We start from the raw sequence: 72089 nt of genomic DNA, 5'->3' as shown, positions 1-72089 counted from the left end.
GCTATCTGGGAGGCAAGGGCTGATTGCTCTAACAGATTCCAGAACTTTAAAGAGGAGATGATTCGGGTTTTTGACCGTTCAGTTTTTTTTTGGTGAGGAGGCTTCTAGGGCCCTGGCTTCCTTATGCCAAGGTGAACGGTCCATAACGGATTATTCCATTGAGTTTCGCACTCTTGCTGCCTCTAGTGAGTGGAACGAGCCGGCGCTGCTCGCTCGTTTTCTGGAGGGACTCCACGCAGCGGTTAAGGATGAGATTCTTTCCCGGGAGGTTCCTTCAGATGTGGACTCTTTGATTGCTCTCGCCATCCGCATAGAACGACGGGTAGATCTTCGTCACCGGGCTCGTGGAAGAGAGCTCGCATCAACGGTGTTTCCCTGCTCCGCATCGCAACCATCTCCCTCCTCTGGCTTTGAGACTGAGCCCATGCAGCTGGGAGGGATTCGCATCTCGAATAAGGAGAGGGAACAGAGGATCACCAACCGCCTGTGCCTCTATTGCGGAGTTGCTGGACATTTTGTTATTTCATGTCCAGTAAGAGGCCAGAGCCCATCAGTAAGCGGAGGGCTACTGGTGAGCGCTACTACTCAGGTCCCTTCATCTAGATCTTGTACTACTATGTCGGTCCATCTACGCTGGACCGGTTGGGTGCTACATGCAGTGCCTTGATTGACTCTGGGGCTGAGGGTTGTTTCATGGACGAAGCATGGGTTCGGAAACATAACATTCCTTTCAGACCATTAGACAAGCCTACGCCCATGTTTGCCTTAGATGGTAGTCATCTTCCCAGTATCAAATTTGAGACACTACCTTTAACTCTCACAGTATCTGGTAACCACAGTGAGACTATTTCTTTTTGATTTTCCGTTCACCGTTTACACCTGTTGTTTTGGGTCATCCCTGGCTAGTATGTCATAATCCTTCTATTAATTGGTCTAGTAATTCTATCCTATCCTGGAACGTTTCTTGTCATGTGAAGTGTTTAATGTCTGCCATCCCTCCCGTTTCTTCTCTCCCTACTTCTCAGGAGGAACCTGGCGATTTGACAGGAGTGCCGGAGGAATATCATGATCTGCGCACGGTCTTCAGTCGGTCCCGAGCCAACTCCCTTCCTCCTCACCGGTCGTATGATTGTAGTATTGATCTCCTTCCAGGGACCACGCCTCCTCGAGGTAGACTATACTCTCTGTCGGCTCCCGAACGTAAGGCTCTCGAGGATTATTTGTCTGTGTCTCTTGACGCCGGTACCATAGTGCCTTCTTCTTCTCCGGCCGGGGCGGGGTTCTTTTTGTTAAGAAGAAGGACGGTACTCTGCGCCCCTGCGTGGATTATCGAGGGCTGAATGACATAACGGTTAAGAATCGTTATCCGCTTCCCCTTATGTCATCAGCCTTCGAGATTCTGCAGGGAGCCAGGTGCTTTACTAAGTTGGACCTTCGTAACGCTTACCATCTCGTGCGCATCAGAGAGGGGGACGAGTGGAAAACGGCGTTTAACACTCCGTTAGGGCATTTTGAGTACCGGGTTCTGCCGTTCGGTCTCGCCAATGCGCCAGCTGTTTTTCAGGCATTAGTTAATGATGTTCTGAGAGACATGCTGAACATTTTTGTTTTTGTCTATCTTGACGATATCCTGATTTTTTCTCCGTCACTCGAGATTCATGTTCAGCACGTTCGACGTGTTCTACAGCGCCTTTTAGAGAATTGTCTCTACGTAAAGGCTGAGAAGTGCTCTTTTCATGTCTCCTCCGTTACTTTTCTCGGTTCCGTTATTTCCGCTGAAGGCATTCAGATGGATTCCGCTAAGGTCCAAGCTGTCAGTGATTGGCCCGTTCCAAGGTCACGTGTCGAGTTGCAGCGCTTTTTAGGTTTCGCTAATTTCTATCGGCGTTTCATTCGTAATTTCGGTCAAGTTGCTGCCCCTCTCACAGCTCTTACTTCTGTCAAGACGTGTTTTAAGTGGTCCGGTTCCGCCCAGGGAGCTTTTGATCTTCTAAAAGAACGTTTTACGTCCGCTCCTATCCTCGTTACTCCTGACGTCACTAGACAATTTATTGTCGAGGTTGACGCTTCAGAGGTAGGCGTGGGAGCCATTCTATCCCAGCGCTTCCAGTCTGACGATAAGGTTCATCCTTGCGCTTATTTTTCTCATCGCCTGTCGCCATCTGAGCGCAACTATGATGTGGGTAACCGTGAACTGCTCGCCATCCGCTTAGCCCTAGGCGAATGGCGACAGTGGTTGGAGGGCGACCGTTCCTTTTGTCGTTTGGACAGACCATAAGAACCTTGAGTACATCCGTTCTGCCAAACGACTTAATGCCCGTCAAGCTCGTTGGGCGTTGTTTTTCGCTCGTTTCGAGTTTGTGATTTCTTACCGTCCGGGTAGCAAGAACACCAAGCCTGATGCCTTATCCCGTCTGTTTAGTTCTTCTGTGGCTTCTACTGATCTCGAGGGGATTCTTCCTTATGGGCGTGTTGTCGGGTTGACAGTCTGGGGAATTGAAAGACAGGTTAAGCAAGCACTCACGCACACTGCGTCGCCGCGCTTGTCCTAGTAACCTCCTTTTCGTCCCTGTTTCCACTCGTCTGGCTGTTCTTCAGTGGGCTCACTCTGCCAAGTTAGCTGGTCATCCCGGTGTTCGAGGCACTCTTGCGTCTATTCGCCAGCGCTTTTGGTGGCCGACTCAGGAGCGTGACACGCGCCGTTTCGTGGCTGCGTGTTCAGACTGCGCGCAGAAGAAGTCTGGTAATTTTTTTCTGCTTCTGCTCCTGGTCTTGCTGGGTCTCAGTCTGTTCCCTGCCATCGCATCTCTCCTGTTCTTGTCCCTGCCCTTGCTGTGTCTCAGTCTGTCCCTAGTTCTCATTTTTTTTTTTTAGAGTAGTACCCTAGTTTCCCTTTTTATCGTTTTTCGTTACGGTCCTGAGGAGAGGAGTTGGGTTCTTTCTCGGGACGTGCTGGACCGTTTGATCTATGATTTCCTCCGTTGCTGCCAGTGTTCCTCCTCGAGCGCCAGGAGGCGCTCGGTGAGTGGGGGGTACTGTCATGTTTGTCATTTATTATCATGTCTTGTCCCTGTGCTCCCCATGCTATTCGTTTCCCTCTGCTGGTCTTGTTTGGTTCTATCCTTCTCTCTCCCCTCCCTCTCTCACTCTCTCGCTCTCTCTTCTCTCTGTCGTTCCGTTCCTGCTCCCAGCTGTTCCTATTCCCCTAATCACCATTTAGTCTTTCCACACCTGTTCCCGATCCTTTCCCCTGATTAGACTCCCTATTTATTCCTTTGTGTTCCGTTCCTGTGCCGTCGGTTCCTTGTTTTGTATTCCATGCTGTAATTGCGTTTCGCCCTGTCCTGTCGTGTTTTTTGCCGTGATTGTGTATCACCCTGTCCTGTCGTGTTTTGTGCCTTCTTCAGACGCTGCGTGTGAGCAGGTGTCTCAGTTGACTACGGCCTGCGCCTACCCGAAGCGACCTGCAGTCTGTGGCCGCTTCTCCAGTTGTTTTCCCCTCTACTATCTAGAGGATTTCAGTTATTCGGTTTTGAGCATTAATAAACTCTGTTTCTGTTAAGTCGCGTTTGGGTCCTCCTTCACCTGCATAACACACTGGCAGCCTCTTTTGAAAATACCTTTCTGGCCTGTGATCTGGCCACCACAAAGATTTTCATATAAAGTGTTATAATAATAGAGCAAGGGACAACCATTTTAAGTACAATGGTAATGATATTAACCCAATTGAACCCTTCAAGTATAAAACATTCTTTCAAACACCTACTCGGTACCTGTACATTTACAAAGTTTTTTACAATAGCAGCATCGTGTATGACACATAAACACCAGGTAAAGGATATACAACACATCATTCTTGTTATTGTTATTTTAGAGTGGTACAATAAGGGATCACACACAGAAACATAGCGATCAATGGATATCAAGACCAAATTGCCCAGAGATAAAGAGGTACATAAACAAGTGATGTAGAATTGAAACACACAGAAATGTTCCCCAAATCCCCAGCATGATTCCATTATTGCTACCGTCGTTACTGGTAACACAAACAATCCCACCAGGAGATCTGACACAGCCAGAGAGAGGATGAGCAGGTTGGTTGGAGTGTGAAGATGCTTGAAGTGAGAGATGGAGATAATCACCAGTACGTTCAAAAATACTGTAACTGTTGAAATTACTGACATGAATAAGTAGATTGCTGAGTGAATTGAAGTCAATGGCAAAGCCTTTCTGCAAGAAGAATTTCTGTCTTGAAAACAGTATTGAACATCTTCGAGTTCCTCCATTTGTAGTAAAATATCAAAATGCTGAGATCATCCTGCTCCTGGTTGGTCCTGTGTGTGACCCTGCCAGGTCAGCCGTCTGACAAACTCTGAGTTCTGCCTCTCTATTTATCCATGACTGACTGACTGACACCCCCCCCCCTCCACAGGAGCCTCTCTGCACACACACAAACACACACAAATCATTTATGAAAACATGATGTAATGTATGACGTGATTGGATGTTGCTGTGCCCACCTAGCCTGTCCTTCAGTCTCACTGTTTGTTAGATATGAGTGTAAAGGTACATGTTCTGAAATACTGAGGATTATAATGGGGACGATTTTGTTCCCCTATTTCCACAATGTTTTATTAATAGCCAGAGATTTGAATTTAAAATTATGTAAATCATGGTTATTTCATTTATCATTGGGCTGATTCAAACAAATACATTTTTAAGTAGGTTAGAAGCAGGACAGTGAGACAGAGTCTGGGTCAGACAGTCAGGCAGGCAGGCTCTACCTGGACCTCTGCCTCTTCTCAGTGGGAGGAGTCTGGAGTTTCATCTCTCTCCAGTCCCCAGAGGGAACCAAACTTACAGCCTGACCTGGTCAAGAGGGCAGAGGAGAGAGTGGAAGTCATCCTAGATGACGCAGTGTTGAGGAAGACCCCAGCAATACAGCACAGAGTCACCCGAGCAGGAGCACATACAGGATGTGAGCATAGACCCCGATTCTTTTGTTTCCCACACAATAAAGAAGGTTGAGATGGGATGCATTGACAGCAACTTATCCACATATTTCATGGTACTTTACTGAATAGAAAAAATAGTATGTTGTCATGACTGTCCTGATCAGGTCAGGTTACAGGAGACCGCAACCCTACAGATTATCTCTCAAACCCCAACAGAGGAGGAGAGATCTAGGGGTCTGAAGATGTGGGGGTTTTATGACCCCTCACACACATGTTAAATATTAGGCCACAGACAAATGTATTTTGTCCTGTTACTATGGAGAACCAGCCTCAGAACATTAAACATGAAATAAAGGGACTTTGGCACAATGGCTTCCGTCAGCCACAATGGTGGTCATGACGATAGAGGTAATATGAAAATGTATGTATTTTTTATTTTTTATTGACGGTTAATAGATGACGTTATTACGAAAACATTGTTCGTTGTATGGAAAATGTCCAATTAAAAGAGAATGTTTTGGTAAAGATGAAATGTGAAGTTAGTTGTCTAAAATTGGATTTGAGTCTAATCTAGACCTTGCCCATAACTTGGTACGCCCAGAGAAGTGCCCTAAAGGCAGTCCTACCCACTTCTGACCCGAGGGTATAAAACCTGTGCGTGAAGAATTTACAGATAAGACTACGTGACCCAAGCTGCAGCCGAGGTCTAAAAAAGTCAGCAAACCCAAAACGCAACACAAGTTTGAAGCCAAAGATATATTTTTCTACCCAAGCTACGGATGAGTAGCTGTATCTAAGCGGGTGAATTCAAGTCAAACCCCCTAGCCTCCACTCCACTCCTCATCAAATCGGGGTATCTACACTGTTTCATTCCAATGCTGTGAGCTCTGAGCTACAGAGCTGTCTGTCCTCAGAAGAGCCCTTCCAGAGAAAGGGCGAGGGAACAGACTCCTAAGCCAAAAGGACACTGACCTCGTAAGGACAACAAAAGAGTTGCGCCGGAGAAGTGCGTCATTGAGCAGCTTGAACGGTCCACGTGGAGAATCCACCAAGACCTTCCCCATGTAATTACATCATTATATTCTGACCCATAAGAGCGGCAGTTTGGGTCAAGGCTAGGGTTAGAATAGGCATAGCTGACAAATTCACCCAAAGGTATATTTCTCTCGTGTACATTCTCTTTTTCTCTCTCTTTTAAATCCCCATTTTGGGTAACACGCGTCATCGTGTGTTGGCCCGTTATACTAAGTTCTAATCAATAGCCTAGAATGTGGTTTTCTGTATGTATATCTTTTATCATAATTTTAGCTTTCTAGTAAAAAATACTCAACTAAGATTGGCGTGGTACGAACTCATTGGTGAGACCCGGGTTCTTGCAGATTCCCGGATTATACGACGTTCAGAACGAGACTGTAGAGGTAACTGGTTAATGTTGTAAAATTGATATTCTGATATTCTTTGAGTTAATTTGGGAAATGGAAAATAAAACTAATTTTCCCATGGTACCCCAGGTTCATGAGTTAATAATTGCTTGATTAAGTTAATCACGCAATTAAAAACCTTTAATCGTTCGATGAGCAACAGTCGTCACATTAACTAATTCAACGTCACGACATATTGGCGCCCCCTGGTGAGGAATCTAAGATATGACTAGGCCACACTGTTGGATTAATTCCATACCAATTGTGTAGCAAGATACATATCTGCCATTAATAGCTGTAGGCAGGACTAGTGCGGGATAGAAGCGTGTGTGTGTGACGTTCAACTTCACCCAGATACTGGTCAAGAGTGTACCACCCCTGTGGTATTTCTGATGAAAGCCAGTGGGTAAGGGGGTCTACTGAATGCTACGAGCTAGGGCATAAGTACCAGCCGATGCAGGTAGTCGGGCCCAACTTAGTGTTATTTCTGTCGATCGCTCTCAGGGGCGACCTAACTCGGTCATAAGCAATTCCTAGAGCAGAGGACATATGAGCCAGCCATTACAAGGGTTGAACGTGAGACTTCACCTAGTAAACCCGTTCCCTTGTTGGAGGGAACTTCCCTTGTGCGGTGAGGTGGAAACCCAGCGCAAGAAAGCATTGCTCCAGATGCTAAGCTAACAAAGGGGAGCAGCCATTTTTAACCAATGAGACATCATTAAACTGTTCCCCATTAACTTAGATATAGCAACTATTTCAGGTTAATTGAAGCTAATTCCTGTAGCCTATACAGGGTTGACTAATCATTCAAATTGATTCATAAATTAAATCTCTTTTACCAGCTTAATGACCATTTTACAGTATTTTGAAATTCTACCTTTACTGGTACCTGGTCGATTTTAGCTTGTGTTAACAGTGACCTCTGGTGGTGAAGAATCACCAGTAATTATTTTTAAATAATCTTACCAGTCTCAACTGATTGGATATCATTGGCTCATTCAATGTAATAAATACATTAAATTGCTACACTACCTTTCCAGGTTGATTATTGGAATAATACACAAACGAATGTGTTCTAACCAATGAGACATAGTTCAACTTTTCAACGTTAACTTAGAGAGCGCAACTCTTTCAGGTGAATTAAAGTTAAAATTCCCAAATAGCCTATTCAGGTTAGATTTATCATTCAAATTAATTTAATCAATTAAATCGTTTTTTTCAAGTTCAGTAATAACCAACTCATATTACTAACCCAGTCTTTATGATTCATTGACATTTACAAACTGAGTTAAATTGTGTTTTCAGCCTCCAACTCAAAAACCCAAACATGACATAAATTCAAATAACTGATAATCATAACAATGAGCAATCCATCAAATGGGTTTCCACCCATTTCCCCTCTAATCTGGCACCTGGCCGCCTTCCCAGTAATGAGTGTATTTTGGCATTATGATATGGACTGGTTATGATAGTGAAACTACAGTAGGTATCAAGTATGTGCGAAATTACAACTCTTGCAACGCTGCCACTGAGACTATCAGATGTGATGTATCATCTGCTATGCAAATGGCGGACGGAAGACAGGGTGGTGCGGCAGGTGCCGCTTCTCATTTGAATGCTGTAATTTTATCTAAACCATCAGATGTACGCCGATCCCAGTTAAGTAACTCATGCAAAGAGTTAAAGCGCAATTATGCGTTTTATCTCCAGTACTCTGCCATGATTGTCAGTTATGTAGCTGCTCTACTGATAATCTCAGTGAGTCCTTGCTGGGATGACACAATCAGTCTACTACCAGAGAATATCAACACCAAACACATTGGTTCACTGTTCCACGGGAGCGGACAGTACACAGCATATCATAATGTTCTGAATAATGGCCAAGTCTACCTCGGTCCTTATTCTACTGAACCTCTTAGGCATAACAAACACAAGTCCAACATTTATCGGAAACTGTTAAACTACCTGTTCACTACCCTCCTGCTCTCCGGGGATGTACAACTCAATCCTGGCCGCTGTGGAGGTGGGTGAGTGCTATGGTCCTATGGTTTCTCTCGACTCACCCGGCTCCAGGATAGATTTTGACTCTTCAAACATACCAGAGTCGCTATATGCGATCCCTGACTCTGATTCTGGTACGCAAGCTATTTTAATTAGTTCCCCGCATCCAGTGCAGGCGGGAGTGTCACGCCTTGTTCATTGTATTTTGTGTTTTTGGTATATGTTTGGGTAGGCCAGGGTGTGACATGGGTTTATATGTTGTGTTTCGTATTGGGGTTTGTATTAATTGGGATTGTGTATGATTAGGGGTGTGTCTAGTTAGGCTTGGCTGCCTGAGGCGATTCTCAATTGGAGTCAGGTGATTCTCGTTGTCTCGAATTGGGAACCGTATTTAGGTAGCCTGAGTTCGCGTTGTACTTTGTGGGTGTTTGTTCCTGTCTCTGTGTAGTGTTCACCAGATAGGCTGTATTAGTTTCACGTTTCGTCTGTTGTTTTCGTATTTTTAGTTATTTCATGTACCGCAATTCCTTCATTAAAGTCATGAATAACCTACATGCTGCATTTCGGTCTGACTCTCTTCATACAACAGACGAACGTCGTTACAGAAACACCCACCACTCACAGACCGAGCAGCGTGTGAACTGGCAGGAGCTAAAGGACGACGTTATGGACAGCAGAAGCATGGAGTATACTACGTGGGAAGAAATCGACAGGTGGGCGGCCGACCCAGAGCGAGTGCAGGAGCCCGCCTGGAATTCGCTTCAGCAGTGCGAAGAGGGCTACAGGCTAATGGAGTCTAAGAGGAAAACACGGCGACGCAGAGCGAAAACCAAAAGTAACGGGGGAGAGCGCAGAGAGAGAGTGGCTGAGTCAGGAGTCAGACCTGAGCCTACTCTCCCTGTTAATTGTGAGGAGCAGCAATATGAGGACTTCTGGTCTTGGGAGATGATATTAGACGGTAAAGGACCCTGGGCGCAGCCGGGAGAATATCGCCGTCCCAAGGATGAAATAGACGCGGCTAAAGCGGAGAGGCGCAGGTATGAGGAGGCAGCACGGCGACGAGGTTGGAAACCGGAAAAACAGCCCCAAAAAATTATTGTGGGGAGCTAGAAGGTAGAATAGTTATGCCAGATAGGAGACCTGCGCATACTCCCTGTGCTCACCGTTGGGCTAGAGAGACCGGGCAGGCACCGTGTTATGCTATGGAGCGCACGGTTTTTCCAGTGCGGGTGCAGAGCCAGCTGCGGCACATACCAGCCCTTGCTATTGGCCGGGCTAGAGTGGGCATCGAGCCAGGTAAGCTTGGGCAGGGTCGGTGCTCAAGAGCTCCAGTGCGCCTGCACGGTCCGGTCTATCCAGAGCCACCTCTACACACCAGTCCTCCGGTAGCAGCTCCCCGCACCAGGCTTCCTGTGCATGTCCTCGATCCAGTACCACCAGTTCCAGCACCACGCACCAGGCCTCCAGTGCGCCTCGCCTGTTCAGCGCAGCCAGCGCTTTTCTCCTCTCCTGCGCTGTTGGAGTCTCCTGCCTGTTTAGCACAGCCAGAGCTTTTCTCCTCTCCTGCGCTGCCGGAGTCTCCCGTCTGTTTAGCGCAGCCAGAGCTTTTCTCCTCTCCTGCGCTGCCGGAGTCTCCCGCCTGTTTAGCGCAGCCAGAGCCTTTCTCCTCTCCTGCCCTGCCGGAGTCTCCTGTCTGTCCAGCGCCGCCAGTGCTCCCAGTCGGCCCAGCGCGGCCAGTGCTCCCAGTCGGCCCAGCGCGGCCAGTGCTCCCAGTCTGCCCAGCGTGGCCAGTGCTCCCAGTCTGCCCAGCGCGGCCAGTGCTCCCAGTCTGCCCAGCGCCGCCAGTGCTCCCAGTCTGCCCAGTACTCCCAGTCTGCCCAGTGCTCCCAGTCTGCCCAGCGCCGCCAGTGCTCCCAGTCTGCTCAGTGCTCCCAGTCTGCCCAGCGCCGCCAGTGCTCCCAGTCTGCTCAGTGCTCCCAGTCTGCCCAACGCCGCCAGTCTGCCCAGCGCCGCCAGCTTCGCCAGTTGGTCCAGCGTCGCTAGTCTGCCAGGATCCGCCAGAAGTGCCAGTCTGCCAAGATCTTCTAGATCGGCCAGACAACCTGAATCATCCAGTTCCACCAGCCAGCCAGGATTTACCGGAGCCTACTACCTGCCTGAGCTTCCTCTCAGTATTGAGCTTCCCCTCAGTACCGGGCTTCCCCTCAGTACCGGGCTTCCCCTCTGTACCGGGCTTCCTCTCAGTACCAGGCTGCTTCTGTCCCGAGCTGCCCCTCAGTCCCGGGCTGCCCCTCTGTCCCGGGCTGCCCCTCTGTCCTGAGATGCCCCTCTGTCCCGAGCTGCCCCTCTGTCCCGAGCTGCCCTTCTGTCCCGAGCTGCCACTTTGTCCCGAGCTGCCCCTCTGTCCCGAGCTGCCCCTCTGTCACGAGCTGCTCTTCAGTTATGTGGGGATCTGGGTGAGGACTATTAGGCCATGGTCGGCGGAGAAGGTGGATGATCCCAGGACGCGAAGGGGAGGAACAAGGACATTTATGGAGTGGGGTCCACGTCCCGAGCCAGAACAGCCACCATGGACAGACGCCCACCCGGACCCTCCCTATGCTCTTGAGGTGCATCCGGGAGTCCGCACCTTAGGGGGGGGGTTCTGTCACGCCTTGGTCATTGTATTTTGTGTTTTTGGTATATGTTTGGGTAGGCCAGGGTGTGACATGGGTTTATATGTTGTGTTTCGTATTGGGGTTTGTATTAATTGGGATTGTGTATGATTAGGGGTGTGTCTAGTTAGGCTTGGCTGCCTGAGGCGATTCTCAATTGGAGTCAGGTGATTCTCGTTGTCTCGAATTGGGAACCGTATTTAGGTAGCCTGAGTTCGCGTTGTATTTTGTGGGTGTTTGTTCCTGTCTCTGTGTAGTGTTCACCAGATAGGCTGTATTAGTTTCACGTTTCGTTTGTTGTTTTCGTATTTTGAGTTATTTCATGTACCGCAATTCCTTCATTAACCTCTTAATCCTAGCCCTGTTTACTGCCCCTAATGGAGGAATTGGGTGCCCATATAAAACAGGATACATTTTTGTCAAAAGTTGCTAATATATGCATATAAAAATATTATTGAATAGAAAACACTCTAAAGCTTCTAAAACCGTTTAAATTCTGTCTCTATGTAAAGCAGAAGTCTCAGGGCGTGCATTCTCCCAAAATCTCTCTTGTCATGGAAAAAGTTGGCCCAACTTTGACGTCATCTTAAACGCCTTCCCAAACAACTACCGCTTTGGGAACAGTTCCTACGTGTTCAGCGCGAAGCCTGCTTTCAATGGGGCTTCTCATTGTGTGAATCGCGCGCTCACGAGACGTTGAGCGTGCCGAAAGGTCTCGGTCACGCGAAAAAAAGTGTATGTTTATGCGCGCTCTGCTCCCGCTCTCTCTTTTCTTCAGGATCAATTACAAGACGTGTGTGTTTCGCTTCGTCCTCACAATTGCTGTACACCTTTATAACATGTTAAAGCTTAATTATGAACATAGTTTGACAAGTTTACTCGACATATAATATATAATTTAGACGTTTTGGTGCGCATCCACTTGAATTTTGCCTACATTTCGACCGAAAAGTGGCTATTTTGAGAACCGAAAGAAGCAGACTTGAAAACTAAACGCTGTTTTGGTAAGTATAATCCCTTCCAGGTCTTTTGATGGAAGAACAGCAAAGGTAAGGGAATATTTATGTGTTAATTTTGGGTTTCTGTCGACTCCAAGATAGAGGAGGCATAATGATACATTTGGAGCGCCGACTCCTAGTATAGCCTAGTAAACGCAAACTGTAACGTTAAAAATAAATGTAACACAGCGTTTGCATTTAGAAGAAGTGTATCTTCCTATACATATGTAAAACATGCATATTTAGTCAAAGTTTATGATGTGTATTCCTTGTTAGCTGACGTTATCTGCCGGAGCTATTTCATTTCTCCTGACATTTTAGTAGCATTTTTTGAACGATGCGTCATTGTAAACAGAGATTTATGGATATTTATTGCAGATTATTGAAAAAAAAAATGAATGTACTGTGTAACATGTTATATTACTGTCATCTGATGAAGATTTCAAAAGGTTAGTGAAATGATTTTTTTTTAAATCCTGCGTTTGTTGATTGCATATTTTTTCCTACTTGGCTATGCTAATGAGCTATGTCTGCGGTGGTGGTTTGACATAAATATGTGCTATGTTTTCGCCGTAAAACATTTTAGAAATCTGACTTGTTGCCTGGATTCACAACGAGTGTAGCTTTAATTCAATACCCTGCATGTGTATTTTAATGAACGTTTGAGTTTTAACTAATACTATTAGCATTTAGCGTAGCGCATTTGCATTTCCAGAGCTCTAGATGGGACGCCTGCGTGCCAGGTAGAAGCAAGAGGTTAAAGTCATGAATAACCTACACGCTGCATTTCGGTCTGACTCTCTTCATACAACAGACAAACGTCGTTACAGGGAGGGATTGTTAATTGCGCTACCGAACTGCCCCTAATCAAAACGAAACAAAACGGCCTAAACCCAGCCGTCAGAAAATTTAACTTTTTTCAATGTGTCAATCACTCTCGAGTCATCTGGGACCCACGAGCTAAGCCCAAGGGACTACTAGGGGGGCACTTGAACATTCGTAGTGTCATTCCAAAAAGTGATCAAATTCAACATCTACTCACTGACTCCAACCTTGACTTTCTCTGCCTCTCAGAGACATGGCTCCATAAACACTCTCCATATGCTGCTTTGATTGTGCCTGGCTACAATGTTTTCAGGAGAGACAGGATTGAAGGAAGAGGAGGGGGTGTGATGATTTACATTAAAGAACATATCCGATGTAAACAAATTGAGTGGTCATGTGATAATGAACTAGAATGTATCGGCCTGAACGTTACACTGTCTCCCCAAATGTCTTTTACCCTCATTGGAATGTATAGGCCACCTTCCACCAAAAGTGTGTTTTTTGATCAGTTTAATACCATGCTTAGGGAATGTGATTTTGGGAAAGAGGTAATCTTAATGGGAGATTTATCATTAATTATGAAGACAAGTGTTGTAGGAAAACCCTCAAACGGATCACTAATACCTTTGACCTTACACAGCTAGTTAAAGGGCCAACCAGGGTGACTTGTTGCTCTAAAACACAGATTGATTTGGTGTTCAGTAATAAACCAGAGAGAGTGACTAAATCATTCAATATGGTTACTGGGCTGTCTGATCATAATCTGACACTTATAGCCAGAAAGCTGTCTAAGAGCAGGTTTAACCTCTCTACTGTTAGAAAGCCGGATCAACTCAGAATACCTAAGAGTGAATTAAACTATTTTGAAAAAGCAATTAAGGGAATAAACTGGAATGATCTCTTGTCCTACACAGACGTGGAAGCTGATAGTCAGGTTTTTCTATCCACAATCCAGACTACAATAAATGGCTTCCTAAAGAAAATCAAATCCAAACCTGGCCAAAAGAGCACTCTTCCTTGGCTAAATGGAAAAATCTGGAAATTGATGAAAGAACGAGATTATGCTCTAAAAACAGCCCTAAAATCTAAATTAGAGCATGACAGACGTAGGTTTACCATGTTGAGAAATAAGGTGATAAAAGAAATCAGACAGGCCAAGGCAAACTTTTTTATTAACATAATTGGTGAAGCAAAGGGAAATTCTAAATTGATATGGGAGAATCTAAAAAAGTTAACAGGGAAAGACCATAGTAACACTGCAAAAAGACTAGAAATCATGGTGAATAACAATCTAACACAGGATGCAGTTGAAATAGCAACAGCCTTCAATTCCTACTTTATTGACTCTGTCAGGTTACTGACACAGAACCCCTCCACTGATTTCTTGGGCTCAGTGCTAGTGAATGACACTCAACCTGTCTTCATCATAAGGGAGGTTTCTGAGTCAAAGGTGAACAAGGTGATTAGCTCACTAAAGAACTCTAAAGCCAAAGATGTGTTTGGGATGGACTCTACCTTTCTTAAAAACTACAAAGAGTCACTCATTGGCCCCATTACCAAGGTCACCAACACATCTATTGGCCTCGGTGTGTTTCCAAGGGTATGGAAGTCGGCCATAATAACGGCCATCTTTAAATCAGGTGACCCTGCTGACGTGAGTAACTACAGGCCCATTAGTATACTACCTGTGGTGTCAAAGGTTGTTGAAAAGTGTGTAGCAGAACAACTGATTGCCCACCTCAACAACAGCCCCTTCACATTACACTCCATGCAGTTTGGCTTCAGAGCGAAACACTCCACAGAAACGGCCAACTGCTTTCTTCTGGAAAATGTGAAGTCAAATATGGACAAAGGGGGTGCTGTTGGGGCTGTGTTTCTGGACCTACGGAAGGCTTTTGATACTGTTAAACATGAGATTCTCATCACAAAATTGTCCAAGTTCAACTTTTCCCCTGATGCCTTGAGATGGATGAAATCATACCTTGAAGGCAGAACTCAGTGTGTCAGAGTGAGCAATGAGCTGTCGCCCACTCGTAGCTATGATGTGGGTGTGCCCCAAGGGTCAATACTGGGGCCCCTCCTGTTCACCCTGTACATTAATGATCTGCCTTCTGTCTGTACTGGGTCTGAAGTTCAAATGTATGCAGATGATACAGTGATATATGTGCATGCAAAGAGCAAACAACAAGCTGCACAAGAACTCACTACTGTAATGGTCCAGGTTACAAAGTGGCTCAGTGACTTGTGTTTGCATCTCAATGTGAAAAAAACTGTTTGCATGTTCTTCACAAAGAGGGCAACAGATGCTACTGAGCCTGATGTCTATGTGTCAGGGGAGAAGCTCCAGGTGGTATCCGATTTTAAGTACCTTGGCATCATACTTGATTCCAACCTCTCTTTTAAAAAGCATGTGAAAAAGGTAATTCAAATAACTAAATTCAATCTAGCTAATTTCCGATTTATACGAAATTGTTTGACTACAGAGATAGCAAAACTGTACTTCAAATCTATGATACTCCCCACTTAACATACTGCTTGACTAGTTGGGCCCAAGCTTGCTGTACAACATTAAAACCTATTCAGTCTGTCTACAAACAGGCTCTCAAAGTGCTTGATAGGAAGCCCAATAGCCATCATCATTGTCACATCCTTATAAAACATGAGCTCTTGAGTTGGGAAAATCGGCCTACCCTGAGCCTGCCTGCCATCCTGTACCTTCACCCCACCTATCTGGATTGCTGACCTCTGTCTACCCTGACCCTGGGCCTGCCTGCCATCCTGTACCTTCACCCCACCTATCTGGATTGCTGACCTCTGCCTACCCTGACCCTGGGCCTGCCTGCCATCCTGTACCTTCACCCCACCTATCTGGATTGCTGACCTCTGCCTACCCTGACCCTGAGCCTGCCTGCCATCCTGTACCTTCACCCCTCCTATCTGGATTGCTGACCTCTGCCTACCCTGACCCTGGGCCTGCCTGCCATCCTGTACCTTCGCCCCACCTATCTGGATTGCTGACCTCTGCCTACCCTGACCCTGGGCCTGCCATCCTGTACCTTCACCCCACCTATCTGGATTGCTGACCTCTGCCTACCCTGACCCTGAGCCCTGCCTGCCATCCTGTATGCCCCACCTATCAAATCTCCACTTTAATCATTAAAAATGGTTTATATACCCTACATTACTCAACTCATTCATATATACCGTACTCTATACCATCTACTTCATCTTGCCTATGCCGCACGGCCATCACTCATCCATATATTTACATGTACATATTCTTATTCATTCCTTTACACTTGTGTGTATAAGGTAGTTGTTGTGAAATTGTTAGATTATTTGTTAGATATTACTGCACGGTCGGAACTAGAAGCACAAGCATTTCACTTCACTCGCATCAATTTCTGCTAACCATGTGTATGTGACATATACAATTTGATTTGATCTGGATTACTGACCCCTGCCTGCCCTTGACCTGTCTTTTGCCTGCCCCTGTTGGATTAATAAACTGTTGTTACTTCAACATTGTCGTCATCTGGGTCTTACCTGAAAGGTGATAAATCAATTGTGTTGTGACAAGGTAGGGGTGGTATACAGAAGATGGCACCAGTTGTTATTAAAAGACCAAGTCCACATTATGGCAAGAACAGCTCAAATTATTAAAGAGACACGACAGTCCATGATTACGTCCAGTCTTAAGGTTGCCTATAAAATAACACCTATAATAGTAATAAAAAATGCACTTGGTCATATATTTTCTCAAAAAGTTTTCTGAAAATGAAGGAAACATGGTCGAATGACCTGGATAAATTGTAATGTAAGAAAACCAACATCACCTGAAAATGCATACATATAATACATATGCAATTGACATCATTTGTTAAAATGTGTAATTTGTCCTCATTTAGTAATGCTTACCTACCTACAGGATCAAAGCCATTGAAGCAGACCTAAAGTCATTTTTTTTATTGTTGAGATGAGTAAAAATGCTATGCAAATTGCCATTCTAATATGGTCGCTTCGGGAAGGCGCAGGCCGTAGCTGATATAGACACCTGCTCACACGCAGCATCTGAAGAAGGCAAAAACACGACGGAACAAGAACACAGCACAGCAAACATCAAACAAGGATCCGACAAGGACAGAAGCGGAAACAGAGGGAGAAATAGGGACTCTAATCAGAGGGCAAAATAGGGGACAGGTGTGATAGAGTAAACGAGGTAGTTAGGAGAATGAGGAACAGCTGGAAGCAGGAACGAAACGATAGAGAGAGAGAGGGATAGAGAGAGAGGGATAGAGAGAGAGGGAAAGAAACCTAATAAGACCAGCAGGGGGAAACGAATAAAAGAGAAAGCACAGGGACAAGACATGACAATATATGACAAAACATGACAAGTAACCCTTTTACATGTAATGTTCAGTGAAATGACGTATTTAAATTTCGGTTTCCCTTACCCTGTCAGCAGTCTATGAACTGCTTTAGTAACTGCAATCCATACTTTGGTTTTGTAGACAAGTCACTGCCAACAAAAGCAAACGTTAGAATTTTCAGAAAAAAAACATGATTTCCTTCAACATTACTACAACACGACAGCCCAGTCGATGAGAATGGGGGTGTACTCGGCCCTCCTTTTCCTGTAATCCACAATCATCTAGTAATTTTAAAAAAAGAGCGTGTGACCTTTCAGGCACCATGTTTTGCGGAGATGCGCAATGTTTCTCTTAGCGCTTGCATCCACAGCCCGGTGTGTTCTGTGCCAGCTCCTCGCACTTGCCATGTGAAAGTGAGCATACAGCCAGGACGATTTGTGCCGGCTCAGTGCTCCTGGTCTCCAGTGCACCTCCTCGGTCCAGGATATCCGGTGCAAGCTCTACACACTGTGTTGCCAGTGCGCCTTCATGGCCCAGTGTGTCCTGTGCTAGCTCCCCGCACTTGCAGGGCTAAAGTGAGCATACAGCCAGGACGGGTTGTACCGGCTCAGCGCTCCTGGTCTCCAGTGCGCCTCCCAGGTCCAGGATATCCTGCGCCGGCTCTACGCACTGTGTCGCTAGTGCGCCTTCATTTCCCAGTGCGTCCTGTGCCAGCGCCCTGCACTTGCAGGGCTTAAGTTAGCATCCAGCCAGGATGCGTTGTGCCAGCTCTACGCTCCAGACCTCCAGTGCGCCTCCACAGTCCAGTAAATCCTGTGCCAGCTCCATGCACCCTGCCTCCAATGCGTGTCTCCAGCCCTGTACGTCCTGTGCCTGCTCCACGCACGAAGCCTGCAGTGATGATTCATGGCCCGAAGCCTCCAGTGATGATCCGTGGCCTGAAGCATCCAGTGAGGATCCATGTCACGAAGCCTCCAGTAATGATCCATGGCCCGAAGCCTACAGTGATGATCCATGGCACGAAGCCTGCAGTGATGATCCATGGCCCGGAACCTCCTGAGACGGTCCACAGTCCGGAACCTCCTGAGACGGTCCACAGTCCGGAACCTCCTTAGACGGTCCACAGTATGGAACCTCCTGAAACGGTCTGCAGTCCAGAGTCTCCAGCGAATGTCTGCAGTCCAGAGTCTCCAGCGAATGTCTGCAGTCCAGAGCCTCCAGCGGCGGTCGGCGGTCCAGAGCCTCCAGCGACGGTAGGCAGCCCAGAGCCTCCAGCAGTTAAAGTGACTAAGCATGTAAGATAATCAGAGCGTAAAAGAGGGGTTGGGAGCGGCGGCACACAATGCAAACAGTCCGGGTACCTGTTCAGGTGTCTTATGGCTTGGGGGTAAAAACTGTTGAGAAGCCTTTTTGTCCTAGACTTGGCACTCCGGTACCGCTTGCCATGCGGTAGTAGAGAGAACAGTCTATGACTGGGGTGGCTGGAGTCTTTGACAATTTTTAGGGCCTTCCTCTGACACCGCCTGGTGTAGAGGTCCTGGATGGCAGGCAGCTTTGCCCCAGTGATGTACTGGGCCGTACGCACTACCCTCTGTAGTGCCTTGTGGTCGGAGGCCGAGAAATTGCCGTACCAGGCAGTGATGCAACCGGTCAGGATGTTCTCGATGTTGCAGCTGTAGAACCTTTTGAGGATCTCAGGAAACATGCCAAGTCTTTTTAGTTTCCTGAGGGGGAATAGGCTTTGTCGTGCCCTCTTCACGACTGTCTTGGTGTGTTTGGACCAATCTAGTTTGTTGTTGATGTGGCCACCAAGGAATTTGAAGCTCTCAACCTGCTCTACTACAGCCCCGTTGATGAGAATGGGGACGTGCTCGGTGCTCCTTTGTCCTGTAGTCCACAATCATCTCCTTAGTCTTGGTTACATTGAAGGATAGGTTGTTATTCTGGCACCACCCGGCCAGGTCTCTGACCTGCTCCCTATAGGCTGTCGCGTCGTTGTCGGTGATCAGGCCTACCACTGTTGTGTCGTCAGCAATCTTAATGATGGCGTTGGAGTCGTGCCTGGCCATGCAGTCGTGGGTGAACAGGGAGTACAGGAGGGGACTGAGCACGCACCCCTGGGGAGCTCCAGTGTTGAGGATCAGCGTGGTAGATGTGTTGCTACCTACCCTTACCACCTGGGGGCGGCCTGTCAGGATGTCCAGGATCCAGTTGCAGAGGGAGGTGTTTAGTCCCAGGATCCTTAGCTTGGTGATGAGCTTTGAGGGTACTATGGTGTTGAACGCTGAGCTGTAGTCAATGAACAGCATTCTCACAAAGGTGTTCCTTTTGTCCAGGTGGGAAAGGGCAGTGTGGAGTGCAATAGATATTGCATCATCTGTGGATCTGTTTGGGTGGTATGCAAATTGGAGTGGGTCTAGGGTTTCTGTGATAATGGTGATGATGTAAGCAATTACCAGCCTTTCAAAGCACTTCATGGCTACGGATGTGAGTTATACGTGTCTGTAGTCATTTTGGCAGGTTTCCTTTGTGTTCTTGGGCATGGACTATGGTGGTCTGCTTGAAGCATGTTGGTATTACAGACTCAAACAGGGACATGTTGAAAATGTCAGTGAAGACACCTGCCAGTTGGTCAGCACATGCCCAGAGCACACGTCCTGGTAATCCATCTGGCCCCACAGCCTTGTGTATGTTGACCTGTTTAAAGGTCTTACTCATGTCGGCTACGGGGAGCGTGATCACACAGTTGTCCGGAACAGTTGATGTTCTCATGAATTGCTCAGTGCTGCTTGACTCTAAGTGAGCATAGAAGTGATTTAGCTTTATCTAGTAGGCTCGTGTCACTGGGAAGCTCGAGGGTGTGCTTCCCTTTGTAGACTGTGATAGTTTACAAGCCCTGCCACATCCAACGAGCATTGGAGCCGGTGTAGTATGATTTAATCTTAGCTCTGTATTGATGCTTTGCCTGTTTGATGGTTCGTTGCAGGGCATAGTGGGATTTCTTGTAAGCTTCCGTGTTAGAGTCCCGCCCCTTGAAAGAGGCAGTTTACCCTTTATCTCAGTGCAAATGTTGCCTGTAATCCATGGCTTCTGGTTGTGGTATGTACGTACCGTCACAGTGGGGACGACATCCTCAATGCACTTATTGATAAAGCCAGTAACTGATGCGGTGTATTCCTCAATGTCATCGGAAGAATCCCGGAACATCCTGTAGCAGTCCTGTAGTTTAGCATCTGCTTCATCTGACCATTTTTTTATAGACCGAGTCACTGGTGCTTCCTGCTTTAATTTTTGCTTGTAAGCAGGAATCAGGATGATAGAGTTGTGGTCGGATTTACCAAATGGAGGGAGGGCTTTGTACGGGTCTCTGTATGTGGAGTACAGGTGATCTAGAATTTTTTCCTCTGCTTGCACATTTAACATGTTGATAGAGATTTCGTAGAACTGATTTAAGTTTCCCTGCATTAAAGTCTCCGGCCACTAGGAGCGCCGCCTCTGGGTGAGTGGATTCCTGTTTGCTTATTTCCTTATACAGCTGACTGAGTGTGGTCTTAGTGCCAGCATCTGTCTATGGTGGTAAATAAACAGCCACGAAAAGTATAGCTGAGAACTCTATACACAAATAGTGTGGCCTGCAGTTTATCACAATATACGCAACTTCAGGCAAGCAAAATCTAGAGACTTCCTTAGATTTTCGTGCAAAAGCTGTTGTTTACAAATATGCACAGACCACCCCCCCTCGTCTTACCGGAGTGTGCTGTTCTATCCCGCCGGTGTGCGTGTATCCCGCTACCTGAGTATCCATGTTATCATTCAGCCACGATTCCAAGAAGCATAGGATATTACCGTTTTTGATGTCCCGTTGGTAGGATATTTGTGATCGTACCTCATCTAGTTTATTGTCCAATGATTGCACGTTGGCGAGTAATATTGACAGTAACGGCAGCTTCCCTAGTTGTCTTCTGTGGGTCCGGACGAGGCATCCAGCTCTTCGTCCTCTGCTTCGCTTCCTTTTGCGAATAATTGGGATGTCTGCCCTGTGGGTTGTTTGGAGAATATCGTGTGAGTCCTGCTTGCTGCTGTTGTTGTTGTTGAAGAAATCTTTGTCTAATCCGAGGTGAGTGATCGCTGTCCTGATATCCAGAAGCTATTTTCTGCCGTAAGATACGGTTGCAGAAACATTATGTACAAAATAATTTACAAATATTGTGGGGAAAAACACATAATAGCACAATTGGTTCGGAGACCGTAAAACGGTGCCCATCTCCTCCGGTGCCATCTTGTTATCCAGGGTGGTCAGGGTGTGATTTAGGTGGTCATTCTAGTTTGTCTATTTCTTTGTTGGCCGGGTATGGTTCTACATGGGAGGTTGGGACTAAAAATGTATATATTGTAATTAAAATCATTAACCCATAAGAGAACACATGATCAAAGCAAGGCATTACCCATAAATAATTAAAACAATAAAACAATTAAAACAATATGAAAGTTTATTACATAGCAAAATACAATGTTGGAGACAGTTTTCATGTCTTTTGTAATGCAAAAACAAACAAAAAAACAAGGAGACATAGTAGAGTGATAACGCGCGTGCAAGCAGTTGCTCCCGACACCACGTGGGTACACTGCAGCATCCCCTGAGAATTATTTAAGACTGAGACTGTCTCCAACACAACCCAACATTGCAAAGTTATGTGCATCCTTTCAAGCACTCACTCATGCTTATGTTTAATAAATATACTGTATAATACAGTGTGTGTGGGGCAGACTTACAATGATGGCAAAAAACAACATTTGAGAGTGAGCTAACCCTGGTGCAAGAGGGGGTACACAGCTGGAGGTTTAATGTTTGATGGGGTACGGGACTATAAAAAGTTTGTGATCCACTGGTCTACACTAAAGAATATGAATATAGGCATAAGTTATATGCATGAAAATAAAGATTGTTAAAACATGTGGCATTTTGGAGAGATTTTTGGACACTATAAGGACCGCCTAGGCCATGTTAAGGATAAATGTCTATGAGATAGATTGGTGTAAGATATCTGCTCCGTTTTTTCGGACCCATGTTGATATGATGTTGGTGATTCACTGAAGGGGAATATTGACCAACTGGGATGCAAACTCAAAAATGAATACATCGTGTAAGGTGTAGACTTTTGTTTCACAGTACATTTTTTTAAGACTACCAAGAAACACTGTGTGCCCAGGATTTAGCCCACTGCATTAAAAGGCTGTTAAGGGGGTAAAATTGTCTGTTTAAGAGAGTAGGGGTGGGTAGTCTATGTTGTTTTTTCTATGTTGTGTTCATGTGTTTACCTGGTATGGTTCTCAATCAGAGGCAGGTGTCATTCATTGTCTCGGATTGAGAATCATACTTAGGTAGCCTTTTCCCATCTGTGTTTTGTGGGTGATTGTTTTCTGATTAGGTTATTTCCCTGAGAGAACTGTGCACTTTCGTTTTCTCTGTTTATTCATTTTCTTTGAGTGTTTTTTCGTGAAAATTAAATATGAACAATTTCCACGCTTCGCTTTGGTCTCATTCCAACGACGATCGTTACAGAATCACCCACCAACCAAGGACCAAGCAGCGTGGTAACGAGCAGGAGCAGAGGGTTCTGGACTCCTGGATATGGGAGGAGATTTTGGATGGAAAGGGACCCTGGGCACAGGCTGGGGAATATTGCCGCCCCAAGGCAGAGCTGGAGGCAGCAAAAGCTGAGTGGCGGCGATATGAGGAGGCAGCACGGCAGCGCGACAGGCACGAGAGGCAGCCCCAAAACATTTTTTTGTTTGAGGGCACACGGGGAATGTGGCAGAGTCAGGTTGGAGACTCCTCGTGCTTACCGGAAGAAGCGCAGTACTGGTCAGGCACCGTGTTGTGCGGTCAAGCGCACGGTGTCGCCAGTACGCGCTCATAGCACGTCTGTCCTGAGCTGCTAGAGCCGCCCGTCTGTCCTGAGCTGCCAGAGCCGCCCGTCTGTCCTGAGCTGCCAGAGCCGCCCGTCTGTCCTGAGCTGCCAGAGCCGCCCGTCTGTCCTGAGCTGCCAGAGCCGCCCGTCTGTCCTGAGCTGCCAGAGCCGCCCGTCAGTCACGAGCTGCCAGAGCCGCCCGTCAGTCAGGTGCTGCCAGAGCCACCCGTCAGTCAGGTGCTGCCAGAGCCGCCCGTCAGTCTCCCAAGGGCCAGGGTCCCCAGTCCGAGGTCGGTGGCGAGGGTCGCCGCTCCCAGAGCACCACTTAAGTGGGCAGAGACTATGGTGGAGTGGGGTCCACGTCCTGCGTCGGAGCCGCCACTGCGGACAGACGCCCACCCAGACCCTCCGCTATAGGTTCAGGTTTTGCGGCCGGAATCCACACCTTTGGAGGGGGGCTACTGTCACGTTCTGACCTAAGTCCCTTTGTTATGTCTTTGTTTTAGCTTGGTCATGGTGTGAGTTGGGGTGGGTAGTCTATGTTCTTTTTTCTATGTTGTGTTCATGTGTTTGGCCTGGTATGGTTCTCTAAAAAACTAACATGACAACAAATAATATGACAACTTGTCTGAAGTCTGTACTGTCGATGTGCCATCTTCTGTTTGTAGTGTCCGAACCGGTTGAGCTACAAACTAGTGTGGAAAGGGAGGATTCTCATGTACACCATGGCATATTCTGTTTTGCTCTACTACCCCCACAAGTGTTATGTGACTCATCTGAATGTAACCGTTACCGGTTTAACAAATGAATGGAAGTATAGAGGTAGTTTTGTGCCTTCCTCCAAAAAATGTCAAATAAATTCTCTATATATTTCCTGAGCTTTCTTATACGTCCCAGATATAGGACAAACACTTCAAAATCTTATTCCAAGTTATTTATTATTTGACTGTCTTTATTGCCATTTATGAATGTGTTATTCAATGTGTTTCTACGGGCTGTAGTAGTAAAGGCTAAATCCAATATGCTATTGAATGGAAAATTGTTTATCTTAAATCTTAATTGTTTATTAAAGGCCCCAAAGTCTTAGACTTTTAAAAAGCAATGCCACAACTCCACCCATCTCCTAAATGACTAAAATGTGTAGCAGAGGTGAGTCTGACTCAAGCTCTTGTGATGAGGTAGCCCTGCCTGCGACTTCAAAATCAGTGTCACCTTCAGTTCAAGAGGGACTTTCGTCTTGGACTATTGGATAAGATGTTGGTTTTCCACTCAGGATCCCGGGGTTCAGGTCCCACCTGTGACAGAGTCATGATTCAGAGGTGGGATTCCTGTGCTGGAAAGTTTAGGGGTGAGGGTTGTACTGTGGCTGAGGCCTCATGGAAGTAGTACACACACAAATCACAATAGAGGTATATTCAGGTTTACTGCACGTTCACTTTGAATGTTTATGCTGTATTGGGGCCTTATTGGGCCCTGGAGTAAAGCATTTATGTGTCTCCAACACCTTTAATTGGTAGAATTCCTTAGAGGTCTGGACGTCATTCACAGAGCACAGGTTGAGTTTTGCTGAAGCAATATGAAATCACAGTGTGTGTGTGTGTGTGTGTGTGTGTGTGTGTGTGTGTGTGTGTGTGTGTGTGTGTGTGTGTGTGTGTGTGTGTGTGTGTGTGTGTGTGTGTGTGTGTGTGCGTGCGTGCGTGCGTGCGTGCGTGCGTGCGTGCGTGCGTGCGTGTGTGGTCTTGTTTGATACCTTTAATTGGTAGTGTGATGTAAGTGTCATTATTACAGAGCCTTGCAGGTCAGTCTGAGGCAATAACAAACTATACAAACAATATGATTGGGTCAGAACACTGCAGGGTGATGTCTGTCATATATTATGTGTCCCAATGATGCAACTGTCTCCCTCAACTTGAATCATTGTTTCATAATTCAGTTCAGATGGACATTTGTACAAGTCTGTGGAATGTTCCTATGGTATGCCGTGAGCGCATACTGCATAAAGATATGCCATCTTATCAACTGTCCGACAGTCAATTTTCTAATGCACTGGCCAAATGATGTATGCCGTGATGTGGACCTGTACTTTCGTCAACAACATCCTTCCAAATGTTATTTAGTTGACTGAAGTCTGAAGTCTAAAGAACTTCAGTATGAGATGTTGTGTTTGAATGGCAGGGCTGGCACTGCCATATTAGAATGTCAATTTGCATAGCATATTTACTCATCTCATCAATATTACAAACATTACTTTAGGTCTCCTTCAATGGCTGTTATACTGTAGGTAGGTAAGTATTGTTAAATAAATGAGGACTGATGATAAATTTAACAAATGATGTTAATTGCATATGTATGTATTAAAGGCATGTTTTTTCAGATGGTGTTGGTTTTCTTACATATCAATTAATCCAGGTTCTTCCACCATGTTTCCCACATGTTCAGACTACATTTGAGATAATATATGACAAAGTGCAGTTTTATTACTATTATATGTAACTTTAAGTCTGAATATTGATTCATTAATCCCATTAGTCATGAAATGTGGTTAAACCAATGTACGTTGTCAACAATTCAGTCATTATTTTTCAGAAAAATTATGATTTTTAATTATGAAGAAATGCAACGGTCTTCTTAGTCCACTTTTTACTGACATATCAACCACCTGGTTAAGAACATTTATACAAGAATCTTGCTTTTTAGCTATTTTCCATTTGAACTATTTTAACTATTTTAACATTGTAACTATGGGGTGACAGGGTAGCCTAGTGGTTAGAGCGTTGGACTAGTAACCGGAAGGGTGCAAGTTCAAACCCCCTAGCCGACAAGGTACAAATCTGTTCTTCTGCCCCTGAACAGGCAGTTAACCCACTGTTCCCAGGGTGTCATTGAAAATAAGAATTTGTTCTCAACTGACTTGCCTGGTTAAATAAAGGTAAATAAAATATTCCTACTATCGAAGGGCTCTACTAACAGGAAAGATGCTATATTATTCCCTCACCAATGGAATTCCTGACTTTTATCCAACGTCTTTGGTGACTGATTTTGAGTTTTCTTACTGACCTCTGAAAAAGTACTTCAATTCAAAGTGTGTAGCAGACATTTGATGAGTGGATAGAGACATCCGTTAGAAATCACAAACGTTTAATGCCATTCTGAGATTTTAAAACCTTCTCTAATGGGTAGGCCTTCAATGTAGAGAGGGATGTATTTGCTGTTTGTTGTGATTGCCATAGTCTATATTTTGCTGTTGAAAATTCAAGCCATGATATTGAAGCATCCGAAGTCGCTATGCTTCGTTTATTGGATGTGTGGTGCGTTGGCAAAGAAATCTTTTGATGTAAAATGCATTGCAATAATTGTATGTAATTGGCATCAAAATGTTGGAAATCTGATATCCCCCATAGCTGATTATTGCCTGTAGCCAGCTCTGATCGTATTGTAGGTCTAATGAAACAGGCACATGAAATGAAACAGGAGAGTGAGCTCGTCTGTAGCGGTCTTCAAACCCTCAACCTTCTGGCCCAAAGCCATGCGTGACATCGACTGTGCCACAAAAGCATAGCGACGTGGCAAAGTCAATATCCACCTTTCTAAACACAGAGTTGCTACAGTTATTATTTATGCTCGTAAGCATTATTTAGAGCTAATTCTATGAGGGGGCAGGTTATGTTCTTATGAAAATATTCCCAGTATATTTTGAACTGTCCCTAATTACTTGAAGTACTTTTGAGATCATTACTTGATACAACTGAACTGAAATGGAAATCACATTTCTTAGGGTCTTTTTTGTTTAAATTAGAGAAAACAACACCACAGAAATAGAAAACAACACCACAGAAATAGAAAACAACACCACAGAAATAGAAAACAACACCACAGAAATAGAAAACAACACCACAGAAATAGAAAACAACACCACAGAAATAGAAAACAACACCACAGAAATAGAAAACAACACCACAGAAATAGAAAACAACACCACAGAAATAGAAAACAACACCACAGAAATAGAAAACAACACCACAGAAATAGAAAACAACATTGACGATTGACTGGGTCAGAATACAGTGTGATGGTTCTGATGTCTGACAAATAGTAGGCTCCCTTGTGACGTAACGGTCTGCGGCACTGTATCTCAGTGCTAGAGACCTCACTACAGACCTGGTTCCATCCCGGGCTGTATCACAACCGGCCGTGATCGGGAGTCCCATAGGGCAGCGCAGGTAGGGTTAGGGTAGGGTTTGGCCGGGGTAGGCTGTCATTGTAAATAAGAATATGTTTTTAACTTACTTGCATAATTAAAAAGAAGTTAAATAAAAAATGTAAATAGTTTTTGTCCTTATTATGTAACTGAGACAAAGTCTCCCTCAACTTTGTGGTTTATAATTCAGTTCAGATGGACATTTTTAAAGTGCAAAAATGCAAATTAAATACTTAAAAATCATACAATGTGATTTTCTGGATTTTTGTTTTAGGTTCCGTCTCTCACAGTTGAAGTGTACCTATGATAAAAAATTACGGACCTCTACATGCTTTGTAAGTAGGAAAACCTTCAAAATCGGCAGTGTTTCAAATACTTGTTCTCCCCACTGTATGTTTCCCTTTAAAATACTCAGTTGAGAAAATGTAGCTTTTCTCTCATCTCAAACTATCAGAAAGGCTGAAGGACAGACTATGTCGGCAAAGCAACATCCAATCCTGTCATACATTGCATCAAGCTTTCACTAATTATTTGTTTATCCAACCATTTTTTAATTTCTGTGCTCACGTGTGTGTGTGAGCACAGAAATACTCCATCTCTCACTTCAAGCAGCTCCACACTACAACCAACCTGCTCATCTTCTCTCTGGCTGTGTCAGATCTCCTGGTGGGACTGATTGTGATACCAGTAATGACTGTAGCAACAATTGAACAATGCTGGGGATTTGGGGAATATTTCTGTGTGTTTCAATTCTTCATAACTTGTTTATGTACTTCTTTATCTCTGGGCAATTTGGTCTTGATATCTATTGACCGCTATGTTGTTGTGTGTGATCCCTTATTATACCACTCTAAAATAACAGTAACAAGAATGATGTGTTGTATATTCATTACCTGGTGTTGTTGTATCATACACAATGCTGCTATTATAAAAAACTTTATAAATGTACAGGTACCAAGTAGGTGTTTGAAAGAATGTTTTATACTTGAAGGGTTCAATTGGGTTAATATCATTAGCCTGGTACTTAAAATGGTTGTCCCTTGCTCTATTATTATAACACTTTGTATGAAAATCTTTGTGGTGGCCAGATCACAGGCCAGAAAGGTATTTTCAAAAGAGGCTGGTGTTCAAACTGTACAGGAAAATACGTCTGAGAGAAAAGCAACAAAAACTCTGTCTATTGTTGTTTTCAACTATCTCATATGTTGGATTCCATCTCTATTTCTTTTCTTTCTTTCTTTTTTTGGTGAAAATGTATCATCATTCATCCTCAGCTTTCTGCCACTTGTTAATTCCTTAATTAATCCAATAATTTATGCTTTCTTTTATCCATGGTTCAAAGTGACAGCTAAACTTATTATAACTCTGAAGTTAAGGCGTTCATAGTTCCTATATTTGTATTTCTAAATTTGAAATACATAGTCTTGACATAATTATGTTATACAATTGTTATTTCATGTAACAATACGCTGACAACACATAGATGAATGTGGTGTTGATACAGCATTATATGTCTAGATTGGATTGGAATGACTTGGGAAAAGTATAAGAAGGTATAAGCTTGTTTTATAAAATACATTGTAGTCATTTTGGGTTGTATTCTCCAAATTCCAAAGTCTGTGGTTGTTCCATGTTATTTAATGATACAGTAAATAGTATGAAATTATTCTAAAAGTACATTTTGAGGAAGTCATGAATCATTCTGTATATTGTCTAACATTTCCCTCTAGTGGCTACATAGTGACCCAACACCTTTAACAAGTGCAGTGAAGTTGAAATGTTCAGTACGGCGTGATATCAGATAACTTCCAAGCCTATCTCAATGGTGTATGCAATTATGTGTATGCCTATCTCAATGGAATATGCAATTATGTACCACTTTATAATGTTCAGTAAAAAAACAAACATTTGTAAGGCATTTACATTTTGTTCACCATTTATTATTAGTTCCACATTTGCTAAATGTTACTCACCTGGGTATTCTGACATGTATAAATAACTACTATATGCAGTAATGATTAAACACAACAGTTGCAGGAGACCACAGTAGACACTTAAACCTCAACATACTGGTTATGAACACTACCACTACTCTCACTACCACTACTCTCACTCCATCACTGCTGCCATGTCAGGGGTCACACCAGAGCAGCTCTCTCAGAAGCTGTTTAGTGTGAATGAATATAGTGATTGGGTAACACACTAAATAATTAAGAATGGATAAGTATATAGTTTATTCTTAATTGATGTATCATCACTCCTGCATCTGATTTAGCAAGCTAGTTCATCACAAAATCATAAACAACTTTTATAGTCTGTAATCAGGATTAATGAGATCATTTATAAGATGTTTAATAAATGTTCTTATAAACCATTTAATAATCATTAGTAAAGTAGTTTTCAGTCCCTAATCTGAAGTGAGGACTATTCGAACTTTCTTAATACTTTATAAATGTTTTGAACAGAGACCAGTGCAATTTCTCACAAAAATATGGACATTCCAGCAGTTACCCGATGATCCTTACATTCTCAAAATGACCCAGAACATATATATCAATGGTTAAACAATAAGCACACAACACAGAGGATGTTAATTATAGGAAATATATTGCATTTTTTATTGACAAACAGTCACATTGTTGTGTTAGTGTGCTGAAGTCGTAACATGTTTTGTCTGAAAATGCTAACAGCTGTGTTTGTTGGCAGTGACTTTCAAAACCAAAGTGTGGATTGCAGTCACCCATTAGAGCAGTTCATAGACTGCTTACAGGGTAATAGAACCAATATGTAAATACATCATTTAACTGAACATTATATTTAAAGGGTTACAACCTTTAATACACTACAAGTGAAGGTGTCCACATACTTATGACTTCTTCAAATGGGGGGACTAGATACATCAGTTGTTTTCATATCTAAACGGTCAAACAGATACGTATGAATGTAGCAAACATGACTATAAATCTATAAATCTATAAATCTGAGTTAGTTTAGCATGGTCCGGTGCCCAGTGTGAACAGAGTATTTTGATTTTAGACCACACCATTGGTCCTTAAGTGAAATATCCACCCACCCGGGGACTCTAGGCCATGCAAAAGGAACTCCCCCATTTATTAAGCTGTGTTGTGATGATGTCATGTGTTGGGCTCATTCATTAAGCCATTTGAAAATGTAATCATACTTTGCTGATGGTTGCAATTCACTGGAATTTGATGGCATTTGATGTTCAGTGTTGTTACCAGCATTTACAGTGGATCCAATGGAAAGTTGGCAAAAATTGAAAGGATCTGGAAGTGCTAAGTTGGTCATCCATACCGTCTCTCATCTGACGGACTGACTAAACACACATGGTTTGTTTGTAAAGGATGTCTGAGTGTTGGAATCTGCCCCTGGCTGCCCATAAATAATAATTTAAAAAGGATCCTTATGTTTCATATAAAGAATTTGAAATTATTTTTTAAATTTTGATACTTAAATATATTTTAGCAATTACATTTACTTTTGATACTTAACTATATTTAAAACCAAATACTTTTACTGAAGAAGTATTTTACTGAGTAAATGTTTATTTTACTTGAATTATTTTCCATTAAGGTACTGTGTCTTTACTTTTACTCAAGTATAACAATTGGGTTCTATCTTACTATCCAGGTCTGTACCAAAACAATTTGAGCCTCTACTTAAAAAAATTCACCTTTCCAGAAACAAGTCTCTCACAGTTACCACTTGCTATAGGCCACCCTCTGTCCCCAGCTGTGCCCTGGACACCATATGTGAATTGATCCTCCCCCATCTATCTTCTGAGCTCGTGCTGTTAGGTGACCTAAACTGGGACATGCTTAATTAATAACAACCCGGCAATCCTACAATCTAAGCTTGATGCCCTAAATCTCAAACAAATTATCATTGAACTTACCAGTGTACCTCCCCAAATCCGTAAACACGGGCATCCTCATAGATATCATCCTAACTAATTCGCCCTCCAAATACACCTCTGCTGTTTTCAACCAAGATCTCATCGATCACTGCCTCATTGCCTGCATCCGTAATGGATCTGCGGTCAAACGACCACCCCTCATCACTGTCAAAAGCTCCCTAAAACACTTCTGAAACAGGCCTTTCTAATTTACCTGGCTGGGGTATCCTGGAAGGACATTGACCTCATCCTGTCAGTAGAGGATGCTTGGTTATTCTTTTAAAGTGCCTTCCTCACCATCTTAAATAAGCATGCTCTGCTCAAAAAATGTAGAACTAGGAATAGATATTGCCCTTGGTTCACTCCAGACCTGTCTGCCCTTGACCAGCACAAAAACATCCTGTGGCATTCTGCATTAGCATCAAATAGCCCCCGTGATGTGCAACTTTTTAGGGAAGTTAGGAACAAATATACACAGGCAGTTAGGAAAGCTAATGTTAGCTTTTTCAAACAGAAATGTGCATCCTGTAGTACAACCTCAAAAAAGTTATGGGACACTGTAAAGTCCATGGAGGCTAGAAAACACTGTCTCTACCGATAAATCCACAATAATTGAGATATTCAATAGGCATTTTTCTATGGCTGTCCATGCTTTCCACCTGGCTACCCTACCCCGGTCAACAGCCCTGCGCTCCCCACAGCAACTCATCAAAACCTCCCCCACTTCTCCTTTACCCAAATCCAGATAGCTGATGTTCTGAAAGAGCTGCAAAATCTGGACCCCTACAAATCAGCCGGGCGAGATCTTCGTAGGGGAGATCTTCGTAGGCTATACTCGGCCTTGTCTCAGAGTAGTTACACCCTTTACAACCACTGTGATTATTATTATTTGACCTTGCTGGTCATCTATAAATGTTTGAACATCTTGGCCATGTACTGTTATAATCTCCACTCGGCACAGCCAGAAGAGGACTGGCCACTCCTCAGAGCCTGGTTCCTCTATAGGTTTCTTTCTAGGTTCCTTCCTTTCTAGGGAGTTTTTTCTAGCCACTGTGCTTCTACATCTGCATTGTTTGCTGTTTGGGGTTTTAGGGTGGGTTTCTGTATAGCACTTTGTGACATTGGCTGATGTAAAAAGGGCTTTATAAATATATTTGATTGACTGTACATAACATTTCTCTCAAAACCTGCCAACAAGGCCTGAAAACTAGCCTAATATAAAAAATTGTTTTTACCTTTATTTAACTAGGTGTCACACCCTGAGCATAGAGAGCCATTGTTTCTCTATGGTGTAGTAGGTCAGGGCGTGACTAGGGGGTGATCTAGTATGTCCATGTTGTGTTCTAGTTTCTTTTTCTAATTTGGTGTGATTCCCAATTAGAGGCAGCTGGTAATCGTTGTCTCTAATTGGGGATTATATTTAAGTAGTTATTTTTCACGCCTGGGGTTTGTGGGATCTTGTTTATGTGTAGTTGCCTGTGAGCATGCCATTGTCTTCACCTTTAGTTCATTCTTTATGGTTTTTGTGTGTTTCAGTTAATAAACATGTGGAAACCATATCACGCTGAACCTTGGTCCGATAATTCCTACGACGATCATGACACTAGGCAAGTCAGTTAAGAACAAATTCTTATTTTAAAATGATAGCCTACCCTGACCAAAACCTTCCCCTAACCGGGGGGACACTGGGCCAATTGTGAGCCACACACATTACTTCTCAAAACTCACTCACAAGGCCTGAAAACATATATTTTTTTATATTAATTGCAACATTTATCCAATAAACCCTTTTGCCATAAAACATTTTAACATGCTAGAACTGATAAAAGAGCAACAAAGCACTGGAAAGTGACTTTAGGCGCTCTAAAAGCTTTAGATAAATTCACTCAGAAATGGTTTAAAGTAAATTATTTTCTCATGTTGACTTTTCTAATGGGTTAACCCTATGGGTTTTACACATGCTCAGTTCTTGTGTCTCGAACGCTGCACAAGTTGACATTTGAAATGGAAGCTAGAAACTCCCTTGTGTGCTCGTGTTATGGGAAAAAGTCCACAATGAAACTGATATTAAATGTGGAGAATGGTACATTTAAGTGATAATGGAAAGAGTTTAAACTATTCTGCCTGCGGCTATGGTATCCTGACCTGCTCAACGGACGTGCTACCTGTCCCAGACCTATTATTTGACCATGCTGGTCATTTATGAACATTTGAACATCTTGGCCATGTTCTGTTATAATCTCCACCCGGCACAGCCAGAAGCGGACTGGCCACCCCTCATAGCCTGGGTCCTCTCTAGGTTTCTTCCTAGGTTTTGGCCTTTCTAGGGAGTTTTTCCTAGCCACCGTGCTTCAACACCTACATTGCTTGCTGTTTGGGGTTTTAGGCTGGGTTTCTGTACAGCACTTTGAGATATCAGCTGATGGACGAAGGGCTATATAAAATAAGTGTGATTTGATTTGATATTTTCTCTTCATACATTTTGCTTCTTAGTGTACATCGATATTCCTTTCCTAATTATCTCAATAACTTTATGGAAAAATGGATTGGAAATACAGGTGTCTCCATAATGACAATCTAAATAGCCTACCTACAACTGGTAAAAGATGACACCACGTGTGTGCATGATGCACTGTCACCATGACTCAACCTTTGACTTTAGTGCGCTCTCAACACGCACGCACACACACACACACACACACACACACACACACACACACACACACACACACACACACACACACACACACACACACACACACACACACACACACACACACACACACACACACACACACACACACACACACACACACCTCCGGCCCTCCCCACTCAGTAACAGCCTGCACACTGCTTGATAGTCAAAAGCTACAGGTCACAGTGAAATATATATATTTTTTTAAACATATAAAAATATGTATAGGGACAAATACCATGGTGGCCGCAACATTTATTTGAATGGACTATTCTCAAAATTATCTAGAACATATCAATGGTTAAAGTATAAACACAAAACAACACAGAGGATGTTAAATGAAACATTTTATTCTGAAACAGTCACACTGTAGTGTGCTGAAGGAAGTCATGTGTTTATGGTCTGCAAAATGACTTTACTAATGAGTAGTAAACGGTTTATAATTACATTTATTGAACATCTTATGAACTTTTGAATCATTACTACAAACTATAACAGTTGTTTGTAAATGTGTGAATAACTAGCTCACTAAAACACATCTGGGAGTAATGATAAATTAATGATGAATGAACTATTTACTAATCCAATATAAATGGTTTATTACAAAGTGTTATTATGAAGTGTTACTAATCTCTATATTCATTCAGAGTAAACAGCATCTGAGAGCTGCTCTGGTGTGACCCCTGACCTGGCAGCAGTAATGTAGTGAGAGTAGTGGTAGTGAGAGGACCGGTATTGAGAGTAGTGGTAGTGAGAGTAGTGGTAGTGAGAGTAGTGGTAGTGAGAGTAGTGGTAGTGAGAGTAGTGTTAGTGAGAGTAGTGTTAGTGAGAGTAGTGTTAGTGAGAGTAGTGGTAGTGTAGTGAGAGTAGTGGTAGTGAGAGTAGTGTTAGTGAGAGTAGTGTAGTGAGAGTAGTGTAGTGAGAGTAGTGGTAGTGTAGTGAGAGTAGTGGTAGTGAGAGTAGTGGTAGTGAGATTAGTGGTAGTGAGAGTAGTGGTAGTGAGAGTAGTGGTAGTGAGAGTAGTGGTAGTGTAGTGAGAGTAGTGGTAGTGTAGTGAGAGTAGTGGTAGTGAGAGTAGTGGTAGTGAGATTAGTGGTAGTGAGAGTAGTGGTAGTGAGAGTAGTGGTAGTGAGAGTAGTGTTAGTGAGAGTAGTGTTAGTGAGAGTAGTGTTAGTGAGAGTAGTGGTAGTGTAGTGAGAGTAGTGGTAGTGAGAGTAGTGTCGTGAGAGTAGTGTAGTGAGAGTAGTGGTAGTGAGAGTAGTGGTAGTGAGAGTAGTGGTAGTGAGAGTAGTGGTAGTGAGAGTAGTGGTAGTGAGAGTAGTGTTAGTGAGAGTAGTGGTAGTGAGAGTAGTGTAGTGAGAGTAGTGTAGTGAGAGTAGTGGTAGTGTAGTGAGAGTAGTGGTAGTGTAGTGAGAGTAGTGGTAGTGAGAGTAGTGTTAGTGAGAGTAGTGTAGTGAGAGTAGTGGTAGTGTAGTGAGAGTAGTGGTAGTGGTAGTGAGAGTAGTGTTAGTGAGAGTAGTGGTAGTGAGAGTAGTGTAGTGAGAGTAGTGGTAGTGAGAGTAGTGTAGTGAGAGTAGTGGTAGTGAGAGTAGTGGTAGTGAGAGTGGTGGTAGTGAGATTAGTGTAGTGAGAGTAGTGGTAGTGAGAGTAGTGGTAGTGAGAGTAGTGTTAGTGAGAGTAGTGGTAGTGAGAGTAGTGGTAGTGAGAGTAGTGTTAGTGAGAGTAGTGTAGTGAGAGTAGTGGTAGTGAGAGTAGTGTAGTGAGAGTAGTGGTAGTGAGAGTAGTGGTAGTGAGAGTGGTGGTAGTGAGATTAGTGTAGTGAGAGTAGTGGTAGTGAGAGTAGTGGTAGTGAGAGTAGTGGTAGTGAGAGTAGTGTTAGTGAGAGTAGTGTAGTGAGAGTAGTGGTAGTGTAGTGAGAGTAGTGGTAGTGAGAGTAGTGTTAGTGAGAGTAGTGTAGTGAGAGTAGTGGTAGTGTAGTGAGAGTAGTGGTAGTGGTAGTGAGAGTAGTGTTAGTGAGAGTAGTGGTAGTGAGAGTAGTGTAGTGAGAGTAGTGGTAGTGAGAGTAGTGTAGTGAGAGTAGTGGTAGTGAGAGTAGTGGTAGTGAGAGTGGTGGTGAGATTAGTGTAGTGAGAGTAGTGGTAGTGAGAGTAGTGGTAGTGAGAGTAGTGTTAGTGAGAGTAGTGGTAGTGAGAGTAGTGGTAGTGAGAGTAGTGTTAGTGAGAGTAGTGTAGTGAGAGTAGTGGTAGTGAGAGTAGTGTAGTGAGAGTAGTGGTAGTGAGAGTAGTGGTAGTGAGAGTGGTGGTAGTGAGATTAGTGTAGTGAGAGTAGTGGTAGTGAGAGTAGTGGTAGTGAGAGTAGTGGTAGTGAGAGTAGTGTTAGTGAGATTAGTGTAGTGAGAGTAGTGGTAGTGAGAGTAGTGTAGTGAGAGTAGTGGTAGTGAGAGTAGTGGTAGTGAGTGGTGGTAGTGAGATTAGTGTAGTGAGAGTAGTGGTAGTGAGAGTAGTAGTAGTGAGAGTAGTGGTAGTGAGAGTAGTGGTAGTGAGAGTGGTGGTAGTGAGAGTACTGGTAGTGAGAGTAGTGATAGTGTTCATACCCAGTATGTTGAAATTGAAGTGTCTGCTGTGGTCTCCTGTACTGTTGTGTTTAATAATTAATACAAATAGTAGTCATTTAACATTGAACAAATGTGGGAGTAATGAGTAATTTGGTGAACAAACTGTAAATGCCTGATTACTGAATGTTGTTAAAAATTGCATTTTGACCGTGAACTATTACAATACAACATTGAGTGAGACCTGGAAGTTGTGATATGTGATATCATCTAGGATCATGCAACTTTTCTACACTTGTTAAAGGTATTGTGTCCCAATTATGCCACTAGAGGGTGATGTTAAACAACAAACGGTATGATACATGACATCCTCAAAATGTACTTTTAGAATTATTACGTACAGTTTATCCTTAAATAACATTGAACATCTACAGACATTGGTATTTGGAATATACAACCCAAAATAACTGCGATGTATTTATAAAACAAGTTTAATCCTTCTTATGCCTTATCCAAGTCACTCCAAGCCAATCCACCCAAATGATTCTGTATAAACACCACATGTATCTATAATGACGAGAACGTGCAGCGAAGTAATGTCAACATATTGTTACATGAAAGAAGCAATAACAACAACAAATAGTATAACATAACTATGTCAAAGTAGGGAATAAAAACATAGGAACTATGAACACCTTAACTTCACTCTAGTTAAAATACGCTTAGCTGTCACTTTGAACCATGGATAAAAGAAAGCATAAATTATTGGATTAATTGCGGATTTAACGAGTGGAAAAAGCTGATAAAGAATGATGAAACATTAACTATTTAAATAAAATTAAATACAATTTAATTGGAATCCAACAAATGAGATAGTTGGGAAAAACAATTGCTACAGTTTTTGCTGCTTTTCTCTCAGACTCATTTGCCTGTACAGTTTGAGACACATTGGCAGCCTCTTTTGAAAACACCTTTCTAGCCTGTGATCTGGCCACCAAGATTTTCATATAAAGTGTTATAATAATAGAGCACGGGACAACCATTGTAATTACAAGGTCAATTATATTCAAACAGGTTCTGGGTACCTGTACAGTTACAAATATGTTTTATAATAGCAGCATCATTATGCCACAAGAGGTCACAAGATGTCTCTTCACAGTCCCCAAGTCCAGAACAGACTATGGGAGGCACACAGTACTACATAGAGCCATGACCACATGGAACTCTATTCCACATCAAGTAACTGATGCAAGCAGTAGAATTAGATTTAAAAAACAGATGAACAAAAGCACCTTATGGAACAGCAACACAAACATTGGCACAGACACATGCATACACACACACATACGATAACATACGCACTATACATACACATGGATTTAGTACTGTAGATATGTGGTAGTGGTGGAGTAGGGGCCTGAGGGGGCACAGTGCGTTATGAAATCTGTGAGTGTATTGTTATGTTTGAAATTCTATAAACTGTCTTAATTTTGCTGGACCCCAGAAAGAGTGCAGCATCTAATGTGGATCCATAATAAACACAAATACAAATATATGAAACAACAACACAAGGTAATGGATATACAACACATCATTCTTGTTATTGTTATTGTAACGGCGTTCGTCTGTTGAAGAAAGAGAGTCGGACAGAAATGCAGCGTGTTGGTTACTCATGACGTTAATGAAAGAAATGACGGTACATGAAATAACTGAAAGACGAAAACAACAAACGGAACGTGAAACTAATTACAGCCTATCTGGTGAATACTACACAAAGACAATCACCCACGAAATACAAACGAGACAACGATAAGCACCTGACTCTGATTGAGAATCGCCTCAGGCAGCCAAGCCTAACACCCCTAATCAGCCGCGATCCCAAATAATACAAACCCCAATACGAAAACAACATATAAACCCATGTCACACCCTGGCCTACCCAAACATATAACAAAAACACAAAATACAATGACCAAGGCGTGACAGTTATTTTAGAGTGGTACAATAAGGGATCACACACAGCAACATAGCGGTCAATAGATATCAAGACCAAACTGCCCAGAGATAAAGAAGTACAACAACTAGTGATGTAGAAATAAAATATATTTCCCAAAAAATCCAGCATGTTTCCATTACTGCTATCATCGTTACTCGTATCACAATCAGTCCCACCAGGAGATCTGCCACAGCCAGAGAGAGAATGAGCAGGTTGGTTGGAGTGTGAAGCTGCTTGAAATGAGAGATGGAGATGATCACCAGTATGTTCAAAAATACTGTAACTGCTGAAATCAATGAGAAGAAGATGTACAGCCATATCAATTAAGCACATGTTATAACAATGTGGCACACAACGATTGGTTGATGCATGCAACGTCTGAGAAGTGAAACGTGACCTTTCTCTCCAGCCACCAGTGTTGGTTGACCAATGCATATGAGAAGTATAGAGAGCAGACCAGACTGTGAATACGTCTATGAGTTTGGCTATCACAGACGCGATAAATGGCAAATATCAGACGTGCGCCTTCTAACCATTTGGATGGACACCAACTGACATTACATTCTCCAAATAGCCTTTCTCCGCTCGCTTGAGAACTAAATACTGAAGCAAGTCGAGATCGGATCATGGAAACACTGTGCCTTTTGGGGAAATATTTTCAGAAAAGTAGTGCATATTTTATTTGAAAAGGTCACTTTAAAACACTGCCTTGCAAAAGTATTCATCCACCGTGGCGTTTTTGCTATTTTGGTGCATTACAACCTGTCATTTACATTTCTTTTAATTAGGATTTCATGTAATTGACATACACAAAATAGTCCAAATTGGTGAAGTGAAATTTAGAAAATAACTTGTTTCAAAGAATTCACCTAAATAATATCTGGTGCAACCATTTACCTTTAGAAGTCACATAATTAGTTAAATAAAGTCCACTTGTGTGCAATTTCTAAGTGTCACATGATCTGTCACACGATCTCAGTATATATACACACCTGTTCTGAAATGTCCCAGAGTCTGCAACACCACTAAGCAAGAGGTGCCATGAAGACCAAGGAGCTCTCCAAACAGGTCAGGGACAAAGTTGTGGAGAAGTACAGATCAGGGTTGGGTTATAAAAAAATATGCGAAACTTTGAAAATATACGAAACATCCCACGAAACATCCCACGGAGCACCATTAAATCCATTCTTTAAAAAATGGAAAGAATATGGAACCACAACAAACCTGCCAAAAGAGGGCCGCCCACCAAAACTCAAGGACCAGGCAAAGAGGGCATTAATCAGGATGGCAACAAGAAGACCAAAGATAACCCTGGAGAAGCTGCATAGCTCCACAGTGGAGATTGGAGAATCTGTCCATAGGACCATTGTAAGTCGTACACTCCACAGAGCTGTGCTTTACGGAAGAGTGACCAGAAAAGGCCATGTCTTAAAGACAAAAATAAGCAAACACGTTTGGTGTTCGCCTAACGGCATGTGGGAGACTCCCCAAACACGTGGAGGGAGGGACTCTGGCGCAAAAGCAACACCTCTCATCACCCAGAGAACGCCATCCACACAGTAAAGCACGGTGGTGGCAGCATCATGCTGCAGGGATGTTTTTAATTGGCACGGACAGGTTAACTTGTCAGAATTGAGGGAAATATTGATGGCACTAAATACAGGGACATTCTTGAGGGAAACCTGTTTCAGTTTTCCAGAGATTTAAGCTGGGACGGAGGTTCACTCTCAAGTTTTCTGTTTTTTGTCTTATTTCTTGTTTGTTTCACAATAAAAATATTTTGCATCTTCAAAGTAGTAGGCTTGTTGTGTAAATCAAATTATACAAACCCCCCAAGAATCTATTTTAATTCCAGGTTGTAAGGCTACAAAATAGGAAAAATGAAAGGGGGGTGAATACTTTTGCAAGCCACTGTATAAAGAGCACATAGTGAAAGGCTGGTAATGGCTCACATCAACACCATTATCACAGAAACCCTATTCCCACTCCAATTTGCATACTGCCAGATCCACAGATAATGCGATCTCTATTGCACTCCACACTGCCCTTACCAACCTGGACAAAAGGAATACCTACTTGAGAATGCTGTTCATTGACTACAGCTCAGCGTTCAACACCATAGTACCCTCAAAGCTCATCACTAAGCTAAGGATCCTGGGACTAAACACCTCTCTCTGCAACTGGATCCTGGACTTCCTGATGGGCCGCCACCAGGTGGTGAGGGTAAGTAACAACACATCTGCCACGCTGATCATCAACACCGAAGCCCCTCAGGGGTGCGTTATCCTGATCACCGACAACGACGAGACAGCCTATAGAGAGGAGGTCAGAGACCTGGCAGTGTGGTGCCAGAATAACAACCTATCCCTAAACGGAACCGAGACTAGGGAGATGATTGTGGACCACAGGAAAAGGAGAACCGAGCACCCCCATTCTCATCGACAGGGCTGTAGTGGAGCAGGTTGGAGGACGTTGAGGACGTGTGGTTGGCTATACGGCCAAAATACCACAGCTAAGGGCTGTTCTTTGGATACACACCCCTGAGGTGCCTTATTGCTATTATAAACATGTTTTTGTCACACCTGATATGGTCTGATATATCACTGCTTTCAACCAATCAGCATTCAGGGCTCAAACCACCAAGTTTATAATTGTAATTATTAAATCCTGTTTGAGTGATGAAAGTTGGACGCAGGATATCTAATTCTCTATGAAAAAACACTTGAACAAACTTTTTTCCCACCCTAAAAATGTATAATAATAAAAAAATCATTGGACAAATTTCAAAAGATGTGCAGTTATTGTGTCAGATGTCAAGATTACAGACCACTGTAAATGGCCTATTTGCGAGATTGACTTGTTATTCCAATAGGCATAGGCTAGAGACTAAAATCTGGGTTAATAATTGCAATTCCACTTGGTTTGCTGAGCTAGTAACCTATAGCCCCTTATAGGCCAACATCACATTTCAGGGAAAAGTCCAGAATGAAACTGACATTAAATGTGGAGCAGAAGATGTCTGACCATGATCACAATTCATAACTTCCAATTGAATTAATTGAACAAGGCCATTAATAACAGCCTAATAACACAAGGCTACAACAATAAACTGAAGTTATGGGCTATTCATTAAATTGTTTTTTTTTCCGGCTCCAAGTAGGCTACACAAGTGGCACTTGTGGGTGACAGGGAAAATGACAGGGAAAATGTATGGAGTGAAATCTACATTCTTTTGTTTAGGAATGCAGTGAAGTAAAAGTAGTCCAAAATACCCCCAAAAATGACTTAAGTATTTTTACTAAAGTACTTTACACAACTGCTCCAGCGATATCATCATTTCAACATATTTATTGTATCAAATGGAAAGATACAGTAGCCTACAATGGCATATAAATGAATTGACTATTTGATGGCCAACAGATTCAATTATACAACAGGTGGGTCTAATCATGGATGCTGAGTGATTAATCCCCCGCATCGTAGCCAGTGTTAATTCCAAGTTTCTACCAGCTAAGCTATGACATTGAAATGCCTATTTACCCTGTTCTATCTCGCTGCACAATCCACTCTCATCAGCCCAGCCAGGCAATTTATAAACTGAATCTCCACTCTAAAAAGTATGTATCTCACATGTCTTTTAGGCATTTGGTTTTAAACAGAGGAGATTTGTATCAAACTTGCTGTCTGTCTCCCCGACATTTGTTTAGGTATTCAAATTCGATCGGCAGTTGTCCCACTGTAACGGTTTTCATGTGGTGAAGGAGAGTCGGACCAAACTGCAGCTTGTATATTGCGATCCATGTTTAATAAAACAAACGTAACACGAATCAAAACACAAACTCAACAAAACAATAAACGTAATGAAAACCGAAACAGCCTAAACTGGTGCAAACTAACACAGAATAAGGCCATCAAGACACTAAGGACAATCACCCACAACACAACCAAAGAATATGGCTGCCTAAATATGGTTCCCAATCAGAGACAACGACAAACACCTGCCTCTGATTGAGAACCACTTCAGACAGCCATAGACTTACCTAGAACACCCCACTAAGCTACAATCCCACTACATACACACCACATACAAAAACCCATGTCACACCCTGGCCTGACCAAATAAATGAAGATAAACACAAAATACTTCGACCAGGGCATGACACCCACAGTAATGAACGTGTCAGGAGTTGGGACAAGACAGTCAGGCAGACTCAGCCAGTCAAAATCATGAATCAGCTGACGTCATCTGTATGGATATATACAAAGAAATGTAAAACTAAACGAAATGCAGCTAGTTTGTGTTTCCAGCTTGAATTTGAAGTTATTGTGTTAGCTGTGTTGTTGGCTAGCTCCTCTGAACAACAGTTTCCTGATGAGAGAGAGCACGTTTTCTACGCCAGGTGAAATCGTACATTATTAGCTCATTATTATGGATGTATACAAATAAATGTAACTAGAAAAAGACTTAAACAAACACAAATGTAGCTTCTTTGCTGTTATTCTGGCTGCACTGGATGATGTGACTGTAAATCAATCAAATTAAATTGTATTAGTCACATGCGCACAATACAACAGGTGTAGATGTAGACCTTACACTGAAATGCTTACTTACGAGCCCCTAACCAACAATGCAGTTTAAAAAATACATGTAAGAATAAGAAATAAAAGTAACAAGTAATTGAAGCAGTAATGTAACAATAGCGAGACTATATACAGGGGGTACCTGCACAGAATCGATATGCAGGGGCACCGGTTAGTTGAGGTAATTGAGGTAATATGTACATGTAGGTAGAGTTATTAAAGTGAATATGCTCAGATGATAACAACAGAGAGTCGCAGCGGTGTGGAAGAGGGGTGGGGGGGCAATGCAGGTAGTATTGGTAGCCATTTGATTAGGTGTTCAGGAGTCTTATGGTTTGGGGGTAGAAGCTTTTTAGAAGCCTCTTGGACCTAGACCTGGCACTCCAAAACCACGTGCCGTGCTGTAGCAGAGAGAACAGTCTATGACTCGGGTGGCTGGAGTCTTTGGCAATTTTTAGGGCCTTTCTCTGACACTGCCTTGTGTAGAGGTCCTGGATGGCAGGAAGCTTGGCCTCAGTGATATACTGGGCCGTTCGCATTACCCTCTGTAGCGCCTTGCGGTCGGAGGCTGAGCAGTTGCCATACCAGGAAGTGATGCAACCAGTCAGGATGCTCTCGATGGTGCAGCTGTAGATCCTTTTGAGGATCTGAGGACCCATGCTAAATCTTTTCAGTCTCCTGAGGGGGAATAGGTTTTGTCGAGCCCTCTTCAAACTGTGCTTGGACCATGTTAGTTTGTTGGTGATGTGGACACCAAGGAACTTGAAGCTCTCAACCAGCTCCACTACAGCCCTGTTGATGAGAATGTGGGCGTGCTCGGTCCTCCTCCTCCTTTTCCGTAGTCCAAAATCATCTTCTTTGTCTGTGCAGTCAAAAAGTAAAGGTTCCTGGAGGATCCTTTAGGGTTCTTCAAATAACCCCTTTTAATGGATCCTTGAAGAACCTTTTGATGAACATTTTGTAGTTAAGTTTTTAACTACTCCCCCCTCCCCTATTATTATTATTAGTAGTAGTAATATGCTTAACAATTAAAACAATAAAACAATATTTTATCTGTCAGTGTTTATTAGGATTTTAGAGTTAAAGCAGAATAAAAAAATCTAAATGATGTAAACTCCCACCAGAACCTCAAGTACAATGGATATACCCTCTGGCATGTTGATGTTAATGTGTTGATGTTCTCCGTTTCCATAGACAGAATGATTTTTGATAGAACAGATTTCCTGTTATATACCTCGGAGGTGTAGGGAGGATGAAGTCTGTGAATTCAACAAATAGAAATTATACAGATGATTAACATAAAACACCTCAGATCTAATTTATCTAAAGCATCCAGTACTTTGTTGCTGCTATATCAGTTCTAGCGTGTTAATATGTTTTATGGATAAAGGGTTGGAAATGGGTGTCTCCATAATGACCATCTAAATAGCCTGCCTACAACTGGTAAAAAGTTGACACCACGTTCGTGCATACTGCTCTGCCGTAACTCAGCAGCAGTGCTCTCTCACCCAGTGCTCTCAACACACACACACACAGCCCTCAGGCCCTCCCCCTCCATACTCCTAAACACTCACTCACTCACTCACTCACTCACTCACTCACTCACTCACTCACTCACTCACTCAGAGCCTGCACACTGCCTGATAGTCAGCAGCAGGTCACAGTGAAATATATACAAAATATAAAAAATAAACACAAATGCCATGGCATTGACCAATACATTTTCACCCGTGACATTGTTTTCAAAGTAGCCTAATTTTACAGGAAACCCAAGGACATGGCAACCCTGATAGATGACCGCAGTATGAGTCATAATACCCATAAAAACTAATGGTCAAACAAGGAAATTGTTCTGATCCTTTTTCCACCCTTCATTTTTCCCATACAGGATTTTAGAAACACTTAAAATAAGGGTGGTGTTTCGTGTAGGCCACCCTGGCATCCGTTTTGATAACCATGTACATCTCTCTAGGACATGGTGACTTTAATCAATATATTCACCTGTATTTACCCAACAAAAAGGAAATGCTAATTAGCTGCTAATGTGGCTATCATTATGAACTACAAATGTCATAATGATCTGGACAAGATTGCTGAATCGAGGCAAAGGTAAAAATCTCTAGATTAACTATCTAATGTTAGCTACATTTTGTAATTAATAAATTGGGAAGATTTCTGTAAATTGATAATAAACACACAACAACACAGTATGTTAAAGGAAATATACTGAACATTTTATTCCGAAACAGTCACACTGTTTTAGTAGTGTGCTGAAGAAAGTAATGAGTTTAGGGTGTGCAAATAGACTTTACTAATGATTAGTAAATGGTTTACAATTAAATTTATTCAACATTTTGTGAATCATCATTACATACTAGAAAAGTTGTTTATAAATGTGTAAATAACTGGCTTACGAAAACCAATGAGGGAGTAATGATAAAGTATGGACAAACAATTTACTAATCCATTACAAATGCTTCATTACAAGGTGATATTATAAAGTGTTCTTTATATTTATCTTTATATTAATTCAGAGATCTGCTCTGGCGTGACCCCCGACCTGGCAGCACACTGACAGTGATGAAGTAAGTCATGTGTTTATGGTCTGCAAAATGACTTTACTAATGAGTAGTAAACGGTTTATAATTACATTTATTGAACATCTTATGAACTTATGAATCATTATTACATACTTAAAAAGTTGTTTATAAATGTGAAAATAACTACCTTACTAAAACAATGTGGGGGTAATGATACATAACTATTTACTCAACCATTCTACATGCTGTAATAAAAGGTGTTATTATAAAGTGTCAGCAATCTCTATATACATTCAGAGTAAACAGCATCTGAAAGAGCTGCTCTGGTGTGACCCCTGACCTGGAAGCATTAATGGAGTGAGAGCAGTGGTAGTGTTCATAACCAGTGTGTTGAGGTTGAAGTGTCTACTTCAGTCTTCTGCCCTGTTGTGTTTAATCATTATTCCATATAGTAGTTATTTATAAAAGTGAGAATACCTAGCTGACTAATATTTAACAAATGTGGGAGTAATGATGAATAAATGGTGAACAAACTGTAAATGATTACAAATGGTTTAAAGCTGAACATTATTATAAAGTGTTACCCACAATTTCATATTATTACATTTTACAACTACTTACCCAATACACCATTGAGTTAGACTTGGTTGTTATCTGATATCATAAAGAATTGCACATTTCAACTTTAATGTACTTGTTTAAGGCATTGTGTCCCAAATGAGCCACTAGAGGGTAATGTTTAACAACATATAAGACTGAGTGTACAGAACATGACATAGACTGATCAGGTGAATCCAGGTGAAAGGTACAATCCCTTATTGATGTCACCTGTTAAATCCAATTCAATCATTGTAGACGAAGGTGAGGAGACAGGTAAAAGAAGGATTTTTAAGCCTTAAAACAATTAAGACATGGATTGTGTATGTGTGCTATTCACAGGGTGAATGGGCAAGACAACATATTTAAGTGCCTTTGAAAGGGGTATGGTACTAGGTGCCAGGGGAATTGGTGTTGATTGTGTCAAGAAGGGCAACGGTGTTTTTCACACCCAACAATTTCCTGTGTATTAAGATTGGTCAGTCACCCACAGCACAAAGGATTGGAGTCAATATGGGCCGGCATCCCTGTGGAACACTTTCGACATCTTGTAGATTCCATTTCCTGACAAATTCAGGTTGTATTCAGGTTGTATTGAGGGCAAAAGAGGGTGCAATTCAATATTAGGTTGTTGTCCCTAATGTTTTGTACACTCAGCTTATAATTACTTATGACATCCTCAAAATGTGCTTTCAGAAAACGCACAAACTATTTACCATTAAATAACATGGCACTACCACAGGCGTTGGTATTTGGAATATACAACCCAAAATGACTACAATGTCTTTTATAAAACAAGCTTATACCTTCTTATGCCTTCTCCAAGTCATTCCAATCCACCCAAATCATTCTGTATCAACACCACATGTATCTATGATGACAACACAGAGATAAGTAATGAAAGAATATTGTTACATGAAAGAAGCAATTACAACAATTTTATAACAAAACCATATCAAACCTGTTTGTCAAATCAAATTGGGGAATAAAAACATAAGAACTATGAACGCATAAACTTCAAAGTTATAATAAGTTTAGCTGTCAATTTGAACCATGGATAAAAGAAAGCATAAATTATTGGATTAATTAAGGAATTAACAAGTGGCAGAAAGCAGATGATGGATGATGATACATTTTCACCAAAAAAAGAAAGAAAGAAAGAAACAGGAGATGGAGTCCAACATATGAGATAGTTGAAAACAACAATAGAAAGAGTTTTTGTTGCTTTTCTCTCAGACTTATTTTCCTGTACAGTTTGAACACCAGCCTCTTTTGAAAATACCTTTCTGGCCTGTGATCTGGCCACCACAAAGATTTTTAAATAAAGTGTTATAATAATAGCGCAAGGGACAACCATTTTAAGTGCAAGGCTAATGATATTAACCCAATTGAACCCTTCAAGAATAAAACATTCTTTCAAACACCTACTTGGTACCTGTACATTTACAAAGTTTTTTATAATAGCAGCATCGTGTATGATACAACAACACCAGTTAATGGATATAGAACACATTGTTCTTGTTATTGTTATTTTAGAGTGGTACAATAAGGGATCACACACAGCAACATAGCGGTCTATAGATATCAAGACCAAATTGCCCAGAGATAAAGAAGTACATAAACAAGTGATGTAGAATTGAAACACACAGAAATGTTCCCCAAATCCCCAGCATGATTCCATTATTGCTACCGTCGTTACTGGTAACGCAAACAATCCCACCAGGAGATCTGACACAGCCAGAGAGAGGATGAGCAGGTTGGTTGGAGTGTGGAGCTGCTTGAAGTGAGAGATGGAGATGATCACCAGTACGTTCAAAAATACTGTAACTGCTGAAATCACTGAGATGAATAAGTAGATTGCTGAGTGAATTGAAGTCAATGGCAAAGCCTTTCTGCAAGAAGAATTTCTGTCTTGAAAACAGTATTGAACATCTTCGAGTTCCTCCATCTGTAGTAAAATATCAAAGTGCTGAGATAATCCTGCTCCTGTTTGGTCCTGTAAGTGACCCTGTCAGGTCCGCCTTCTGACAATCTCTGAGCTCTGCCTCTCTATTTATCCATGACTGACTGACTGACACCCCCCCCCCCCCCCCTCCACAGGAGCCTCTCTGCACACACACGAACACACACAAATAATTGATGAAAACATGATGTAATGTATGACGTGATTGGATGTTGTTGTGCCCACCAAGCCTGTCCTTCAGTCTCACTGATTGTTAGATATGAGTGTAAAGATACATGTTCTAAAATACTGAGCATTATAATGGGGACGATTTTGTTCTCCTATTTCCACAATGTTTTATTAATAGCCAGAGATTTGAATTTAAAATTATGTAAATCATGGTTATTTCATTTATAATTGGGCTGATTCAAACAAATACATTTTTAAGTAGGTTAGAAGCAGGACAGTGAGACAGAGTCTGGGTCAGACAGTCAGGCAGGCAGGCTCTACCTGGACCTCTGCCTCTTCTCAGTGGGAGGAGTCTGGAGTTTCATCTCTCTCCAGTCCCCAGAGGGAACCAAACTTACAGCCTGACCTGGTCAAGAGGGCAGAGGAGAGAGTGGAAGTCATCCTAGATGACGCAGTGTGGAGGAAGACCCCAGCAATACAGCACAGAGTCACCCGAGCAGGAGCACATACAGGATGTGAGCATAGACCCCGATTCTTTTGTTTCCCACACAATAAAGAAGGTTGAGATGGGATGCATTGACAGCAACTTATCCACATATTTCATGGTACGTTACTGAATAGAAAAATAGCATATTGTCATGACTGTCCTGATCAGGTCAGGTTACAGGAGACCACAACCCTACAGATTATCTCTCAAACCCCAACAGAGGAGGAGAGATCTAGGGGTCTGAAGATGTGGGGGTTTTATGACCCCTCACACACATGTTAAATATTAGGCCACAGACAAATGTATTTTGTCCTGTTACTATGGAGAACCAGCCTCAGAACATTAAACATGAAATAAAGGGACTTTGGAACAATGGCTTCCGTCAGCCACAATGGTGGTCATGACGATAGAGGTAATATGAAAATGTATGTATTTTTTATTTTTTATTGACGGTTAATAGATGACGTTATTACGAAAACATTGTTCGTTGTATGGAAAATGTCCAATTAAAAGAGAATGTTTTGGTAAAGATGAAATGTGAAGTTAGTTGTCTAAAATTGGATTTGAGTCTAATCTAGACCTTGCCCATAACTTGGTATGCCCAGAGAAGTGCCCTAAAGGCAGTCCTACCCACTTCTGACCCGAGGGTATAAAACCTGTGCGTGAAGAATTTACAGATAAGACTACGTGACCCAAGCTGCAGCCGAGGTCTAAAAAAGTCGCAAACCTAAAACGCAACACAAGTTTGAAGCCAAAGATATATTTTTCTACCCAAGCTACGGATGAGTAGCTATATCTAAGCGGGTGAATTCAAGTTAAACCCCCCTAGCCTCCACTCCACTCCTCATCGAATCGGGGTATCTACACTGTTTCATTCCAATGCTGTGAGCTCTGAGCTACAGAGCTGTCTGTCCTCAGAAGAGCCCTTCCAGAGCAAGGGCGAGGGAACAGACTCCTAAGCCAAAAGGACACTGACCTCGTAAGGACAACCAAAGAGTTGCGCCGGAGAAGTGCGTCATTGAGCAGCCTGAACGGTCCACATGGAGAATCCACCAAGACCTTCCCCACGTAATTACATCATTATATTCTGACACATAAGAGCGGCAGTTTGGGTCAAGGCTAGGGTTAGAATAGGCATAGCTGACAAATTCACCCAAAGGTATATTTCTCTTGTGTACATTCTCTTTTTCTCTCTCTTTTAAATCCCCATTTTGGGTAACACGCGTCATCGTGTGTTGGCCCGTCATACTAAGTTCTAATCAATAGCCTAGAATGTGGATTTCTGTATGTATATCTTTTATCATAATTTTAGCTTTCTAGTAAAAAATACTCAACTAAGATTGGCGTGGTACGAACTCATTGGTGAGACCCGGGTTCTTGCAGATTCCCGGATTATACGACGTTCAGAACGAGACTGTAGAGGTAACTGGTTAATGTTGTAAAATTGATATTCTGATATTCTTTGAGTTAATTTGGGAAATAGAAAATCAATAAAACTAATTTCCCATGGTACCCCAGGTTCATGAGTTAATAATTGCTTGATTAAGTTAATCACGCAATTAAAAACCTTTAATCGTTCGATGAGCAACAGTCGTCACATTAACTAATTCAACGTCACAACATATTGGCGCCCCCTGGTGGGGAATCTAAGATATGACTAGGCCGCACTGTTGGGTTAATTCTATACCAATTGTGTAGCAAGATACATATATGCCATTAATAGCTGTAGGCAGGACTAGTGCGGGATAGAAGCGTGTGTGTGTGACGTTCAACTTCACCCAGATACTGGTCAAGAGTGTACCACCCCTGTGGTATTTCTGATGAAAGCCAGTGGGTAAGGGGGGTCTACTGAATGCTACGAGCTAGGGCATAAGTACCAGCCGATGCAGGTAGTCGGGCTCAACTTAGTGTTATTTCTGTCGATCGCTCTCAGGGGCGACCTGACTCGGTCATAAGCAATTCCTAGAGCAGAGGACATATGAGCCAGCCATTACAAGGGTTGAACGTGAGACTTCACCTAGTAAACCCGTTCCCTTGTTGGAGGGAACTTCCCTTGTGCGGTGAGGTGGAAACCCAGCGCAAGAAAGCATTGCTCCAGATGCTAAGCTAACAAAGGGGAGCAGCCATTTTTAACCAATGAGACATCATTAAACTGTTCCCCATTAACTTAGATATAGCAACTATTTCAGGTTAATTGAAGCTAATTCCTGTAGCCTATACAGGGTTGACTAATCATTCAAATTGATTCATAAATTAAATCTCTTTTACCAGCTTAATGACCATTTTACAGTATTTTGAAATTCTACCTTTACTGGTACCTGGTCGATTTTAGCTTGTGTTAACAGTGACCTCTGGTGGTGAAGAATCACCAGTAATTATTTTTAAATAATCTTACCAGTCTCAACTGATTGGATATCATTGGCTCATTCAATGTAATAAATACATTAAATTGCTACACTACCTTTCCAGGTTGATTATTGGAATAATACACAAACGAATGTGTTCTAACCAATGAGACATAGTTCAACTTTTCAACGTTAACTTAGAGAGCGCAACTCTTTCAGGTGAATTAAAGTTCAAATTCCCAAATAGCCTATTCAGGTTAGATTTATCATTCAAATTAATTTAATCAATTAAATCGTTTTTTTCAAGTTCAGTAATAACCAACTCATATTACTAACCCAGTCTTTATGATTCATTGACATTTACAAACTGAGTTAAATTGTGTTTTCAGCCTCCAACTCAAAAACCCAAACATGACATAAATTCAAATAACTGATAATCATAACAATGAGCAATCCATCAAATGGGTTTCCACCCATTTCCCCTCTAATCTGGCACCTGGCCGCCTTCCCAGTAATGAGTGTATTTTGGCATTATGATATGGACTGGTTATGATAGTGAAACTACAGTAGGTATCAAGTATGTGCGAAATTACAACTCTTGCAACGCTGCCACTGAGACTATCAGATGTGATGTATCATCTGCTATGCAAATGGCGGACGGAAGACAGGGTGGTGCGGCAGGTGCCGCTTCTCATTCGAATGCTGTAATTTTATCTAAACCATCAGATGTACGCCGATCCCAGTTAAGTAACTCATGCAAAGAGTTAAAGCGCAATTATGCGTTTTATCTCCAGTACTCTGCCATGATTGTCAGTTATGTAGCTGCTCTACTGATAATCTCAGTGAGTCCTTGCTGGGATGACACAATCAGTCTACTACCAGAGAATATCAACACCAAACACATTGGTTCACTGTTCCACGGGAGCGGACAGTACACAGCATAGCATAATGTTCTGAATAATGGCCAAGTCTACCTCGGTCCTTATTCTACTGAACCTCTTAGGCGTAACAAACACAAGTCCAACATTTATCGGAAACTGTTAAACTACCTGTTCACTACCCTCCTGCTCTCCGGGGATGTACAACTCAATCCTGGCCGCTGTGGAGGTGGGTGAGTGCTATGGTCCTATGGTTTCTCTCGACTCACCCGGCTCCAGGATAGATTTTGACTCTTCAAACATACCAGAGTCGCTATATGCGATCCCTGACTCTGCTTCTGGTACGCAAGCTATTTTAATTAGTTCCCCGCATCCAGTGCAGGCGGGAGTGTCACGCCTTGGTCATTGTATTTTGTGTTTTTGGTATATGTTTGGGTAGGCCAGGGTGTGACATGGGTTTATATGTTGTGTTTCGTATTGGGGTTTGTATTAATTGGGATTGTGTATGATTAGGGGTGTGTCTAGTTAGGCTTGGCTGCCTGAGGCGATTCTCAATTGGAGTCAGGTGATTCTCGTTGTCTCGAATTGGGAACCGTATTTAGGTAGCCTGAGTTCGCGTTGTACTTTGTGGGTGTTTGTTCCTGTCTCTGTGTAGTGTTCACCAGATAGGCTGTATTAGTTTCACGTTTCGTCTGTTGTTTTCGTATTTTTAGTTATTTCATGTACCGCAATTCCTTCATTAAAGTCATGAATAACCTACACGCTGCATTTCGGTCTGACTCTCTTCATACAACAGACAAACGTCGTTACAGGGAGGGATTGTTAATTGCGCTACCGAACTGCCCCTAATCAAAACGAAACAAAACGGCCTAAACCAAGCCGTCAGAAAACACAGAAAATTTAACTTTTTTCAATGTGTCAATCACTCTCGAGTCATCTGGGACCCACGAGCTAAGCCCAAGGGACTACTAGGGGGGCACTTGAACATTCGTAGTGTCATTCCAAAAAGTGATCAAATTCAACATCTACTCACAGACTCCAACCTTGACTTTCTCTGCCTCTCAGAGACATGGCTCCATAAACACTCTCCATATGCTGCTTTGATTGTGCCTGGCAACAATGTTTTCAGGAGAGACGGGATTGAAGGAAGAGGAGGGGGTGTGATGATTTACATTAAAGAACATATCCGATGTAAACAAATTGAGTGGTCATGTGATAATGAACTGGAATGTATCAGCCTGAACGTTACACTGTGTCCCCAAATGTCTTTTACCCTCATTGGAATGTATAGGCCACCTTCCACCAAAAGTATGTTTTTTGATCAGTTTAATACCATGCTTAGGGAATGTGATTTTGGGAAAGAGGTCATCTTAATGGGAGATTTTAACATTGATTATGAAGACAAGTGTTGTAGGAAAACCCTCAAACGGATCACTAATACCTTTGACCTTACACAGCTAGTTAAAGGGCCAACCAGGGTGACTTGTTGCTCTAAAACACAGATTGATTTGGTGTTCAGTAATAAACCAGAGAGAGTGACTAAATCATTCAATATGGTTACTGGGCTGTCTGATCATAATCTGACACTTATAGCCAGAAAGCTGTCTAAGAGCAGGTTTAACCTCTCTACTGTTAGAAAGCCGGATCAACTCAGAATACCTAAGAGTGAATTAAACTATTTTGAAAAAGCAATTAAGGGAATAAACTGGAATGATCTCTTGTCCTATACAGATGTGGAAGCTGATAGTCAGGTTTTTCTATCCACAATCCAGACTACAATAAATGGTTTCCTAAAGAAAATCAAATCCAAACCTGGCCAAAAGAGCACTCTTCCTTGGCTAAATGGAGAAATCTGGAAATTGATGAAAGAACGAGATGCTCTAAAAACAGCCCTAAAATCTAAATTAGAGCATGACAGACGTAGGTTTACCATGTTGAGAAATAAGGTGATAAAAGAAATCAGACAGGCCAAGGCAAACTTTTTTATTAACATAATTGGTGAAGCAAAGGGAAATTCTAAATTGATATGGGAGAATCTAAAAAAGTTAACAGGGAAAGACCATAGTAACACTGCAAAAAGACTAGAAATCATGGTGAATAACAATCTAACACAGTATGCAGTTGAAATAGCAACAGCCTTCAATTCCTACTTTATTGACTCTGTCAGGTTACTGACACAGAACCCCTCCACTGATTTCTTGGGCTCAGTGCTAGTGAATGACACTCAACCTGTCTTCATCATAAGGGAGGTTTCTGAGTCAAAGGTGAACAAGGTGATTAGCTCACTAAAGAACTCTAAAGCCAAATATGTGTTTGGGATGGACTCTACCTTTCTTAAAAACTACAAAGAGTCACTCATTGGCCCCATTACTAAGGTCACCAACACATCTATTGGTCTCGGTGTGTTTCCAAGGGTATGGAAGTCGGCCATAATAACGGCCATCTTTAAATCAGGCGACCCTGCTGACGTGAGTAACTACAGGCCCATTAGTATACTACCTGTGGTGTCAAAGGTTGTTGAAAAGTGTGTAGCAGAACAACTGATTGCCCACCTCAACAACAGCCCCTTCACATTACACTCCATGCAGTTTGGCTTCAGAGCGAAACACTCCACAGAAACGGCCAACTGCTTTCTTCTGGAAAATATGAAGTCCAAGATGGACAAAGGGGGTGCTGTTGGGGCTGTGTTTCTGGACCTAAGGAAGGCTTTTGATACTGTTAAACATGAGATTCTCATCACAAAATTGTCCAAGTTCAACTTTTCCCCTGATGCCTTGAGATGGATGAAATCATACCTTGAAGGCAGAACTCAGTGTGTCAGAGTGAGCAATGAGCTGTCGCCCACTCGTAGCTATGATGTGGGCGTGCCCCAAGGGTCAATACTGGGGCCCCTCCTGTTCACCCTGTACATTAATGATCTGCCTTCTGTCTGTACTGGGTCTGAAGTTCAAATGTATGCAGATGATACAGTGATATATGTGCATGCAAAGAGCAAACAACAAGCTGCACAAGAACTCACTACTGTAATGGTCCAGGTTACAAAGTGGCTCAGTGACTCGTGTTTGCATCTCAATGTGAAAAAAACTGTTTGCATGTTCTTCACAAAGTGGGCAACAGATGCTACTGAGCCAGATGTCTATGTGTCAGGGGAGAAGCTCCAGGTGGTATCCGATTTTAAGTACCTTGGCATCATACTTGATTCCAACCTCTCTTTTAAAAAGCATGTGAAAAAGGTAATTCAAATAACTAAATTCAATCTAGCTAATTTCCGATTTATACGAAATTGTTTGACTACAGAGGTAGCAAAACTGTACTTCAAATCTATGATACTCCCCCACTTAACATACTGCTTGACTAGTTGGGCCCAAGCTTGCTGTACAACATTAAAACCTATTCAGTCTGTCTACAAACAGGCTCTCAAAGTGCTTGATAGGAAGCCCAATAGCCATCATCATTGTCACATCCTTAGAAAACATGAGCTCTTGAGTTGGGAAAATCTTGTGCAATACACCGACGCATGTCTTGTATTCAAGATCCTTAATGGCCTGGCTCCCCCCTCCACTCAATAGTTTTGTTAAACAGAAAACCCAGACATATGGCAGCAGATCCACAAGGTCTGCCATGAGAGGTGACTGTATAGTTACCCTAAGGAAAAGCACCTTTAGTAAATCTGCATTCTCTGTGAGAGCTTCCCATGTCTGGAATACACTGCCATCAGACACACATAACTGCACCACATATCACACTTTCACAAAATGCTTGAAGACATGGCTAAAGGTCAATCAGATTTGTGAACATGGTCCCTAGCTGTGTGTTGCCGCTTTCCATGTTGTCTGTTGTCTGTAGCTTGTGAGGTGTGGAAACACTTTGTTGCTTTTATGAATTTTGTCTTGCTGCTTTTTGTTCTATGTTGCTCTGTCTGTATGCTACGTCTTGCTTGTCCTATGTTCCTCTGTCTGTATGCTATGTCTTGCTTGTCCTATGTTGCTATGTTTATGGTTTATGGTCTATATTGTAATTGTTTTTAATAACCTGCCCAGGGACTGCGGTTGAAAATGAGCCTGCTGGCTAAAACCGGCACTTTTACTGAAACGTTGATTAATGTGCACTGTCCCTGTAAAAAAAAAAAAAAAAAAAAAAAAAAATCAGTGGACCTTCACCCATGGAAAGATTGATCGCTGACGTCAGCAACAATGCAAATCCTAACTATGCAGAGGGGCTGGAAATGTTCGAATTCGATGCCATAAACAAGCCCTCAACTATGCCCACCAGCAGAGATGGACAGTGCACCAGTACCTCAGTGTCCAGCAGAGGCCCGAGCAGGAAGCTGGGGAGTTCAAGGCACAGGTGGAGAGAACCAGGGAGCTGGCATCAAAAGCCGAAAAGGATAAGCTACTGCTAGACGAGGAACTGTGTGAGAGGACAGATAAATTGGAAGATCTGTCTAACACTTATAACAAAGAATGCAAACAAACTCTTGACCAAGTCCGTATTCTAAAGGAACAACTTGTTTTAGCCAAAATTAAATATGATGAAGTCCACGCAAAACTAGATTAATCTAACGGGCTAGCTAGAAACTTAATGCCCTGCAAACGGTTGTGAATGAAACCACTCAAAGCAATAATGCTTTATTCCAAAAGCTGCAGACCAAAGACGATCAGTTAATGAACTCAATGACCAAGTTGGAGGACAAAACAGCAGAACTCATTGAAGTCGCTGATTTGATGAAGGATGAAAAAGACCAGGTGAGAAAGTTGGAAAATGTGACCTCTAAACAAAAGGAGGACATCGCATCACTGGATCTCTCACTCCACACTCGAGACCTCTCCCTGCAAACGATGACAGATAGGTATGAGGTCGAGCGGAGCAAGGGCGACACCTACGTGTCTAAAATAAACACCCTCAACTCCCAGGTGGAATCTGTGATGCAGCAGAACACCACCCTTAGGTATCATCTGGAGGAACTCCAGAACAGTCAAACGCTATCACGGGACAACCAAACCAAGCAGCCGAGCTCACATCCGGTACTCAGAGACCGAGGGAATGTAAATGACAGGAGATTTCAGCCTCTTTCTCTTGGCCATTCGTCCCACAGTGAATTGGGGCCAAATTATCCCTTCAACAAATGTTTCATTTCAGGTTTATAATGAGGTTGGTAGCAATATAAAAAATTGTTATGGAAATGTGTTACCTGCCATCATGTACCTTCACCCCACCTATCTGGATTGCTGACCTCTGCCTACCCTGACCCTGGGCCTGCCTGCCATCCTGTACCTTCACCCCACCTATCTGGATTGCTGACCTCTGCCTACCCTGACCCTGGGCCTGCCTGCCATCCTGTACCTTCACCCCACCTATCTGGATTGCTGACCTCTGCCTACCCTGACCCTGGGCCTGCCTGCCATCCTGTACCTTCACCCCACCTATCTGGATTGCTGACCTCTGCCTACCCTGACCCTGGGCCTGCCTGCCATCCTGTACCTTCACCCCACCTATCTGGATTGCTGACCTCTGCCTACCCTGACCCTGGGCCTGCCTGCCATCCTGTACCTTCACCCCACCTATCTGGATTGCTGACCTCTGCCTACCCTGACCCTGGGCCTGCCTGCCATCCTGTACCTTCACCCCACCTATCTGGATTGCTGACCTCTGCCTACCCTGACCCTGGGCCTGCCTGCCATCCTGTACCTTCACCCCACCTATCTGGATTGCTGACCTCTGCCTACCCTGACCCTGGGCCTGCCTGCCATCCTGTACCTTCACCCCACCTATCTGGATTGCTGACCTCTGCCTACCCTGACCCTGGGCCTGCCTGCCATCCTGTACCTTCACCCCACCTATCTGGATTGCTGACCTCTGCCTACCCTGACCCTGGGCCTGCCTGCCATCCTGTACCTTCACCCCACCTATCTGGATTGCTGACCTCTGCCTACCCTGACCCTGGGCCTGCCTGCCATCCTGTACCTTCACCCCACCTATCTGGATTGCTGACCTCTGCCTACCCTGACCCTGGGCCTGCCTGCCATCCTGTACCTTCACCCCACCTATCTGGATTGCTGACCTCTGCCTACCCTGACCCTGAGCCTGCCTGCCATCCTGTACCTTCACCCCACCTATCTGGATTGCTGACCTCTGCCTACCCTGACCCTGAGCCTGCCTGCCATCCTGTACCTTCGCCCCACCTATCTGGATTGCTGACCTCTGCCTACCCTGACCCTGAGCCTGCCTGCCATCCTGTACCTTCGCCCCACCTATCTGGATTGCTGACCTCTGCCTACCCTGACCCTGAGCCTGCCTGCCATCCTGTACCTTCACCCCACCTATCTGGATTGCTGACCTCTGCCTACCCTGACCCTGGGCCTGCCTGCCATCCTGTACCTTCACCCCACCTATCTGGATTTCTGACCTCTGCCTACCCTGACCCTGAGCCTGCCTGCCATCCTGTACCTTCACCCCACCTATCTGGATTGCTGACCTCTGCCTACCCTGACCCTGGGCCTGCCTGCCATCCTGTACCTTCACCCCACCTATCTGGATTGCTGACCTCTGCCTACCCTGACCCTGAGCCTGCCATCCTGTACCTTCATCCCACCTATCTGGATTGCTGACCTCTGCATACCCTGACCCTGGGCCTGCCTGCCATCCTGTACCTTCACCCCACCTATCTGGATTGCTGACCTCTGCCTACCCTGACCCTGGGCCTGCCATCCTGCCATCCTGTTGCTGACCTCTGCATACCCTGACCCTGGGCCTGCCTGCCATCCTGTACCTTCACCCCACCTATCTGGATTGCTGACCTCTGCCTACCCTGACCCTGGGCCTGCCTGCCATCCTGTACCTTCACCCCACCTATCTGGATTGCTGACCTCTGCCTACCCTGACCCTGAGCCTGCCATCCTGTACCTTCACCCCACCTATCTGGATTGCTGACCTCTGCCTACCCTGACCCTGAGCCTGCCATCCTGTACCTTCACCCCACCTATCTGGATTGCTGACCTCTGCCTACCCTGACCCTGAGCCTGCCTGCCATCCTGTACCTTCACCCCACCTATCTGGATTGCTGACCTCTGCCTACCCTGACCCTGAGCCTGCCTGCCGTCCTGTATGCCCCACCTATCAAATCTCCACTTTAATCATAAAAAATGGTTTATATACCCTACATTACTCAACTCATTCGCATATACCGTACTCTATACCATCTACTTCATCTTGCCTATGCCGCACGGCCATCACTCATCCATATATTTACATGTACATATTCTTATTCATTCCTTTACACTTGTCTGTATAAGGTAGTTGTTGTGAAATTGTTAGATTACTTGTTAGATATTACTGCACGGTCGGAACTAGAAGCACAAGCATTTAACTACACTCGCATCAATTTCTGCTAACCATGTGTATGTGACATATACAATTTGATTTGATTTGATCTGGATTACTGACCCCTGCCTGCCCTTGACCTGTCTTTTGCCTGTCCCTGTTGGATTAATAAACTGTTGTTACTTCAACATTGTCGTCATCTGGGTCTTACCTGAAAGGTGATAAATCAATTGTGTTGTGACAAGGTAGGGGTGGTATACAGAAGATGGCACCAGTTCTTAGTAAAAGACCAAGTCCACATTATGGCAAGAACAGCTCAAATTATTAAAGAGACCCGACAGTCCATCATTATGTCCAATCTTAAGGTTGCCTATAAAATAACACCTATAATAGTAATAAAGAATGCACCTCGTCATGTATTATCTCAAAAAGTTTTCTGAAAATGGAGGAAACATGGTCGAAGGACCTGGATAAATTGTAAACCAACATCACCTGAAAATGCATACATATAATACATATGCAATTGACATCATTTGTTAAAATGTGTAATTTGTCCTCATTTAGTAATGCTTACCTACCTACAGTATCAAAGCCATTGAAGCAGACTTAAAGTATATATTTTTTTTATTGTTGAGATGAGTAAAAATGCTATGCAAATTGCCATTCTAATATGGCATTGCTGGTATGACCCTCATGACTTCTCAACTGCCTGGTAGAGTTTGGATATTTCCAAAACAAACATTGAGTAAAAAAATATATATATATATATTGGATATTCCTATTTGAAGTATTAGTAACAGGAATTGAAAATTTCAACATGTTTTTCAAGAAGAGACAGTTGAAGGTATAAAGAACCATGATTGAAAGGTTCTAATTGAAATTTGAAGAAGTGATAAGTTTTTGGACAACTTGACTTGTAGTGTAGGTAGTAACCCTTTTACATGTAATGTTCAGTGAAATGAGGTATTTAAATTTTGGTTTCCCTTACCCTGTAAGCAGTCTATGAACTGCTCTAGTAACTGCAATTCACACTTTGGTTTTGTAGACAAGTCACTGCCAACAAAAGCGAATGTTAGCATTTTCAGAAAAAAAACATGATTTCCTTCAACATTACTACAACAGTGTGATTGTTCTGGAGTAAAAAGTTCAATATATTTATTTTAATAACATCCTCCATGTTGTGTGCTTATTGTTTAACCATTGATATGTTCTAGGTCATTTTAATACCGTAAGGAACAACAGGTACTGCTGCAATGTGTAATGATCTTCGTCTGTTGTTTGTAGAAAGTCAGACCGAAATGCAGCGTGTAGGTTACTCATGACTTTTAATGAAGCTAATACGGTACATGAAATAACGGAAGAAGAAAACAACAAACGAATGAAACTAATACAGCCTATCTGGTGACTAACACTAAGACAGTTACAATCGCCCACGTAATACAACGCGCACTCAAGCTACCTAAATACGGTTCCCAATCCGAGACAACTAGAATCAGCTGACTCCAATTAGGAATCGCCTCAGGCAGCCAAGCCTAACTAGACACATCCCTAATAATACACACTCCCAATTAATACAAACCCTAATACGAAATACAACATATAAACCCATGTCACACCCTGGCCTACCCAAACATATAACACAAACACAAGATACAATGACCAAGGCGTGACACAATGTCTACCAATTGCATGTCCATCTTTTTGTAAGAAATTACACTGCTTACTCAAAACATTTATAAAGTATTAAGGACATATGAATAATCCTCCCTTCAGATTAGGAACTGCAACATGACTTTACTAATGATTAGTAAAGGGTTTCATACGCACATGTATTAAACATCTTATGAATGATCTTATGAATCATTATTAAATACTATAGAAGTTGTTTATTCATGTGTGAATAACTAGCTTACCAAAACAAGTATGGGAGTAATGATAAATGAACGAGTAAACTATTTTACTAATCCATTATAAATTCTTTAGTATGATACCCAAACAAACTCTGTAATCATTTAGAGTAAACAGCATCTGAGAGAGCTGTTCTGCCTCTGTAGTGAGAGTAGGGGTAGTGAGTGCAGTGACAGTAGTGTTCCTAACCAGTATATTGAGGTTGAAGTGTCTGCTACAGTCTCCTGCGCTGTTGTGTTTAATCATTATTGCATATAGTAGTTATTTATACATGTTAGAATACCTAGCTGAGTAACATTTAACAAATGCGGGCCTAATAATAGATGGTGAAGAAACCCTAAATAGCTTACAAATGGTTTATTACAACCCATTATGAAGTGGTACACATAAATGCATATTCTTACATTTTACTGTTAACTACTTACAAAATACACAATTTAGATAGACCTGGACATTTTCTGATAACATGCAGTATTGTACATTTCAACTTTACTGGACCTGTTGAAGGGGGTGTGTCCCAATTGTACCACTAGAGGGTAATGCTAGACAATATACAGTATATATGACATCCTCAAAATGTACTGTTGGTATTTAATAGGATCCCCATTATCTAATGCAAATGCATCAGCTAATCTTGCTGGGGTCCACATTAAATAACATTGAATAACAGACTATTTGGCCTATACAACCGAAAAATGACTACAATGTCATTTATTAAACAATTGTATGCCTTTTCATGCTTTCCCTAAGTCATTCCAATCCAATCCAGCCAAATAATTCTGTATCAATGCATGTATCTATGATGACAACACTGAACTATGAAAATCTTAACTTCAGAGTTAAAATGTTAAAATGTTTAAATGTAATTTTGAACCATGGATAAAATAAGGCATAAATGATTGGATTAATTAAGGAGTTAACAAGTGGCAAAAAGCTGATGATAAACAATAAAAAATCTTCAATTAAAAAAGAAAGAAAGAAAACAAAAAGAAATGGAATCCAACAAATTAAATAGTTGAAAACAACAATAGACAGAGTCTTTGTTGCTTTTCTCTCAGACTTATTTGCCTGAATAGTTTTAACACCAGACACACTGACAGCCTCTTTTGAAAATACCTTTCTGGCCTGTGATCTGGCCACCACAAAGATTTTCATATAAAGTGTTATAATAACAGAGCACGGGACAACCATTGTAATTGCAATGTCAATTAACGTAACCCAATTTAAACGTTCTAAAATAACACATTCTGTTAAACACCTACTCGGTACCTGTACATTTACAAAGTTTCTTATAATAGCAGCACGGTAAATGATACAACAACACCAGGTAATGGATATACAACATATAATTCTTGTTATTGTTATTTTAGAGTGGTACAATAAGGGATCACACACAGCAACATAGCGGTCTATAGATATCAAGACCAAATTGCCCAGAGATAAAAAAGTACATAAATAAGTGATGTAGAATTGAAACACACAGAAATGTTCCCCAAATCCCCAGCATGGTTCCATTATTGCTACAGTCGTTACTGGTATCACAATCAGTCCCACCAGGAGATCTGACACAGCCAGAGAGAGGATGAGCAGGTTTGTTGGAGTGTGGAGCTGCTTGAAGTGGGAGATGGAGATAATCACCAGTACGTTCAAAAATACTGTAACTGCTGAAATCAATGAGAAGAAGATGTACAGTGTTATGTAGATAGATGTCGATAGCAAAGCCTTTCTGCAAGAGGAGTTTCTCTCCTGAAAACAGTATTGAACATCTTCATGTTCCTCCATTTGTAATAAAGGGTAAAATGCTGAGGTCCTGCTCCTGCTTGGTCCTGTGTGTGACCCTGTCGGGTCCGCCTTCTGACAAACTCTGAGCACTGCCTCTCTATTTATCCCTGAATAGCTGACAACCACTCCCCTCCACAGAGTCTCTCTGCACACACAATAGAGCACAGAAATAAAAAAAAAGAATGTTGGATAAACAAATGATGTAATGTATGACAGGATTGGATGTTGCTGTGCCCACCTAGCCTGTCCTTCAACCTTACTGATAGTTAGAGATGAGAGAAAAGGTACATTTTCATTCAAATCAAATAAAAAAATGTTTGTCCCATGGATTTACCTTTTTGTCTTGGAGGATTACCTTTTGTTCTTGTGGAATTCTTTGAGGTTGTGGAGTTACATGTTTTCCTGAAGGACTTCACTTTTTACTTCATTAAATACACCGTCTCAAGTACTGCTGTGTCTGCCTCATCTTCTGGGTTCCGCCAACTATTTGTGGCTCAGTTGGTTAAGTGACTGTTTCTCACTCCGGAGACCCGGGTTCGTAACCGGGTCCTGACAGAAACACAGAGCCAAAAATGAACCCAGAGGCAGCCAGTTCCCAGGACCTTGTTGCCATGCTGTCCCACCACCAGGAGACTGTCCAACGCCACGAAGCCGCCCTGGTTCAGCAAGAGGCCTTAATGGCTAGACATTCTCATCTTCTGTCCGAGATGCTGACTTCCATAAAGCAGATATCTGATCGACTTACCCCGGCAACAGTTCCTGTCCCAGTACCTCAGATTCACGTACCCATGGCAGTTAACCCTCTGGCTGAACCTCGTCTTCCACCTCCCCAACGGTTCTCAGGTGATCCAAGTGCTTGTAAAGGGTTTCTCACCCAATGTTCTCTCTCCTTTGAGCTGCAACCCTCGTCGTTCCCCACCGACTGGTCTAAGATCGCATATATCATCACCCTGCTGTCTGAAAAAGCCCTGGCCTGGGCTACTGCTGTGTGGGATGCCCATAGTTCCTGCTGTGCCAGCTACTCTGCCTTTGCTGAGGAATTCAAACGAGTGTTTCAAGGCCCAAGCAGTGGTCCTGACTCAGCCAAACAGCTCCTGACTCTCCACCAAGGTCGGCGCAGCGTGACGGACTATGCCATCCAGTTCCGCATGGTGGCAGCAGCGAGTGGCTGGAACAACGAGGCGCTCACGGTGTGCTTTCTGAAAGGCCTTTCCGACACTATCCAAGATGAACTGGCCACTCGGGGAACCACCGGACAATCTCGAGTCCCTGATCAAGTTGGCCTCACGCATTGACCAGCGTCTGAGAGAGAGAGAGAGAGTTCAACCGTAGACCTCTAGCCCCTATCAGTCCCAGCTCCGAGTCCCCACCTTTATCCTCGCTGGCTCCACCGGAACCCATGCAGATTGTACGCATCTCCCGGGCTGAGAGAGACCGCCGGATGAGGGAGCGACGCTGTCTATATTGCGGCAAACCTGGCCATTTCCGTACCACGTGTCCCGGGCTCCAGGGAAACGCTCTGTCCCGTACAGACCGGGGGGAACTGTAACGGGAAACATAACCTCCTCCCATCCGTCGAACTCCCGTCTGCTCATTCCAGTCACCCTTTCCTGGGACAACCACAAGCTTCACCTTCAAGCCTTGGTAGACTCTGGAGCCCCCAGGTAACTTCATGGATGGTGTCTGGGCGAAGGAGAATGGCGTTCCCTCTGAACCTTTAAGTGACCCCATGAGGGTTACTACATTGGATGGAAGCCCTTTGGGATCTGGTCTTGTCACTCATGTCACTACCTCCTTGCGTCTTTCAGTTTCACAACACCAGGAATTGATGAACTTTCATTTGATCTCCTGTTCCGAGTTCCCTCTCGTCCTTGGATACCCCTGGCTTCACAGCCATAACCCTCACATCGACTGGTCTGTGGGCACTATAAAGCAGTGGGGTCTTACGTGCCAAGCTACTCGTATTTTCCCGAATTCCCCGAGTTCTACTCCCGAGTCTTTAGAATCCATCGACCTGATCTGAGTTCCCGAGTGTTACCATGACCTCAAACTGGTATTTAGCAAACAGAGGGCCACCATGCTACCACCCCATAGACCTTATGATTGCCCCATCGAACTGTTTCCGGGCACTTTCCCCCCCAGGGGTCGGATCTTTTCCCTATCTTCACCCGAACGAGCTGCTATGGATACCTACATCAAGGACGCTCTGGAAGCAGGCCTCATGCGTCCATCCACCTCCCCGGCGGGAGCAGGGTTTTTCTTTGTGGCCAAGAAAGACGGTGGATTACGTCCTTGCATCGACTACCGGGGACTCAATGCCATAACCGTCCGTAACCGTTACCCGCTACCCCTTATGGCCACAGCCTTCGAGCTGCTCCAGGAAGCAGTTGTTTTCACTAAGCTTGACCTGCGGAACGCATAACATCTTGTGCGGATCAGACCTGGTGACGAGTGGAAGACCGCTTTCAACACGCCTACTGGTCACTATGAATACTTGGTGATGCCCTTCGGCCTGACCAACGCCCCAGCGGTGTTCCAAGCGCTCATAAATGATGTGCTTAGGGATATGCTGAACATATTTGTGTTCGTTTACTTGGATGACATCCTCATCTTTTCGAGCTCTCTTCAAGAACACACAAAGCATGTCAGACAAGTACTCAAACGCCTCCTAGACAGCCATCTGTACGTTAAGCCGGAAAAATGTGAATTCCATTCATCCCGAGTACAATTCCTGGGATTTGTAGTGGGACCCGGTCGAGTCCAAATGGACCCCAGGAAGGTAGGGGCGGTAGCGGATTGGCCCACCCCCAAATCCGTTAAGGAAGTTCAGCGTTTCCTGGTCTTCACTAACTTTTACCGCAAGTTCATCAAGAACTTCAGCTTGGTGGCAGCCCCTCTCTCAGCTTTAACCAAGGGTGGCAATGCAATGTTTTTGTGGGGAAGAGAAGCTGAGACTGCCTTCCAAGGACTCAAGCAGCGCGTCCTCTCTGCTCCCATCCTGATACTACCGACTACGGATGAACCGTTTGTGGTGGAGGTAGACGCCTCAGAGGTTGGTGTTGGAGCTGTCCTTTTTCAGAGGGGTGAAGACAAGAAGCTTCATCCGTGCGCTTTCTTCTCACACCGGCTTACCCCGGCTGAGAGGAACTACGATGTGGGGGATCGTGAACTCCTAGCGGTTAAGAAGGCATTGAAGGAATGGAGACAATGGCTCGAGGGGGCTTCTCACCCATTTCAAGTGCTTACGGACCACAAAAATCTGGAGTATATCCAGCAGGCGAAGCGGTTGAACTCTAGACAAGCTAGATGGTCTTTTTTCTTCAATCGATTCCAGTTTATCCTCACCTATCGGCCCGGGTCGAAGAATCTCAAACCGGATGCCCTGTCCCGAGTCTACGCTCCTGCCATTCGAGATGACACGGACATGCCTGTCCTTCCTGCTGCTAAGATCGTGGCTCCGATCTCGTGGCAAGTTGAGGATACCGTGAGACGAGCTCAAGCTATTGAACCGGACCCGAAAGGAGGTCCTGCCAATCGGTTGTTTGTCCCCAAGGCAGTGAGGACTCAGGTCCTTCTGTGGGGGCACTCTAGCCTCACCTGTCACCCGGGCGTAGGTCGCACCTTGGAGTTCATCCAGCGTAAGTTCTGGTGGCCTACCATAAGAGAAGACGTTGCCACTTTCGTAAATGCCTGCCCCGTGTGCTGCCAGGGCAAATCTTCTCACCTCCGCCCGCAAGGACTCCTTCACTCTTTACCTGTTCCCCACAGACCCTGGCCCCATATCTCGTTGGACTTTATTACTGGCCTTCCTCCATCCCATGGCAATACTACTATCCTAGTCATAATCGACAGGTTTTTAAAGGCGGCCAGGTTCGTCCCTCTGACTAAGTTACCTTCTGCCAAGGAAACGGCTGAGTTGGTAATTAATCATGTGTTCCGAGTCTTCGGCATTACTCAAGATATGGTTTCTGACAGAGGTCCCCAATTCGCCTCTAGGTTTTGGAAGGCCTTCTGCCAACTCATGGGGGCTTCTGCTAGTCTATCTTCAGGGTACCATCCAGAGTCCAACGGCCAAACAGAGGATGAATCAAGAGCTGGAAACCACCCTCCGATGTATGACTCGTAACAACCCGTCCACATGGTCGTCCTTCATTGTTTGGGCCGAATACGCGCACAACACCTTGCGTTCCTCCTCCACTGGTATGTCCCCGCATGAGTGTCAGTTTGGCTATACCCCTCCATTGTTCCCGAACCAGGAGGCAGAAGTCAGAGTGCCTTCAGCCTTGAAGTTCGTCAGACGCTGTCGGCTTATGTGGAGGAAGACCCGTCTTAATCTTATGCGTTCCACAGAGGTACCAACAACAAGCCAACAGACGTTGCCGTCCCGGGCCTACCCTGTGCCCCGGCCAGAGAGTCTGGCTCTCCACAAGAGACTTACCACTACGGGTGGAGTCTCGCAAGCTGTCACAAAAATACATCGGTCCCTTTAAGGTTGCCAGGCGAGTTAACCCAGTTTCTTATCACCTACACTTACCCAGATCCCTTAAGATTAATCCCACGTTTCACATTTCCTTATTAAAACCTGTTTTTTCTCCCCTTGTCCCGGCAGACAGACCTCCCCTTCCGCCTCATGTCATTGGAGGCCAGCCGGCTTATACTGTCCATCGGATACTGGATTCCCACCGGGTGCAGCGGTCCTGGCAGTATCTGATGGACTGGGAAGGCTACGGTCCCGAGGAGCGCTCCTGGGTTCCTGCCAAAGACATACTGGACCCTGACCTCATTCGTCAGTTCAGGGCCCTCCACCCTGAGAGAGCTGGTAGGAGCCGTTCCTAGGGGGGGGGATTCTGTCAGGATTTGGCCAGGGTTTTCCGGTTTTTGGTCACTAGATGCCATTGTGCCTTTTGACCTTTTGTTTTCCCTTGATCCCCATTATTATTTGCACCTGTGCCTCGTTTCCCCTGATTGTATTTAAACCCTTTGTTTTCCTCAGTCCTTTGCTCTGTGTTTGTATGTTAGCACCCAGCCCTAGTTCTCTGTGAACTCTTGTTGATCCCGGTGGACTCTCTTGTGGAATTCTGTTTTTTGTTCTTGTTTGTTTTTGAGTATTTTTTTGGGCTTTTTGTGCTATACCTTCCACCTTGTGGATTTACCTTTTTGTCTTGGAGGATTACCTTTGTTCTTGTGGAATTCCTTTGAGGTTGTGGAGTTACATGTTTTCCTGAAGAACTTCTATTTTTACTTCATTAAATACACCGTCTCAAGTACTGCTGTGTCTGCCTCATCTTCTGGGTTCTGCCAACTATTCGTGGCTCAGTTGGTTAAGTGACTGTTTCTCACTCCGGAGACCCGGGTTCGTAACCGGGCCCTGACAATATAGTCATTACAAGCAGTGTAGTTAAGCTGAAAATAAATATTGAGTGGAGTACAGCACAGAGTAGCAGCAGATCGTCAACCCAGTTATGAAGTTGGACTAGACCATTTATCCAGTATCGGCTGCCATATTTTGAAAAACATTGAACTTCTATTGGAGGTATTGTATCGAATCTTTTCCATATGTATTACATTCCCTAAATCTCGTAATCACATTTCAAAGGTAAGTACAGTCTCCAGTTTCCAAAATTGCAATATGAGCCTTTTGCCTAATAGAGTACAAAGAGAGACAGCTTTCCCTTCGTGGTTATTCCTATCAACTGTACCAAACAGTGGTCAATGGGTCTGGGGCTAGAACTCTATCAAAGGCTCTAGATAAGTAATCAAAAATGAGAGCCCAGTAAACATGTAACTTGAGACATGTCCAGAATAAGTGGGTCAACGTCCCCTCATCCTGCTTGCACCTCTCACACAGTGGTGAGGTGTCCGGGAATATTTTATGCAGTTTCACTTTTGAGTAATGTAACCTGTGTATCACCTTAAACTGTACAAGGTTGTGTCTGGCATTCACTAAACTGTGGTTTATATTCCTGAGAGCTTCTACCCAGTCCTCTGAGATTTCTGACCCATGTTCTTTTTCCCAAGCCCTTTTAATGGTGTCTGTGGATACCTCTATGTGGGCCTGTAGCACATCATACAGTCTAGAGACCGACCCTTTTGAATGGGGTTTGACAAGGATCAAGCTATCTAATTTAGGACTATTTGTCTTCATGCCATACTGTGGGATTTTTGTCCTTATGAAATTCCTGATTTGGAGGTATCTGAAAAAATGTGTTGTTGGCATGTTGAACTTTCCCTGTAATTGTTGAAATGAAGCTAACTGACCATCTATGTATAGATTACCAATTGTTGTGAGCCCCTTCTCCCTCCACTGTGAAAACATCACATCATCCAATGCGGGGTGGAAAGCATGATTCAGGCAAATCGGGCTGTCAATGTATACAGTGGGTATGTTAAGGAAATGCCTAATCTGTTTCCAGATCCTAAGCGTATGACAAATGACTGGGTTAGAGTCATAAGTGGATTTTTTTACATATGATGGGCTATTAACAAGTGCAGGGAGTGAGGAACGTTGACAGGAGGCCTGCTCAATCAAAAACCATGCAGACATATCCTTCTGTCTCATCGCAGGTAAACTTTCCCTCCAGAAAGACACAATGTTCAGATTAGCAGCCCAATTATACAGTTTAAAGTGAGGAAGGCCAAAGCCCCCCTCTATCTTGTACTTGCATAAATGCTTCTTTGAAATTCTGGCTGCCTTGTTATCCCATAAAAATGGAGTTACTATTGAATCCAGTTTCTTAAAATAGCTTTGTGGTATGAAATTGGGTAGACATTGGAAGAGGTAAAGAAACCTGGGTAGGACAACCATTTGAATAGCGTTTATACGACCAACTAAGGAGATACGCAGAATTTTCAAAAAATCTATATTTTGTTTAAGCTGATATATTTTCATGTCCCAATTCGCTTTCAATAGCTGATCAAGGTCTCTTGTCACTACAATGTCAAGGCTTGTGAACATGTCCATCACTGTTCTAAACGGGGTAGATTGCAGAAATTGCATATCCACAGGCCGTGATATTGGCATCAACTCACTTGTAGCCAGAGAAGGAGCCAAATGTGTTTAAGGGTGGAATAGAAGTTTTAAGACAAAAACAAAAGACCATCGTCTGCATATAGGGACATTTTGTGCTGTGTGTACTTTATTTTAACAGAAGCTATATCGGCATATGCCCGAATGCGAGTAGCAAGGGGTTCCATGGCTATAGTGAAGAGAGCAGGCGAAATAGGGCACCCCTGTCGGCACCCCTTGAACAAGCGAAATGACTGCGACATTTCTTGATTGGTTACCACGGATGCCATTGGGTGTGCATAAATAATTCTTATCCAAATAATAAATTCCTTTCTGAACCCGAAGTGCTCCAGAACCGACATCATATACTTCCACTCAATCCGATCAAACGCCTTCTCTGCATCAAGAGCTATTACCACTGCCTCAACCTTATGATCGTGATACATTACGTTGAAAAGGCGTCTCAAATTGTAGTATATATGTCGGCCCGGGATAAAACCTGTCTGGTCAGGGTGTAAGATGTCGGAAATATATGTTTTCTATGGGGAGTAACGACACGGGGCGATAAGACGACATCTCCATCTTTTTTCAAGATCAGTGCTATTGTAGCCTCATACAGTGTTTGCGGGAGTTAGGCATTTTCTTTGGAGTGTTTAAACATACGCAACATAAGTGGAGATAGACTGGCGCGGTACTTCTTATAGAATTCTATTACATATCCCTCGTGCCCAGCGGCCTTGCTGTTTGGAAATTGTGCTATCGCTGTGTTAATTTCCTCTAAACGTTATCCCTGCATTGAGTGCAGCAGCTGCCCTGTCTAGTTTAGGAAGTTCACATTCAGCGAAAAAACGTTCCATAGTTTGTGGATCAGTAGCATCACATTTTGATTGGTATAGCTCTGAGTAAAACTGCGCAAAGCATTTATTAATATCCTGCGGATCTGTAAATATTTTACCCGTCTTGTCTTTTATTTTGTGAATAGCTCTAGATGCCTGTACATGCCTTAGCCGTCTTGCTAATAATTTGTGGTTTGTCACCCAGTTCAAAATAACTTTGTTGCGTTCTAGCAAGTAAAGAGCCCACCCGTTTTGAAAGGATGGTATTGTAATCATATTTTAACTTTGATCTTCTCAAGGACTGTAGATGAGGAATTCGTTGTAAAAAAGTTCTCCTGTTCCCCTACCTCTCTTTCAATTTCTCTCAGCCTAGTATTGGCGCATTTCTTCCTCTCTGATGTATAAGAAATAATGTAACCTCTAATCACAGCCTTTAGAGATTCCCAAAGAGTGGAGTCGTCAACATCCCCCGTGTCGTTAGTTCCGAGGAAAAAGGCAATCTGCTCCTTCAAATACTGACAAAAAGCCTCATCTTTCAGCAGGTATGGGCAGGTGTTTATCGTTGTCTCTGATTGGGAACCATATTTAGGCAGCCATATTCTTTAGATCTCTTGTGGGTGATTGTTCCTGTCTTTGTGTTTGTGGCACCAGATAGGACTGTTTTGCTTTTTTCACGTTTCTTGTTTTGTAGATTGTTGTACTTTCATCTTTATTAAAGATGTACAAAACTAACCACGCTGCATTTTGGTCCGCCTCTCTTTCCCCAGAAGAAAACCGTTACCTCCACAAGTCTGGTTCATCCTTAGGAGCAATTTCCAAACACCTGAAGGTACCACGTTCATCTCTACAAACAAAAGTATCTATATCCACAGTAAAACGAGTCCTATATTGACATAACCACCATAAAAAAGCCAGACTACAGTTTTCAAATGCACATGGGGCCAAAGATCATACTTTTTGGAGAAATGTCCCCTGGTCTGATGAAACAAAAATATAATTGTTTTGCCATAATGACCATTGTTATGTTTGGAAGAAAAAGGGGGAGCTTGCAAGCTGAAGAACACCATCCCAACTGTGACGCATGGGGGTGGCAGCATCATGTTGTGGGGGTGCATTTCTGCAGGAGGGACTAATGCACTTCTGAAAATAGATGGCATCATGAGAAGGGAAATGATGTGGATATATT

General features: G+C 43.2%; 1 protein-coding gene across 1 annotated transcript; it reads right to left on the bottom strand.

Annotated features, from left to right (window-relative positions):
* Positions 1-45707: 45707 nt before the first annotated feature.
* LOC124030949 (trace amine-associated receptor 13c-like) lies at positions 45708-48217 on the bottom strand. Its single transcript, XM_046342068.1, has one exon. The coding sequence runs from the start codon at positions 48156-48158 to the stop codon at positions 47211-47213; it is 948 nt and encodes a 315-aa protein (XP_046198024.1). The 5' UTR covers positions 48159-48217; the 3' UTR covers positions 45708-47210.
* Between the last annotated feature and the right edge of the window lie 23872 nt (positions 48218-72089).

The sequence above is a fragment of the Oncorhynchus gorbuscha genome, linkage group LG01 (assembly GCF_021184085.1).
Source record: "Oncorhynchus gorbuscha isolate QuinsamMale2020 ecotype Even-year linkage group LG01, OgorEven_v1.0, whole genome shotgun sequence".
Taxonomy (NCBI): domain Eukaryota; kingdom Metazoa; phylum Chordata; class Actinopteri; order Salmoniformes; family Salmonidae; genus Oncorhynchus; species Oncorhynchus gorbuscha.
The sequence above is the reverse complement of the archived record's forward strand: the minus strand, read 5'-3'. Positions and strand labels throughout refer to the sequence as shown.

What these genes read in the sequence shown, in the direction of transcription:
- LOC124030949 (XM_046342068.1), bottom strand. Translation starts at nt 48,158, where the DNA reads ATGGAGGAACTCGAAGATGTTCAATACTGTTTTCAAGACAGAAATTCT.